Source organism: Coloeus monedula (genome assembly GCF_965178545.1).
Source record: "Coloeus monedula genome assembly, chromosome: 4".
NCBI classification, from domain to species: domain Eukaryota; kingdom Metazoa; phylum Chordata; class Aves; order Passeriformes; family Corvidae; genus Coloeus; species Coloeus monedula.
In genome coordinates, this window is record NC_138784.1 from 32,793,514 (window position 1) to 32,865,602 (window position 72,089).

At 37.3% G+C, this 72,089-nt stretch overlaps 2 protein-coding genes across 2 annotated transcripts in view; both read left to right on the plus strand.

Annotated features, from left to right (window-relative positions):
- Window positions 1-13,041: 13,041 nt before the first annotated feature.
- DCN (decorin) lies at window positions 13,042-50,477 on the plus strand. The gene is made up of 8 exons (XM_082280859.1): window positions 13,042-13,178; window positions 16,818-17,053; window positions 31,903-32,015; window positions 41,381-41,594; window positions 41,783-41,896; window positions 43,093-43,186; window positions 47,740-47,878; window positions 48,964-50,477. Exons 2-8 carry the CDS (start codon window positions 16,846-16,848, stop codon window positions 49,156-49,158), a joined length of 1,077 nt encoding a protein of 358 aa, XP_082136985.1. The 5' UTR covers window positions 13,042-13,178; window positions 16,818-16,845; the 3' UTR covers window positions 49,159-50,477.
- An 18,939-nt stretch (window positions 50,478-69,416) lies between these two features.
- The window catches only part of LUM (lumican), a gene marked incomplete at both ends in the record, with an annotated part of 6,196 nt that continues 3,523 nt past the window's right edge, over window positions 69,417-72,089 (plus strand). The window contains one exon of the mRNA XM_082279983.1: window positions 69,417-70,293. Within this exon, the coding sequence (XP_082136109.1) occupies window positions 69,417-70,293 (877 nt within the window). The remainder of the gene's footprint in view (window positions 70,294-72,089) is intronic.

Here is a 72,089-nt window from a genome sequence, read left to right on the forward strand (position 1 = left end):
CAGAGGGACCTGGACAAGCTTGAGAAATGGGTCCATGGGAATCTCATGAGGTTTAACAAGACCAAGTGTAAGGTGCTGCCCCTGGGTTGGGGGCACCCCCTGGTATCAGCACAGATTGGGGGATGAACAGATGGAGAACAGCCCTGCCCAGAAGGACTTGGGGGTGCTGGTGGGTGAGAGGCTGGACATGACTCAGCCATGTGCACCCACAGCCCAGAGAGCCAAACGTGTCCTGGGCTGCATCCAAAGCAGCGTGGGCAGCAGGGCCAGTTCACTTTCTTTGCAACTGGCCTAAAAATGACAGGAAGGTACAGACCCCTACACCCATGGAAAGGCCAAGGTTCCCTGCTGATATGCATATATGAAAAAACAATCCTCCACTAAAAAAAAGGAAAATAAGATATCTCCATACTTCTGGTTTCAATTTAAATTACTTTTTTTCTAGTTTTACAGTTTCCTGACTGCAGCTATACTTATACTCTCTTATGCATAAATTGCTCTATTCTACCAAATATTTAAGCAACTGTTGTAGTACAAGTAGTATTTTATGACTGTCTGTAGCAGAGATGCCTAAAACTGCCTTTCATTTGCTTTCTGTTAATCACTCCCAATTTTTTATTTTTGCTCTTAGCTTTTCAGCTGTCTGTTGATTAATTAGTTTTAAGGAAGCATACAGAATGCTAACATGATTTTAGTTAGCAAACCCAAACACTTTCCTTTTTTATCTGTTTACAAGTGATGTTTATGAAGGCTCAGTAGAATTTAGCAGCAAAACACTTCCAAAGGACATTTATAAAGGTAGCATATTTGCAGTTCTAATGGTGTTAAAACAGGCATGTTACTGTCTGTAACATTTATCAGCAGGCAAATCATATATTTCATGAAATCACAAATAGTTTGCAGCCTTCTGTTTGGTTTTCCACATTCTTTATCTGTTAATTTTTTGGATGGCCTAATAAGGAAGCTATATTCTGAAATAGTTGTAAAAAAGCAGTTGTTGCCCAACTGAAATAAATACAAAGACTTCCTAATGGCCCATTCCTGATGAATTGGGCTGTAGTCCTTTGGGAACGTGGCTTGCACTTCACTGCAGATGTGAAGGGACCTCAGAGTGCTGGGGATGGTGGCTCAGCCCCTGGCAGGGCCCTGCACCACAAGCAGCTGTGAGGGCACAATCTCCACTTCATTCACCTTCTGTAGGTGCAGGTTTGGCTCAGGTGACCCCAGGCAGGCCCACACACCCCGCAGAGGAATGCACACCCTGCACAGAGGGGCTGCCCTCTGAGGGGTGCCCCACCACAGGCCACCAGCACTGCTCCGGGGGCAGACCCCAACGGGCCTCGAATCAGACTTCTTCATCCACTCCTTGTGCAACAAGGAAATCCATTTTTTAGGAAGGACCATAGCTCTTACAGTTTCAGCTTTCATCATTTTATCAGTTGAAAGAGACGTGGGTAAAATGTTGCTACTGGCCAAATTTTGTCAAAAATAAAATGCCTCAGTATTAAGATACATCTTGACAGTTCCGATCTGTAGCAGCAGCAAACAGCTGGAGTATTTATTTGTTAAAGACCTGGATGTAAATGCAATTCTTCGCTCAGACCACCTTTTTTAAACCTACACTGATGTGGTCACAGCAATCTGAAGAATGATTCAATGGCTTTTAAGTAAATAAAGAGAAAACATCCATTGAAAGGTGCACTCAGCTGCTGGGAAATCATCAGCAAGCCCCAGGAAAATGTCCTTGTTTTCAGATTTGAACAGATATGGTCCAGCAGGTTTTTTAAGTAATGAGCTAATATTTCAGACAATATATCTAATAACATGTGGGTTATGTTTTAGTGTTCAGGAGAAGAAAATGATTCCCTGCTAATAATTTCAATTTCGTTTTGTGTCCACACTTGGACATATCTACAAGGTGGATCAAGAAATATGAACGTGCATGTCAAAACCAGTATGTTACCTAATATTTACAGTGAGTGGAATGACTAATATTTATGACCATATTATAGGGTGTAATTTTAACCCAGAGCAATGCAAGCAATAATTTTTCTGTGGGATCCTAGGAGTTGCCTGTCTCCATGAATCATATCCAAAATCTCAAACAGCTGTAAGCATATTTAGAAAATGTGAAGTTGTTCCTAAGATTCAGCACCTCTCTATAGAAATCCCTGTATGAACAAATATAAGCTGGAAATTGCACACACCTATGGGAATTAAGAGGTATTTAACCAGGACTGAGTTCTGAGTTAGCACTACATTTAGGTGTGTATAAGGGCAAAATATTTTTGAGTATTCAAACATGTTGTATATTATTTTTCTTTTGTTTTCTGTATCTGTTTTTACTGAACTTATATACACATGGAAGTTGGTTCAAATTTCTGAATGTTACCTCCTGCAGAAATTGCAATGACCATCAATATATTTTAAAATCCCTGAGAGTGAACAATGCAAAGGCAGAAATGACCCATTTTTGAAAGACAAGTCATATGCCAAGAATGTTACTCAGGGCCAGGGATTTTTTGCTGTTTTCTAGTTGTTGCCTTTGTCAATATCCCTGTCTTTCCATGTGTGCTGCTAAGTGCAAAGGACATATTCCTAAAAGGTCGCGAGGATGGAACTCAAAAATCAGCCTTTCAAATGTCACTTAAACATATAGAGTTTAAATATTAAGATTTTTACAATGGCTCCTAGAGAACTGAAATGACAAATAAGCCTTGTTTTCATGTTACTAGATAAATACCTGATAAGAAACACTTCAGTCAAAACCTAAAATGTTTACAGCCTTCATTTTCTATTTTTTCCACTTTTTAGGTGGCAAAAATATGTTTTCTGGCATAAAAACTTTTTCTACTTGATATTTAGAAGTACTCCTAGTACATTGAAAAGCAAGAAGTGAAAGAGTAAAGCTGCCAAGAAGCCTGTGCATTCTGTCTAGCTAATTCACTGAACGTGTTTTCCCCATAAGTGCCTGGTACTTTGCCTACAGTAATAACATAAAACTCGCCGTCACGAACACACAACAGTATATTACATGCTATTCCAAAAATATTCTTTTACATGAAGGATGTCAGGCCAAGGAAATAGAAGGTATTGTATACTGGAACTGGGAGATGTGAAATGGTTTCTTAATCATTAGTGGAAAAAATTTTAATCTGGGCTAAATCCATATTATTGAAATTAGTGGTCCTTCTAAACATGCTCTGCGGAACTAAAAATACAAATCTTTATTAAAGTGTATGCAAGCCAACACTTTTTCGGTACATTAAATATCTACTTATTCTTCCTGTAATGTTTTATTCATACATGATTTCACAGTAGCTTAAATTTTCTAGTACAATTCCCCAAATATATGCTTATATCCAGATCTGTGGTCTCATTTGAGAAGTACTGAATTTTCCCACAGCTCCACTGAACAAGCACAACTGAGCTGATGCCCAAAACTGACCTAATTATTTATGGTCCCATTCAACACCAACTGAAATAAAGCAAGGAAATATCTTGTGTGCAATAAGATGAAGGAGTTTGCAACATCCTTTAAACTTAGGCACCCACTGAAACAATAGTTTGTGAAAAGAATCTTTAAAATGCAAAAAGAAGAATTTGGTTAAAAAGTTTGGGATTGGAGGAAAATAATTATTTCTGACCATTGACACTTATTTTGGGAAATGTGTTTCTAAGTCTTTTCTGCTGTAATTTATTCTTAATAAAGAACAGTGGCAAAAAATCCTCTATATTACTATATTTCTAATTCAGAATATCACACTCACGCAAGAATTTTCCTTTCAAACTATTTGGGAGAAAAAAGGTACTTCAGTGTTCTACCATAAGGCAAAAGAGGTATATCTGGAAAATAATGAAAACAGCCTTGAGCAAATGCACTATAATAATATGAGCAAATGGACTACAATAATACTATCCAAACTATTTTAATTTCTCATCCCATTAATGAAGAGAGTTTTCTCACGGCCTCTCATATAATCTGTTTTGTGTCTGTCTGAACAATATGTGACTGAGAATGGTATTTATTTTACTTTTACATCCTACTGGGAAGCGTTCATTGCCCTCTTTTAAATAAGCATTTAGAACTTCCTGTGGCTTTTGGAAAAAAAATATTTTCTTTTAAATTATGTGCAAAGCTGGATGACTTTGGAGGAAAAAAATTCACTTAGTGAATAACTTGCTCCAAAGAGCAGGATTATTTTTTAAATAAACCAAATAAAAGTTGTTAAATATGGGAAATAAATATTTGAAGAAAAAGCCTTATAAAAAAAAAAATAGTGCAATGCCTATCTAATAAACAGATTTGCTTGATAATTTATGAAAGTCCATGAGACTTCTGCTTCTATCAGGGCCCATTCTACATAAGCTACAAAAGTTTTCCAACATGCCACTGACAGCCTTTTACTCTTCTGTTCTTATCATACTCTGAAAAACCCAAAAACTACAACAGGGCAACCAGCTGAAATGTCCAGCCCAAGCCCTGTCTGGCAGTGGTCAGTGAGAAGATAAGTTGCTTTCAGTGGCCTCTGTGCCACACGCAGTCTTGAAAGGAGTCTAGTACTTACTGATATTATTCCAGTATTCATTCCACTCTGTCATTTGCCTGTCATTCAGAGATTTTTAAAAAGTCTACTTTTTAAATTAAGAGACTTGGAACATAGGACTTACCTTGTAACAATACAGGTTCCTCGTTCTAGGAGTGACCAAAGAAATTTCTCAGCGTGAAAATAGAAGGAAGTATTACCCTGTGGGAGTGTTCAAGTGTATATATTATTAAAGTCTCTTTGGTGAATAATGGGAGAAGATATCAGAAAAATATATGTTCTAGGGGAGGAAAACTTTAAGTGGCTCACTCTGATAAGCAATAGGCTTAGTTAGGATTTTCATCTTTCTCCATCTAGTACTCTCCTTCCCCCTTTTTCTTTCTTATGTTTCTGATTTCCTCCTTTAATTTATTTAATATTTTAATTTATTCACATTCAATGATCTGCGTGATGTATTTTTTTTCAAAAGAGATGCTTATTCCCAGGTAGCACTCATTATTTATAGCATTATGTGCTAAAGCATAAACTTTTCAGATATTCAAGGCATACATATTTTTGCACACTGGACTGCCTTACATTTAATGACATTTACTGCGACATATAATGAATACAACTACTTTGCCTTTTCCATATCCACCCTCCAAGAAGGGTTCTCACAAGTAAATATCTGGATTACTGTCTCTTCAAAGCCAGAAAAAAACCTGTGTGTCTTTATATGCTTCTACAGTCCTGTTGAGCTGCAATTTTAAAATTGCCTGGCTATTCGTTCATGCTGACAAATCACCTGATTGCGTGTCTCAGCATTAATATGTTCCCTCAGTAATTGGTTAATGTAAAATGGATTGCTATGAAATCTGCACCCATGTTTTCTTTGTAGCAGTGAAAAGAAAAACTCAGGCTCAATAGCATTGCAAATTTACTCCATAATTTCTTACTTCAGACATATTAACAGATAGGAATATTTTTTTTGACCAAATTAAACAAACCACAAGATTTCTCTGAAATAATTTGTCCTTCCCATGAAACATTTACAAATAATGTCTGCAAGGCTAAAAGGACTTAAATCAATCCAATTTAAATTACTTCTGTAAACCCAGTTATAATAGTTTGTACATAGCCTTATACTAAATTTTATTCTGCAATATTTACACCAGAAAAAAATGAAGAGATCAAGCCTGCAATCCCTCAAGGAGATCAGTAATCATTGTGCACGACTTACTTGTTGTGAAGTCTCAGAAAGATTTGGTACTCCAGACATTTGAAGTAGATGTCCAGTGTCATTCATTTGCTGTTAAATACAGCAGTGTTCAGAAATAACCTCCACACCATATGTATATTTTTGCTGATGATGTCTGCCTCCAAGACACACACAATGGAGCTTGGCTCCAATCTGATCAGAACTGATTCACTGTGTTCTGCTAGTGTTTATTGAAGAGAAGTGTTTGTGGTGACTTTGGAGCAGTCTTCCAGTACCCCCTTTAATTAAGAGAACCTGTGGGAGAATCATAAATGGTTTGGACTGGAAGAGACCTCAAAAATCACAAATAAAAGAATAAATGAATAATCAGAAGATTTGGATAAAAAGTGTAGCAAGCAAAATGGTTAGAGGATTAACAGTTTGGAGAACAGGAAGGAAGTGATGACACTTCAAGTACGCAAAAGGTGCTATGAAGAAGACTGTCATGAGATGTCTCACAGAAAGTAGAATAAAGTGTAATTGGCTTAATTTGCAGCAGATACTCATGTACAATATTGGGAAAGCTTTACTAACCATCAGTAGAGCTGAGTAACTGGGTTAAATAAGAATAAAATAAATGTACTTGTACAGAAATTACTCAGAATCCCGGAAAACCAAATATTGAATGAAATTCTTTCCACAGAAAAGTTTGGGTTCCTCATGTATTTTGTTAGATGAAGATGAGTCAAGAAAATCAGTGGCTAAGTTCTGAAATGGCATAAAACACAGCATGCTGCAATTTCAATAGGATGTATGATTAATGTCTTCTGGAGCTGTGTCCCAGTATGCTCATAAATTCATCTATTACGTATGCAGATCTAAAAAAAACCAACCAAGAAACCAAAAATGATACAAATAAATGCAAAAGAAGAGCATTTATGATAAGAGTAATTTAACTTTTATTCAGCTGGAACACAAGGGATGTGTGTTATCCTCTAAATTAAAATGTAGCTGGTGTTTTTGGAACACAATATTCCTGAAGGTAACTGAGAAACAAATTGTAAAGAAGGAAATAAAACACTGAATAATGTAGCAAGAGGTGTAGAAAAAGGATAGCCTTCATTTCTTTCTGACTACCAATTAACATTCCACTGTAATTCAGTAGCTGAAGGAATTGCTATCACATTTAAAGTTTTTCCATGTAGAATTAAACTCTGTTTTGTTTAGAAAACTTCACTATGTTATATCCAGGTTGGCTATGGAAAATTTCTGTTGAGGAATATCAGTGCAATTTCTTATCAGAATCCTTTGAAGAGTTTATTTATAAGAATAAAAGTAGAATATATATACTTTAAGTAGTAGTGAAAGAAAAGCCCGTACTTGGTTAAGGCAAGTTAAAGTGAATGACTCTTTAATTTCTTACGGAAATACAATGCATATTTTAAAGGCTCTTCCTAAAATGTCCAAGACACTTATTTTTTAGTCATTATATTGTGAAAATCAATTTGAAAGCTTCTACTGAACTCTTTTATAAACTTCAATTTCACCCTTCTTTCCTCTGTGATGACGACACACAGTCCATACAAAACTGGTAAGTTTTGTGATGACATTGCTTATATCTTCAAAGTCACCATTTTGTATATTTAGCTGAAGTTGAATTTTTTTTGCTCAACAGATTGCCAAAAGTGAGCATTTTAATACAGAGAAAAAGACACAAAAACTTTATGAAAATGTCCCTTTTTTCTATTCCACTCCTTTTTTTTTGGACTTCCCTCAGTAAAACAGTCAGTAGCTCCCCCTGAACAAGTTTATTCTCTGTGATGACTAAGCTGGAAATGCAAGATGACCCTGGCATTCACATGTGTTTCATAATCTGGGAATAGGCTGCTCAGAGAAGCACAGGATGTGCCTTGTTTCAAATGCTGGTTCATAACCCATGACTAAAAGAGTACCTGCAAGGAATACAGTTGCAACATTTGCATTAATTACTGTCATCCTTTTCTAGGGCATTGTGTAATTCAGCTGGGATGATGAAGCTTGTCCACAGCATGGTCTGAAATGAGAATTAAGGTTTGGATTTTTCATCTGAACCTTGAAAATAGTTGGACTGCAACTCAAGATACTGCAAAATATAGAGAAAGGCCAAAATCTGATGAAAGAGCTGCTCACTGGAAAGAAAATTAATCTCCTCTTACCCAAACTAATTCTCTCTCTTCAGCCATCACTTCCTCTTTCACAGCCCACACTCCCAAAGTGACTCTCCTTTCTGGGAAAATGTCTTTCATGGGGACCTGTAGATTCCTGGAACCTTTGCTGAGGAGTATCTGTCAGCACACTCTTTCTTTCACATAAGAGATTTTCTGGAGGATAGGAGGCTGCTGATGCTCACCTGAAAACCAGGCAGGCACAAAATTTAATGCTGTCTGTCACTAAAGCACAGGAAATGGAGCACCTCAGTACTGATACAAAGGTCTATCAATGGGCGTGATAACAAACAATTTTGCCTATGTTTTCTTCAGTTTCTTTAACTAAAGGTGAAGAGCTGAAGCTACAGTGAAATTCTGGGATCTTTGGTCCACAATTGCTTTTACATTTCCCTCATTCTTTGCTTGCAGTATGCCTAGGAGCTGGTAGGACTCATACAAAGTCTAGTTTTAACTTGCATTTGCTGCATTTTTGAGGGAGAGAGGTAAGAGAAATCTCAAAATGTACATCTACACTACAAAAACACGAGGAATACCCAGGAAATGCTTCCTCCTCAAGGGTGGAAGTGAAGTTCAGAGCATTTGAAATCATAGTGAGAAGTAAGGCTACATCGATATGTGGTTAACTTCTACAGCTGCTATATAGACCTGGACAAAATGATTTGATTCAGGAGAGAATATAAAAGCCAGTGGAAATGAAAGCCAGTGTCAAGTACAGGAACAGATAGGCCTTCCCAAAGAAAAGAGACCAAAGTGAAGGATATGATCATGTCAGATACTTCAGCTGAGGAAAATTTGAATTAGTTTCCTAGAGTGACGTGTAGATTCCACAGACTCCCTTCAGAGGAGAGACATGACCATGAGAGGTACACAGTACACACTCTTGCAGGGTGGGAAAGGGAGAGATGGGAAGACAGACAGTGACAGAAGAGACTATTCCTCCAAAGAGAGCTCTGTCTTTTGAAGTTTGACTGCATTTTGTTCAAACAGTTGTACAAGAATTGCTTTTCACGGAAGCGTAAATAAAATGCTACTGGTAGCACACATCCAAAATCTGATACATTAGCCCTTTTGATGGAAATGTGAAGGAGTTCAGGATGATAATTTCTGAGGTCACAGGGCACTGAAGGAAACTTTCATACTCAGAATATCCAGAAATTACATTTCTTCTCTTTAACTACCTTGTTAGGCTGTGCCTGGGTCAATATTTACCTGGATCAATGTTTACTAAGCTGGGGTGCATATTTACACATATTTTTAGTAAGGGAACTCCACTGCTAACTGTGAAGAACAGTTTACTACACTTAATTGGAAGAAATTACTGTGCCTAGTGTAGTGGCTGTAGTACCTAGTGAATGTGGAAGATGAAATGCTAGGAAGCAAGTAAAGCCCAGGTGTGAGATACCGAGGAGGTGAAGAGGATTTCCATGAGGCAGCCAAGCAGGGGATCTGTTTTCATTCCTTCTTGATGGGGGTTGGCACTTACCTAGCTGATTTAGGAGGACTTTGAGGGAGACTTGCCTGCCCTTCTTTACCACAGCCACCACAACAATGCTAACCAGCCTTTGATCATCAAACTGGGATCTATTAGAAGGCAGCCCAAGAAAATGCCTTCTTTAAACTTAGAACTGAAAACTTAGAATCAGGGAGAATCTGGATCTCTGGGACATCATGTTCCTGTAGAACAGATCCTGTCCTCCTGCTTTTGTTTCATCCTAGTAGCTTTCTGGATTGCAATAAATGCTACCCATTATTTCCCCAACTCCCTGAAAAAAAGCCTTTCTTTCTACTCCCAGGGACGGATTATGTCAGTTCCTCTTAGGAGTCTGCAACCTGTTCTGGCAGCATTGGGTGCCTGCTGAACATGTCTCTCCCAGCTCAGCCCTATGCTCCAGGAGCAATTTCCCCAGGAAATGCCTGCTCCTTACAGGGCAGTGTTCATCTCTGTCCTGCAGAGACTTCCACTGGACCCAGGTAGAGCACTCACCAGCAGGGCAGGATTCCTGCCTTCTTTCCCACCACTGCCCTTTGAAAGGTTCACAAAATAAGCTAAGAGCAAATGAAGCAGATGCTATCCATCAAAATTTAATAAAAATATTGTTATATAAATAACATTAACATGCAGTTGCCTGTGACTTTCTGGGAATCAGTATTTGGAGCAGCATGCAGCCCTAAAAGTTTGTTAAATTGGAGTAATAAAGTCACATAGAAACCAAGACTGTTCTAATAATGATTTTTTTATACTGACTAAGCAGTAGTCAAAATAGGTCAGACTGAGAAGGATAGCTGATTGGTGCTAGGCGCTGTGTATGGTCAAGGGCCATAAAATGACATAATGACTTAATATTGTTCTTTGGTTGTTTTTTTTTAAAGTTGTTTATCTTCTGAGTGACACAGCAGGGGGCAAAGAGTGGGATTAAAGGAATAGTTGTTACATAAAGGATCTGCATTCCCATGAAAGCACACAAATACTGTGTGTCCAGAGAAGGTCAGTGAAGGTGGGGAAAGGTTTAGAGAGTAAGTCCTAACAGGATCAGCTGAGGGAGCTGGGGTTGTTTAACCCGCAGAAAAGGAGGCTCAGGAGGGACCTTATGGCTCTCTACAGCTGCCTGAAAGGAGTCTGTAGCCAGGTGGGGGTCAGTCTCTTCTCCCAGGCAACCAGCAATGGGATAAGAGGAAACAGCCTCAAGCTGCATCAGGGCATGTTCAGGTTGGACATCAGGAAGAATTTCTTCATGGGAAGGGCTCTTAAGTGCTGGAACAGGCTGCCCAGGGAGTTGGTGGAGTCACTATCCCTGGAGGTGTTCAAGAAATGACAACGTGGCACTTAGGGCCACGGTCTAATTGACAAGGTGGTGATCAGTCAAAGGTTAGTCTCAATGACCCTGGAGGTCTCCTCCAACCTAAATGATTCAGTGATTCCTTGATTCAAAACAATTAATAGAGTATTACCTCAATATTCAATGTCACGTGTCATCTCCCATTCAGTTGCTCTGTCTTCCACCTAACTCCACTTTCCATTTCAGGAAGGGCTGGACACCTAACACATACCTCTTCTACTTCTGGGTATCAACAGGTAGCATAACTGTTTTTTCATCATTCCTAAAGCTGGTAACATCTTTTACCCCTCTGAGCTTCTTGGAATGAACTTCATGACGGAAAATGCAGCCCCCAGTCCACCCAACAAGCACCTTGTGCTCCAGCTGTTCCCAACTTTACCTTCATATTTTGGTTTGAATCTCCCTAATGCCTAAGACAAAAAGAAGGGGAGATGGCTACTCATCCCCCCTCTGCCTCCAAAGAAATTACTGAGGCATTAAATTACAGCACCTTTCAACCCCATAACAGGTATCAGAACAAATGTATTAGGGCTTTGCTGGGAAAGAATATGAATGGGTTTTGTGAAGCAAACTGACAACAAGTTTACCCTGACCTGTTCCTCATCAAAATCTTGCTTTGAAATGTTTTTAAACACCAGATGCAGCTGGTGACCAAGGTTCAAATAACTGACATTACTAAGATGCAGCCAAGATTTCAGCAAGCCTCATGGCGACACTTCTGGACAAAGATAAGGCTTTGTTGTAAGCATAAAAGCTTGGAACACCACTAATCATATGCAGAAAAATGTCACAACAAAAACCATTAGCAGTCTTGAATCCAGTGGTGAGGCAGGGAAAAGAAGCTAGCTTGAGGAGTAGGGGTGAATAACTGATCCTTAACTTTTAGAGTCAGCTATATAAAGACTCTGTAATGTAAGATGTCTGATTACACCTTTGTTCTACACAGACCAAAACAAAATTATTCTACCATGCTTTCTTCCACCAAAGGAGAACAATTATATGATCTCTTATAAGTGCTCTTCTTGAATTTAAATGAGGAGGACAGCTAAAATTTCAAGAGTCTACTGTGTTTCTAAAAATTCTGACTTCTTTTAAACATTATTTTACAGGCTTTAATTTCAGATTTGCACCTGGTCTTAGCCTAGGGGCATAAATAAAAGGATACAAGTCAAAACACACAGACACAAGCCTTCAATATTTAGATAGGACAGCTAACAGCACAGTGAAGCTACACATGTTCACAATGTGGTTGGATGACTAAATAAATAGTAATTATTGTATTTGCTCTCATTTCAGTTCACTAGACTTTTAAAATTGTGCAGGAATAAAGAAACTGCATTTTAGCTTCCACTGACATTTACATAAAACCAGAAATTACTAAAATAAAATATAAATCTGAAAAATAAGTCAGATCCGTTTTTCCTTCCATGTTTTAAAAAAAATCTCTCTCTTAAAAAAAACCCAACAAAAAAAAAATAACCCACCAAAAAGAATTTTAAAGCACAAAAAAACCATCGACCAAAAAACCAAACAGTTAAAGCTAATTTCCCCTCTGTTTTGCTGTCCTGGTGAGAAGGCAGTGAAAAAAAAAAAAAAAAAGCAAAGTTTATATAAAGCAGCTCTAACCACAAATGTTAGAATCATTTTACTAATGAAAACATGATTTTCATATGTATCAAAACCATGCTGTAGTTTGAAAAAATACATACAAACTCTATTATTAGACAAGATAATAATATATTAAACTATATACTACTTAGTTTGACATGATTATACCATAAGCAAAGGCAGGTTGATATCTGTTTAAACAGTTTTACTTAAAGCTAACCCTTTTTTTCTGGTCTTAATCTCCACTTTGCCTGACTCAGAGATTAATTTTATATCATTTCCTTGATTTCCAAATACTATAAACAAGAGGAACAGCTAAACATTTTTTTCATTAATGAGTCATAAAACCCCCCATAGTTAAAACCAAGAAAACTTTCCTAAATATATGTTGTAGGGACATAAATAAAATAAGTAAGATGAATTACAGCTAAGAATCTGTTTTATAATGTACAAGTAGTCTGGGATTGTAAACAGATGAAAGAGAAATAAAGCAAATGAAAAAGGAAAAGGAGGAAAAGAAAGCAAAAGAGCTGATAAAGTTTCTGGCTACAATACAGGAGACATATCATTACCATATGATCTAATGTGGGTGTCAGCCTGGATTGTGTTCATTGAGAGAAACCTTATTTTTTAACTGTGCTATGGAATAGAAGCAGGAGGGTTTTCCACCAAGTGACAGTCACTGAGCTGAATTTACCCCCTCCTCCTTTCCACACCTGCAAAGCCTTTTGCCTGGGTTGAATATTTAGTTTAATTACATCTCAGCTTTGAGAGCTCCTGTTGCAAATCCCTGGATTAAAAGGTACGGTTTTTAGCAATTCTCCTGAACTATGCTGCATTAAAAAACTTCGGGCAAGTCTATGGCAAGAACTATTTGAATTTTAGGAGAAGCAAGTTAAAAATCCTACTAAATGTTTAGTAATGTTAAGTTTTCTGTCCAGTACTTTTGTTTCTTGGAAACATGAGAACGCATTCTCAAAGACTGTGCAGATTTCCTACTGTTTATTTGACTATTCTGTCTCTTGTTTTGATTTGTACAAGCACTGCTATAGTTCTTTCTTTTTCTTTGCTGTAAACTTTTGCAGAAGTATATTCTCTGCAATCCAGTGTTTAGAATCGGTGATGTAGAGAGTGTAAAAAATGCATGTATGCTTACATTTCTGCTTTATACTGCTCTCTGTGATTTCCTTTTCATGTGTTTCTTCATATGTATTTCAGACACTGATGAATATAATTTCGATTTCAGAGAAAAAAATGCATAGTAGTAAGTTAAATGGGCTCTGTGTATGCCTTTGTAATGTTAGAAAGTGCTATGTTACAGGGTACAAACAAGGGAATCATGTTTAAAGAAGGTTCTTATGAATGAAATAGTAGAAAAGAAAATTCCTGCAGTTGAAACTCCTGTTAAAAGATTTTTATTCTCTTAAAAACTTCCAGCTCCTGTGTTTTCACATCTAGACTTTATTGCACAAAATGGGCATAACATAAAATGGAGGGGATTTTTTTGAAACTGAAAAATATTGTTTAGCTTGTCTTTGTGGACTTTTAAGAGATTTCTGACAGTAGGTGAACTAATAATATAACCTTAATATTATGGTAAACTGACAAGAAGACCACCAATACAGTGGTGACGTGAACTGATGAAGCATTTTTTCAGTAGTATTTTAAAATGGTATAGTTCCCTCTGTTTGTGGAAAAGTCTTCTTTATTGTAAACACATAATTAAAGGACTTCTAAACAGTTATGTCCTGCAGACATAAATATTGTGTCACAGAATACAGATTTTTTGCCCTCTCTACTCTTTTCTTGTAAGTGAAGTGTAAACATTTCTTGGTAGTCCAGTTTTGTGTATATCTTTTCCTTTGTTTATGTTCAATTACACATACAAACAATAGGAGCAGATACTCGTCTCTGCAGAATGAATGCGTATATGACTGAAGATATCTATTCCTGTATCTTTATTAATATGTAGCTTGTGTGTGCTATTTTCTCTGCTGTATCCTCAGATTATATACTTGATATCCTCTGTTGTTCTACAGTTTTCCTTTATAGACAGCTCTTTCTGATTTTATTACAGTTTTTACAAAACAGGGACCAAAGGAAAGGCCTGCTACAGGGTTTACCTGAGATAAATGAAATCATCAGTATTAATGTGAATAAGAAGCAAAGTGTGAAAACACTTCTAAAGTGCCTTTCTAATTTCTTTTTTGCTTTTCTGAGTGGTAATAATTAAACTCCAGGATAGGATCCTGATTGTGCATTCTTTGGATGGGTGGTACTTCAGCAGTGACCCTGAGAGTGAATAAAGAAGTTTTAAATATTTAAAAACGTTTTAAAATCATATTAACACAAAAAAAAAAAGGCTGAGGAAGGTCTTTAAAAATTCCTGACTGCCACTGCCATTCAAGGATTAGCGTGCAGCATTCCCAATGTTTATTGTTGTTAATATACATTCTGAAAAATAATTTGTGCTGGGGTAACATTTTATTGATCATTATCACAAGGCAAGTTATTGTGATGAATGGTGATGATTTAACAAACTTTTCTTCTCCTTTCAGATTATTAATAAATTGCATTGTTATTTTACAATGATTTGCACATGATAATTATTATTTCAAAAATCTTTTTTTAGGCTAAACCCTGGTACCAGCTCACTGCCATGCATTAACAGCACTTGGCTGTGACATCCTGACACCCGGTGCACTCTGCCTGCACTGGTGGGGGTGTTGTTGGCAAGGGGACACAGCCCCAGTGCTGGTGGGGAGCCAGGGCAGGAGGAAGTACAGGAGGATGATCCACAGGGGGACACAGCCTTCCCCTGCTACATGCCATGAGTTTACACAACATTGGCTGACAGGACATACTAAAAACTCTCTAGCTGATGTAGGGGTCTGTGATACCCCTCAGTGCACACAGTGAGTAAGATATCTGTTCCAGGAATAGAAGTGCTCTCATGTCCAGCTAAGAAAACAAATATGTCTCCTAAAGAGACAACATAAACAGTGTTTTACTCCATGTGATTTCACTTTGAAGTCTTTGGGGTATCTGAAGATGTTAGATACGTATTTTCCTGTCAGGTAAATCACAGAAATGTATGCTATGATTTTAAGCCACCAGCATATTTTATAAGATATCCTTATCATCCTCTCGAGAGACAGACCTGAAGGTTTCTGCAGAAGTAATCCCAGCTAGCACTCAGACAAGGCATTTTTAAGATATTGGCCTGAAGAAGGACGTGGACATTTTTGCTTTCATTACAAAGAGCAGCATCTGTATTCAGGATTATGCCATCCATTTTAAGAAAAAGTCCTATATAAATTACAAGTTTGCCTTTGTGTCACTTGGCAATTTGAAGGCAGATTTCTTAATTTTATCTTTCTGTGGATTTTTTTAGACCAATTAAAGTTTGTAAAGTATGAACTTCGTTACATAAAATACACAGTAAAAGAAAATTTTCAGAAAATTAGCTGGTCTATACAGCCTTTATACAAAACCTGCAAACAATTGTGTAATTTGTCCTTAATGCACAACAAGACAGGTAGCACAACCTACAGTGTGTTGAAATGCATCTAGGCCTAAGTCCTGAGAACATGTATTTAAGTAGCTTTTCTTGTTAATATCTATGACAATACATACTTGTGTAAAGTTGCTCCTGAGCATGAAAGTCTACAGAATGAAGACCTGAAGTCATATTAGAAAGTGTGCACACAACACTACAAGCATCAATTCAAATTCTTACGCAGTGCAAACCAGAGGATTCTCAGGGTGGATGTCAAAATTTGGAAAGAAAACCAAGAATATTCGATATAACAAAACATTGTATTCTGTTTTATTGTGCTGTTTAAACTAGGAAAGAACTATAGTGCATTTAAACAACTAAAGATCTTCCCCTCACTTTCCACCCTACTCTCACTAAATCCTACTCTTTCTCAGTCAGTTTTACTAGGCTATAACTTAAAACACACAGCAAGCTGACACTTAAAAATATTTTTCAAGACATGAAATACTGAATTACAGTAAGTTTGGGAACCTCAGTTTCGTACCCATGGGTCAAACCCATTGCTATGAAATAAATGCTAATGAAATCAAATAGACTGTTATGCTGGCAGAGAAGAGGCACATGGAAAATGTGGCTTATTGCTATGACTCTTTTGCATAACAAAGTTGACAACACTGCCTGTTCCTAATAAATATTACTCTAAATATACAAACAGATGTGTTTACGGTTGCCTTCAAACTGCTCTGTATAAAAAAAAAAAGGCCTACTGACAAGCAGTTACCAGACTCTTATCACATAACTGTCCTATTTTTGCAATTCAGTTTTCTTTTATTGAAAGGAACAGTTATGCAATTGGTGGATGTGCTGGACTTCCTTCAGGAGGAACTGTGCAGCTATGGGAAACTGCTACTTCTGTTGGTAATCCGCTGCTTTGAATCCTAGGTTCTGCTGGGAGTCGATGAACTAAGCCATGAAGAGGCTGGCTCTGCTCTTTGTCCTACTGCTGCCAGCATGCTTGGCCAAGCCATTCCACCAGCAGGGCCTCTTTGACTTTATGCTGGAGGATGAGGGGTCAGCTGACATGGCTCCAACGGATGATCCTGTCATATCTGGATTTGGACCAGTGTGCCCCTTCCGCTGCCAGTGCCATCTCCGTGTGGTGCAGTGCTCTGACCTAGGTAAGCCCGACAGTATCTTCAGAGGCTCTGTGCTCGCATTCTGGTCACGGGCTGGCAGCTGAGTTGGTGAGGCTGCTGTGCTCCATCACTCCATAACTGACTTTCTTCAAAGAAATATGCTACAGCTGCAGTTAACTAGAATTTACTATACAAAGTAGGCCGTAAAGCTCTGGCAAGATGGGTGCTTGTTATGATCATGAAGAATGTTTGATTTTTTTTAATGTATAGTTTGAATTTGTGCATTTCATCTGTTCTTTGAAAGACCACAGATTTCTCTTGCAGAGAAAATAACTTTTCAAACTATTCCTTCAGATGAGTGTTAAATAAATTCAATGAGGTCAGATGTGGGGATGGAAACATTTTAAAAGGTTCTAAATTGTGTGGTCCAAGGTCCAACACCTTTAATCATGCTGTCTAGTACCTCAACATAGAAGTCATACCAGTTCCACTGGAATACATGAGTATGAAATAACCAACTGAATCATATATCCTGGAACCAGTTCTTTGGAAGAAAGAGCTTGGAAACACTCCAAAATAATGAACACATTATGGAGTTCCTTATTAAATATCTTTCTTAGACACTATATAAGCTGAAACTATGAGAACCTTTCTCACAAACTTTCCTTACTCCCTCATGTAAGGGAAGGGCTTGTGTGCACAGTCAGAGTAGCAGGATATGAGGCCATGTCTGCCATCACTGTATTTGACTTTTCCATGCAGAATTCTCAAGTAATGAAGCTGACTTCAGTGGGACTGCTCTTGGTTTTAACCAGTGTTATTCAGTCTTAGTCAGTGTACAGTGCAGAAAATCAATTAAAATTAGTTTTTCTCACAAGGAAAAAGACAAATAACTTCTCATGATTTTATAGAACTTTTTTTCTTTAAGTCTTCTCTCAGCTCTTTAAATGTATATCTGGGTGTTTCTATTTTCCTATGTTATAATGTTAGCTTTGATAATTACCGTAAGTCATGGCACAAATCCACCAATTAGGACCTGTGTCTCATGGTGGTAGGGGTTGTATAATTACAGAAAGGAGGGGGAAACTTTAGCTACACCCCTAGGAACTTCTGTGTATTTATTAAAGTGAGCCACGTAATTATGCAACAGATATGTTTGGCAAAGACCCAGTGAACAATGCAAGCCAAGTTGCACAAATGAGTGTGGGCTAACCTAGCCATGCATTCATAAAGCTTCCACACTACTGTTGCTCTTGAAAGATATTTTCTTTTTTTGCCATTTAGGTGCCAGAGAGAGCAAACATGGAGTGGGGAGTGGGGAGGAGGTTGCCCCACATGCCATGAAAGTCTTAGGTTTTATTGTTGTTACACTTAGTAATGCCAATGGAATTTAAGTTATTTTGAGAACTTGTTGTCAGTCTGTTTCAGTTCTGCAGAACGTAATGAGCTTTCACCTGGTAAAAAAGTAGAGACATTCACACAGGGACCCTTTACTCCTGTACTTGGTCCTGTGGTCATGCACTTCTCCTTCAAACACATGTGGTTTACAAAGGGTTGCACTACATCCACTGCATAAGATACTTCTGGGTTAGTAGAGTCCCATACTGACAAGCAGACTCAGAAATACAGCAATCAAGGCCCCAGGTCAGTGTTTCCCATTGAATGTCAAGTGGGGTGAAAAGAAAGAACTTTCTTTAAACCCACATGCTGCATATCATGCAATGAAAACACTTTGCTTTTGGAGCATCTGGGCTGATAGCATCTAGCCTTTGGGTACAAAAGAAAAGAGCTCTCCCTGGGCTCAAAATATGCGGCCCTGAAAAATAAAAAAATAATATGTCCCTGGCAGAGGTCAAGGAAGTAATTATCACTCAGTGACAGCCTTGGCATTAAGTTTCACCCCTCCTTGTTGCATACAGCTGTGACAGCCCTTGATGGGACACGGCCCAGCTGGGAGGCTAATGAGGACACAGGGCTGCTGGCTGCCCTGCAAGTGGGGACAGGACAGCTGTGTGTCACCAGCTCACAGGCAAAAGTGCCCGCTACTCTCTTCTGGCCTTGGATTTGCTTCTGTGTGACAGAGTCAGGCAAAGTCATATTTACATCCTGACTTGAGGAAGGGCTGTGGCTGGCCTTCTGTTGCAAACTGTGGAGGTGACCTTGAATGCTCCTGGGTTGTGGGATGAAGGGTGCTCAGGTTTCAGGGCTCAGGAGGGCGATTTGCACACAGAAGCCATGAAACCAGCAGTGACAGTTCTGCCTCCTTATTAACCTGCGCTCCTGGACTGCCTCTCCCTTCAGCTCTGGGCATTTCCAACCCAACCAAATTAGCTACATCCATCCTCCAAAATTATCAAATTTAGTCATCTAGTCCCATGGGTACTAACTGAAGAAAAAATTCAGGCAAAAACAAGGCTCCTCACAAGGACATATTAAGACCTTACTAAATAAAGTCTCACAAAGGAAAGTTAAAACCTGAATCAGGATCCTTTCTCCTGCTCACTCTCTGGCATGGAAGGGCTCTTTACAGCCACCAGCCCATGGGTACATGAGACATGCCAGAGCACGGTAGCTGAAGGACCCTAACATGGGCAACATATGGAAAGGTCTCCTCTTCCTCAGCCCGTTTATTTTGTGTCTAAATGGGCGTTTGCTATTTGTAGACTCTTACTTCATAAGGAAAAAAACCAGCTATCTGACACAGGGTTATGTGAATAAACCACAGGAGAACTATTGGATCCAGAGACCAGAGATCAGGTTTTCCCCTTTTCTCATGAGCACTGGCTGGGAATAACAAAAAAAATAAAATCTGAGTTCAATGAAAACAGTGAAAAAAAATGCCCAGTGGTCCAATTACACTCTTGTCAGCTGAATTTTTGCATTCCTATACTCTTCAACTTCAGTCATATCTTCCTAAGCACACACCTACAAATTAATTTATTTTGCCTCTCAGCCAAGAGCTGAGTTGGCAAGAAGGAGAACGCTGCCTTCTCACATCCTAAAAAAGAATTCTCTCTAAGCTGTGGTTATGGATGGATCAATAGCAGAACCCCATATGCCTATTTCATGAGATGTATTACCTTCGTGAACAGGCTCAAGGATCTCATCAAGAAAGGCCACCATGCTATCTTTATAAAAGTGCTGTCTTTTATGAATCTGCCTCCTGCTGCTAAAAGGGAGCCACAGGTTTACTTTTTGGTCATGCTTCAGTATGAGGCATTGCTATATTATATCCAGGCTTTCCATAGAAATCACAAACATCTTCCTCATTAGAGCACAGCACAGGTGGGGAGTAGCTGATGTAGCTGGTCAGAGGCCTCTTTTCCTGTTTTAAAATAATACGTACTGGGGAGGTGTGCAGTCAGGTGGCCAGGCAAACACGCCTCATAAAAACCCTAGCAAGGATTAACAGTTCCATTTAAAGTCTCATCCTCCCAAAGGGAGTCCCAAGTAAAGTTCATCCCAGAGTGCCCTGGTAGGCAGGAGGATGCATGTGTGATTACTCATCCCTGCAGCAGATGCAGAATGCTTCACAAGCGCGCTCAGAGGTGGTGGTCAGAGCTTTATTTCACCTTCAGGTAAGTCTGGCAGCCCCTTCTAAATGAGCAGTGTCTCTCTACAGGATGTAATGAGATTGCCCTCCCTGGAGACCTTACAGGACATAGTGGAGGTGTCTCTATCTCTCTTGCTGGGAGTATCCAAGAAGGTTTTGTGGTTACTAAAAGGTGTGCAAGATAGATATGTCAGCAAACAAAGTTCAAGCAGTATTACAGCTAAAATTTGAATTTTTCTCACAGCTCAGAAACTCAGGGTTTCTCCAGCTTGTGTAAAGGATACATTTGATCTAAGCATGGGTATTTGGAGTGTGAGTTTGAAAAGCACTTTGAGATCAGGAGATGAGAAGGTCACAGATATGTAAAGCACTATCACTGGGATCTGGCAACATTAGATAGTTTATCTGAACACATAGAGTGTCTCAATATATTAACTGATGGCTCTTCAACACCTGAACCATTTATTTGTTGACAAATTTGAGCAATTTATTTGTTGACAAAAGATAATTTATCCCACTGTATGAAATCTTCCAGAAATATCTGAACACCCATTTTCTGATTTTGACTCCATGTCACAACTTCATTTCTCACTATAAAGGCAATTATCTCCTTTACAATATACCTTGATTTGAAACATAACCTTTAAAGCTAAATGTTCAACCCAAAATCTTACAGGTTATTAAACATGCAATAAAAGAAAACACGTATCCTTAAATGGCCAGATATTAACAAATACAATTTTTAAATTAAAAAGGTTTTGGTGAATTTACACTGTCACTGCTGAGCTTTTAGGAAAAGTTATTTCGTGTTTTATGCATTTTTTTTCTTCTAACAATAAGGCTAATGATAAAGTCTTGCTCCTTTTATGTATAATAGAAGCTGACACTCATGAAATCCCCTGGCTTCATAGAACTGGATCATTTAACAAAACTATTATCATAGCCATGAAATCTGTGAAAGTATACTGTCACTTATACTGAGAATAGCATCTACAGCATAATACCCTGGCCTTAAAACTGGCATTCTTTAGCCAAACATAACTTAGGCTGTCATCAGGCACAAGCCATTGGGCCTTCCACGTGCTGAGAGGTCAGACTGGAGGATCTATATGAAATATCACAGGCATTACCTGTAATATAGGAGTGATTTCGGGTGATGTTAAGAATCTAAGAGTCATCTGGTTTCCTTTCATGGACATGGGGTGAGTTGGGCTGCCAAGTACATCCTTCCTTATTTACTGCTTACTCCAAGGTAACAGTGACCAGCTTTGTATTTTTTGGGTTTTTGTCTTAATTTTTTAGATTTGTTTGCTTGCTTCAGGCTTGGAAATGACATTTATGAAAGCCTAGTGGCAGGAACAGAAATCCAAACTGCCAAGTCTAAGTGATACAAGAAAAGACTGTTTTCTGGTTTGCTCTGTGGCAATGGTTCATTTCTAAAACCTCCCAATGCACAAATAAATAGCTAATAGATAGCCAGTAAAATGTGAGTCAATTATAAGTCATTGTAGGTGATTACAATGCTTAAAACACGCTAAATAATCTCTCCTTATATGACCTTATGGACTATTAGGTGCAACTGGTATCTGTATTATGTTCTTAACACCTTTATAGGGTGTGTTACTTGGTAAGACCTATAACCATTTTACAAATACCTGTGTTTTCACAACAAAAAGCCTCTGCTATTTAATTGTGGGAGGTTCCCAGCCAAGGAAGAGATAGAGAGTCCAAAAGCTCCTTCCTAGTGTTCACTGAGAACCCATATCAACAGGGAGGAGATTTAGGAATTCGGGTTCTTTGTGTAGTCACCAATGATAAGAGCAAGAAACTTCTGGTATTAGCACCCAGCTCTTCAGGACAATTCTGTTCACACAGTCCAGTTACCAAGGTATTTTGAAAATAGTCTAGTTTTAAGCAGATTTTCAAAACACCAGTCTCAAACCCAGATTGGAGTGTCCCAACCTCATCAAATTTGGACTCAGTGGTCTATATTTTGCTTTAAATGTGTCCTGAATCTTTGATTAAAAGGAAGTGGTCCAAAAGAAGATGTATATTTAGGTTACAGGGGAAAAAAGTATTTTTCTGAATATACTTTAGTCTTTTTCTAAAGTTCAAATCAAAAACTATATTCTTTGAAATACATTGCCATTTTTAAAAATTTATTCATCCTGTTTTCCATGCCTGCCCTGACAAAAAAAAATTTACAAATGCTGAAATTACATGTGTGTTTGTCTGTATTGTATTTAATATGCTTACACAGAGCACTGTTGTCCTTCACACTATGAAAGCAAAGTAGATAGATAATCACAGAATCACAGAATACTCTGAGTTGAAAGGGACTCATCAGGATCATCAAAATCCAGCTCCTGGCCCTGCACATGATGGCCCCAAGATTCACACCATGTGCCTGAGAGTGTTGCCAAGTCATTCTTGAACTCTGTCAGGCTGGTGCTGTGACCACTTCCCTGGGGAGCTGTTCCAGTGCTCAGCCACCCTATGGGTGAAGAACTTTTTTTGTAATATCCAACCTAAACCTCCCCTGGCACAACTTCAGGCCACTCCCTGAGGTCCTGTCACTGTCACCACAGAGAAGAGATCAGTGCCTGCCCCTCATCTTTCCTTCCCAAGGAAGCTGGAAATTGGAATGAGGTCTGCCCTCAGTCTCCTCTTCTCCAGCCTGAACAAAAGAGTAGAACTTGCTCATTTGCTTCTCTGCAAGGATAGAGGTGGAAAAAATAAACACAGACGCACTGGGACCTCAAGACAAAGGACCATGCCTACATGGGTTTTTTGGGGGGGAAAAAAAAAGATGGGATTTGTGTTGTAGTTTTCAATTTAGGGAGCCAATTATGAGACTCAAACAGTTCTGTATAAATTACCCTGATTTTAGTAAGGTTGCATTTCCTATATAGGCAACTCTACTGCAAACCCCACATGCAGTCAATAGGAAATGAAAAAGGTGAAAAGCAGTATTTAAAGAATTTATGTACTCTCTGCATGCATACTCATATGAAGGGGCATCCAGGAGAGCATCCCATACCATCTTTGTGTTTGTTTCCTGGGACTGACTTGAAATGGTCTTAGTTTTTACAAAAATCTGTTAAGGAGAGGATGCTTATAGTTTTAATTTCAATAAGGAATGCAGTAATTATATTTAAAAAAATAACAGTGAAAGCAAGAAACGATTTCTTCCCACCTGACGGCAACTGTAGGGACTTAATGGCAAAAAACCCAAATGGACAGGTTATTTATAGAAATGTTGCAGCTTTTAAAACATGTGCAAAATGTAAATGGGACTACAGTCTGGTCCTGTAATACAACATTAGCACAACAGGAATATGCAATAAGGCATCCCAGAAACAGCTTCTGCTTGCAGCTCCTCTATCACCTAAAATGTGAAAGCCTAGAATGGTTTCAGTTTCTGTGCTGGAGTACATGTTTTCCCTTCTACTGCTGCAGACTGGGCTTCAGAAAAAAAAAAGAGGTTCTCAATGAATTCATATTTAAGGGTGACATGGAAGAAAAATGTTGCAGTGGTGCAATAATCAAACTCATTGCTGAGTATCTCTACCAAAGTGATATAGGAGGAAAGGCAAAGAATTGAATTAAAATCTTAATGTGTTCAGGATTAGGGGGAAAAAATTGCTTTCTCTTCTTTATTTTTTCACTCTGTGGCAGAGAGTTTACATCTTCTGGGCTGGAGATGACTGTTACAGTTACAGAAGACTTGGGGCAGCTCTATCACTAAATGGCTGACAAAATAAAAGAAGTTGCAAAGCAAATATGTCTAAGAGTTACAAGGGTATATATAACATCTTGTAGTAGAAAGAAGGAACTAGCAGGTCTGCAGACTTCCTGATTCAATAAGAAAATTCTCTTCCAAAATTTGTTTAATTGTTATGCACTATGTCCAGACATGATTACAGGAGCTTCTTCCATTGTTTGCTTGCATGAGAGTAGGCTGACAACAATTCTGCAACATTTGTGAGAAATGGCTGTGTTATGTTTAGAAGTACCTGAAATAACCAGGAACATATCTCTGCCCCCAGGTTATAAACTAGGGCTGTGTAATGACCATGTGGTCAGAACAGGAAGGGGTAAATTTACTTGAAACCAGAGAAGACCTCCCCCAAATGACTCCTTATGACATTATGTTAGAGCTAATTCTGGTAAATCCCAAAGTAAAAGTTGAGGGAACTATCCTCAAATTGTCATCTGTTGCCTGCTGCTAACTTAACCAGCAACACAGGTAAACATCAAATTACATTACTCCAAAGGGTCATTCAAAACATAATTTTTTAGATAATGCTCACTTTTCTGAGTCACTGAAATGCTCTCTTATGGCTGAAGAAATAAATGTTTCACCTTAACTGTGTGAGTACTCGTGGATAGTACATCTGCATTGCATCCACTTTGAGTAAAGCCATTGTGCACATGGTGCTGGCAGATTGCATGAATCACATGGGTCAGTTGCTGCTCTCTGATGGGATGTTTTATGTCTGCAACCATGGCAGTGGGAAATGTAAATCTGATGATTCTATGAGTTAACTAGAAAACTCATAATACTTGATTTTTATTTCACTTTATGTCTTAATCCCTGAAGTCTAAAAATTATTTCAGAATATTTTTCTGCCTATCTAAAATGCTAGTGTTCTTGAGAAAGCAAATACCTTTGAGATCACTGTAATTATAAGTCAGAATTGGAAGTTGCTTGAATTTTAGCTTCAAAAGTATATCATTACTCTTAGGTATTAACTTTCGGAGCCAGGAGACTAACTCTATCTGTACCAAAAATGTGACTAGCAGTGAAAAATAATTCATAACAGCTGTGGCTTGCAATATCCATTATACTTTGAAATATGTGTTCACTACACAGGCTGGGTGGAAGTGGAAAAGAGCAGTTAAAGCAATGCATTCACTTTTATACCTCTGCTAGGGATTTTATAATTATTGGTACTGTCACAATGGAGAACTATGCATTTGATCACAATGTGTGTGCATTCCTTTCTATTTTTCTGTGCTCCTCACTCTGTTCTGGGAAGCAATTTTATAAATGTTTGGGGAAAAAAATAAACAGGCCTACCCTTGTGATGGGCTACCTCAGTGGGGAATGAAGTTTGTCTTCTTGTTCTTTCCTATGAGAAGGCTCAGACATACACAAAAACAATAATCTGTGATAAAAATAAGTCCAAAATGGATCCTATGAGTCTTGCAGACTGCAGAACAGGAAAAAGGTCTAAATAATGGTTGTGAATCACCTTTAAGAATATATATTTTAAGAGTTTTATGCATTCCATAAGGCTTTTTTGTATCTTTTAGAAAAAGAAAGGTTATTGATGATTTCATAGCAAGAGAGGAAAAGGTAGAGAACAAACTTTTAATTTGAAAGTGGGAGCGAGAAGGAGGATATGGATACTTCTCTGTAGAAAAAACCAACTGTTTGTTATTTTATGGATGCAAATAATGAAATTACTCCTATTTGCAAACCCCACACAATAGAGAACAAATTTCCAGTAAATACTGTAGCACATAGCCTGGGAAAACATCAGTAAACTTTTCTAAGTCAAAGCATTCAGAGCAATTCCTTGCCATCCTTCCAGAAAGCAGTGCTTGGATCCAGTTATTTTTCCATGACTAAGTATCCTGACCCTGTAAACTTGCCTTTCGCCTCATTTGCCCCAGAGTCTACTCAGGGCATTGCTAAGGTCATTCCCCCTGGGGAGGATGGCTGCCCATCAGTGGGATGCAGCAGAGCTGGGCTTGGAGCAAGGAGAGCACATGGCAGGGTGCAGAGGCAGCCCTGGCAGCTGCTGGAGAGGCTGCCTCCACTGGGAGTGCAGCCACTGATGATCACGGCTGGGAATTACACAGAGCTCAGTCCAAATTCCTCAGCTGGCAGCAGCTGTTTGCGGAAACTGAGAGAGTCTCTATCTGAGCCCCATTTTATGGCCCCTGTGATAATAATCCTAAGTGTTGCAATGTAATAACACATGTATCTGAGCTACAGCGTTCAGATGTCTCTCTGCCTTTTGGTCCATGCTCTCCAGCTGGGAAAGCAAAGGTTTATTCAGAGGAATAAACCCCATTGCTGCTGCTTGTAAAATGGATAGGTGGAGGAAAAATCTCCCAAAGTACTCCAAGCACACTAAAAAAATCAAACCACAAGCTCTGCTGTATTGCAAATATCGTTTATAATTGTTACTGTTCACATATCTGTTATTTTGACTTCTTGGTCTCAGTGTGGCAAAGATGCAATTCTCAGGAAAGTGTCCTCATCTCTGGGCTACAGACTCAGACTTCCATTTGCTTAGTCTCCCTTGCTGGCCCCATAAATCTTGCATTCCTTTTCTGAACAGTCGTATAGCTTCAGCAGAAATGTGGCTCCATGCCAAGATGCAGACTAACTTGTGGCTCTCACTGCTGAGAAGCTGGAGCAGTGGACTGAAACCTCTGCACAGCAAGGAGGGTTCAAAATTCACCCTTCTTTGTGGGCTAAACGATTCCATGGCCACTTGATCACAGCTCCTGTAGCAGAGCAGGTTATTCCCTCAGCTGCAGAAATAATAAAGCCTGCTGTGTACACCCAAACCCATAACATCCTCACACTATTCCCAATTCTTGCTACATCTCCTACACCTGTTTGGCTGGCTAACAGCAGCATGTGCTAGTTGGGCTGGTGCAGTGCTGCACAGGAGATGGCTAGCCACTGATTGATTCACCCTCGGGGACCAGATAAGGGATGAATTATACCAGTCTTGGCTCTTCTCTGCCTAATTTCTGGTCTCATAAAATCTCCAGACCTATCAACCTTCTGTCCTCTACAGGAGGTAAAGCAATCACAGCCAGACACTGCCATTTGTTTAAGAAATTATAATAAAAGGCTACAACCCACATGGATGAGATCCCACAGAGACAAGCTTGATTTCTGCAAAGTTACCTTCTCCAACCTCCCACTAAACAGGGATTCCTGGTCTATGTAACATCTCCCCTCCAAAGGTGACTCTGGATGAACCTCTCGTGTGAGAAAGAAATTGGTTAACGATCCAATTATTCTGGCTTTTATTGAATATATTATGATGGTATTTGTTATTTCAAAAATCTGTGGTGTAGCAAGTAAATGTACAAAAAATTAGGAAAACTTCTGTCATGAGGTTTTCCTGTCATGAATAAAATTCATCTTATCTTAAGAAAAGGAAATATTCAAGCTTACTTACACTCTTCTCTCCCCTGCCCCCTCCATTTTGTAGTCCTGTGGCTTATTCTGTTCTTCATGGGTTTTCATGTGCATACATTTTTACACACATAAATGTATACTGGTGGGAATAATTGTTTGCTCCAGGTTGATAATGTAGAACAGTAGGAAATTTCTGCTTACAAAAATTCATAAGGGATAATAGAGATCTGAGCTGTGCTACAGGAACTAATGGCTGTTCAGCTTCTATAAAGAAGTCATGATTTCTTCCAAAGAAAAATTTCAGTGCAAATGAAAAAGTTGTTTTGACTAAGATACATGAACTGATTAATTAAATCTCTTCTATTTCCAGAATCTTTAAGCTCCTAATCTCAGTGTAAAGGACTTTGGAAGGGTGGAACTATACCATTTCTTGGTATTTGTGAATAAATTGTTTTTTAAAAAATTTGCCAACTTAAATAATAACTGACTTAATTTTATTTAACAAAAATAAATAAAGATATATGTACTTTCAACTTAACATACAGTGGGAAAGGCAGAAGAATCTAAATTTATAATCAGTTATAAGTTAATTTTAGGAACTAGAAGCCCGAAATATTTCCAGGGAACTGAATACCAAACTGTGTAGCACTGATCATTCACATAAAAACTCAGACTGTTATAAGAGTTTAATATGGCTTTTCAAGGAGCAAGTTTTAATGTATAAAAACATCGCAGCCAAGAGCTGGAATATCTGTCTATACTGTTCTTAAAATGGTTGAGAGGTGACTCAAATGGTATTTTCCAAACCAGTTGTCCTTTTGGTTGGTATTACATAAATCTCACTGGAAGTTGTTTGTAGGTGGATGTGTGATCACACTGTACAGCACGGCTTCAGAAGTACACGGGCATCACTTGAGTTTCTTAGAAATCGGTGGTAAGGACACGATTACACAATTCCCCTCTAAACTTCTGTCTCCCAGACAGAAGAACCAAAAAGTCTTGGAATTCAAAAATTCATGGAATATGATAATTGTATCCCAGGAGCCATTTGAGCTTCCAGTGGGATTACAATTTTCTCCATTTGATTTAAACTCTCTCACAATGTCATGCCAGTTCAGGCTCCCCCACTCATCTGAAGTGACTGCTGTTGACCAGAAAGGTTGGAAGCTTTGCTCTCCAGGCTGGGAGCCTTCAGCACAGGGATTATTTTGCAGTACACCAATGCTCCTCCTACATGTATCTATCTGGAGGTACATCAATTTATACAGAGACCTGCAATCTGAAGCACAAGCCAAGGTAAATGTGCATCTGGTCTACACCTCAAATGCAGTTAAGTCCTGAATTATTAGATGCTGATTTTGCAAGTCAGTGTCCAGATTCACCCATTTATAAACTCTTCCTCCATTGGAGAGCTCCAGATGTTTTAGCTTCCAGGTGGAGGGTGTATTAAACTGCTTTCTGATAATGCAAGGTCTCCTCAGCAGCTGGTGTGTACCCTGTACTCATCACTTTGCTCTTCAAAACCCACACAAGCCAAGGAAAAAAAATGAAATATAATGTTTACAGCTGGTTTTGAAAACATTTTTAAAAACAGCTTCAGGAATGTATAACAGAATATACATGGGATAGGTAACAAAATAAATTTTTATGGTGTTATTTAACACCTCAGGTGATGGCACTTATACTCTGCATGCAGAGCTAATTATTGAATTGTACATCCTTCTAGTTTCTAGTACAAGACAGGAAAGTGATGTTACAAATCATTTTCACAAATGGGTTTCTTACTATTAAATTTGTCTTATCTTTATAATATGAAACATTGGAAGTCTAACTTTATTGCTCTGAGAAATTACCAGTTCTACCATATTCATGGATAACACTTAAGCTTTTAGAAACTGAAATGGGAAGCTTGAAAAGTACAGCTGGAAATTTAGTTTGAATTTTAGTCTCTGGCAAATTATTGCTTCAGTGGCAATCCAAGTGTCCCCCAAGTGCTCTTATGAAGTATGCTCTAAGGGCATCCCATAAAGTGTGGCTGTACAGCTCTTGCACCCTATTGTCTCCCATAACACTTATTAGAGGTAAAGTCTACTAATACAAGTGTACTGACAACCAGAACATACTAATGTTACTTTAAATATAAGTAATTAAACCCTTGGGGTTTTTTATTTATATGTGAAAAACCCTATAGGAGTTGCTAGACTGTAGGAAGTTTTAACAAAATTATGGTCTTGAAAAAGCAGTGTTTTTTGGGAAAGAATTTTTAGTTGCTGGCATCAGTCCTGTTCATGGAAGACAGAAGCTGTCCAAAGACAACCAACATACAAATTATACAGTATCACATTCTTATATATTTGGAACTCTAGTACTACACTTCTGAAAGTAATGAGGGTTTTGCAACTGTTGAAGTAAAAACAAAGTCCACGCCTAAATGAGGAAAACTTATTTTAGTAATATGAAGAATCTTAATCTGTATCAAATATTTGTACACTCAATATCAGTAAGGTAAACAGGATGAGATGTGAGTTTTAGCTGTTGTCAGTTTATGAAGCTTTTACTAATTCATTCCAGGCTGCATGATTCTGCTTTTTAAACCTTTTGAATTCTGGTGTAATTAAAACTCAGTCAGGTGAATTTTTATTGCACTCAGTTTTAATAAAAATCTGATCCTAATATTTTAATATTTTTTATCTTACCATCTTTTACTTTACATATACACATATATATTCTGAGAAAGGATTAAATTGAAGAAGTTTTGCTATACATAGGATTTTGTCAGAGAAACCTGCATTCTGTGTGTGAAATCTCATTTTTGATGATCATTAAGTATCACAGAATCACAGAATGGTTGAATTTGGATATCAACTCTTGAGACCACCTAGGCCACTCCCCTGCTTAGGGGGGTTGTTTAGGGCTGTATCCAGACAACTTTGGAGTATCTCCAAGGATGGAATCTCTACAGCCATTGTGGGCAAATCAAATCTTATCTTTGGAAAGTATATCTCACTGTATTTGCAACGCCATGATTGGGATTTAAATTCATAGATTTTAAAAGATAACATATATATGTATATATTTTTCCTCTGAGAAGAATATCGTGCAGTCCACCATCATTCTGGGAAAAGAGCGGAAATATTTGCAGAGAGATCTTTCCGAGAAGAGTTCAAATACAGCTTCAGGAATCCTAGTTAAAACATTTACTGGTGAAAAATCAGTTTTACTCAGAGAAGTCCACTTCTGTTACATGCCCATATAGAGAGTTTATTAGTGTCTAGAAATTTTTTCCTACCAACTACTCATTTAGCATTTCACATTCTGTTTAAAAAAAAAAAAAAAGGCTAGTTAGGAAAGAACGTTTTAATTTTGTGGTAAATCAGAATGACCATAAAAATTTGTTTTATTCCAAGTCACAGTATGAAAGGAAAGCTGGGTAAAGCAAGTGTTATTTAACACTAAATAATTTCATTTCCATTACTTCATCAGACTTACATATCAGCTATTCAGAAAATAGTCCCAAAGAGAGTCTTTAATTTAAACTGTCTGATGTTCTTTTGGCAGTTGTAGTGAAACCAAGAGATTTGTTCTCCAGAAAACTTGGACATAGTTTCAGTTTAAAGAAAAGGGGGAGGTGGACTGGCGGTTTGGTTTTTTTTTTAAGGTGGACTTAACTGCAATTTATTCAGTTACTGTCAAACAAACAGTATTTTTTCTGGAAATTGTTATAATTAACTATCGTACTTCTTTCAAAAAGCCTAGTACATTTTAAAAGCAGGAAATGTTATCTGTCCACAAAAGCTAACACCCAGTGAAAATAAAAAATGCCATATCTCTTTCCAAAAGAAATTTTAGTCACACAATTGAGTAGAATAGAACATGTTAGAAAGTATTTTCCCAAATTAATCCTTTGCTTTAAGCTATAACTCAGATATATTCTCAGAAAAGCCATAATGGAAATGTGAATAAATAAATGTTGGTTCAACTTAGCAAAATAAAACTCTCTTTGACTGGCTGGAAACAGAAACACTTTCAAATAAGTCTTCATAAGCTGCTTCAGGAAATTAGTTCTAGAAATGGTGTTTACTGAAAGGAAAATGCTGCTAAGAAAGGCGCTGTCCCTTATTTAAAGTTTCTTTCAAAGTCAATTGTTCTTCTCACTGTTGCTAGGTCTGGAAAAGGTGCCAAAAGACCTTCCCCCAGACACAACCCTGTTGGACTTACAGAACAACAAAATCACTGAAATTAAAGAAGGAGATTTCAAGAACCTGAAGAATCTTCATGTAAGTGTATAAATGAACTGGTATTTGCCAACAAAAATGGGGAGAAAATGTGATTTTAGCCTGGTACTGTGTTTTTTAAGGAAAACTGATTAAATACTTTGTGATCTTCCTCCACCAGCCTAGCCTATTTATTTCTATTCCCATTCATCTCCCGCAAACTTTCTTGTCCTACTACAGAAGTTTCTCATCTCTTTTCAGCTCTTTATACCTGTCTCCTGTCCATTCAGTCCCCTGATCTCCATCATAACTTCTCTCACATATTTATTTTTGTTTTCAGTCTCTTTGGCACAGTGAGTTGGTTATTTCCATCTCAACCCTGCCATCTCGCTCACTTATTACTGCATTTCTTCCCCTCCCACCTTTGAGTTCACCGAGATTTGTATGTGCCATGTTTGTCAGCAGATATTCTGTACTAATTTTAATTCAAGAATCTTTCCAAATCACTCTTCTGCCCCCTGCACTACAGTGAAACTGTGTCTTTGCAATAACTTTCTCTTAGCAAAGCTCCACCCTCATCATTCTTTACCTGCCAGTCTCTTCTAACACTGCTGTCTGGTTTCTTCTCTGCTGAAATATTTTCCTTCCTTTTCTGCGACTACTTTTTTTTTTTTTTTCTGGTTCACCTCTTCTTTTCCAAGTTTCCATCAGACAGCTACCTTCCTCTGTTTCTAAATTCTTTTGCTCTGTCTGAGGTTGTCCTCCCTGCCTATAGTTTTTATCAACATCTTAAAATTCATACCTCATACTTTTGCCTCAGTTTTGTTGAAATATCTTTCTTTAGAGAGCAGAAAAAGGCTATTCTCTGTCTTTGAAAGTAATACCCTAATTCAGGCATATGCCTGAAAATATTTTTATATCCTTTCAACAACTCATTCTGTGTATTCCTCCATTTGATCCTTTATTATTATAAACAATATATTATTTAGCTTTGCTTCCCTGGCTCTTTACAGCCTCATTCTATTCTATTCTATTCTATTCTATTCTATTCTATTCTATTCTATTCTTTTTCACAAACAAGGAGCCAACTCCCACTTTTTGTCCATTACTGGTGCCAATATCATCACCCAAGGAAGCACTGTTTCAAACAAGAACCTGATTTCAACCACTCATACTTGGGAAAAAAATCCTATAAAATTTCACCTCTTTTAATTTCTTCCAAAGTCCCTCTTAAATATTTGTTTCAATGCAACATCAAGAAGACAGTTTTTTAAAAGTATCTAGTAATAGACAGAGTGCCAGACTGTCCATAGGGAAGGGATCTGCACGGTGAATCTTGAAGCTCATGTCATCTAATTTTAGCATAGGTGTCTATACTTGATCTACTCCCACAGATAACCTCTAAAGTCAACAAAACACGTTCTTCCACATCACATTTCAGTAGGCTAGGTTTAAGAATGAGACAACTTGTTACCCAGCTTTTTTTTCAATTCCCTTCTTTGGCTACAGAACAGATTTGACACTGTAATTCCTGCCCATTTGTTTTGCTTTTCTTCCACCTTGGAAAAAAGTCCTGTGTTTTCAGTGAAGATTATCTACAAGGTTCTAAAAGAGACAGAATTATTATCAGTGAAATTAATCTTTTGGCAATCCTTCTTCATGAGGCTGCATTAAATGAGTCAGAGCATGGTATTGCAGATGAAAATCACTGCTCCCAGTGACTTCTACCCACTTGGCACTTGGTTCAGGACTCAATTACACATCCTGCTGTGACTTACATTGTTGTGAACTATTTTATCTCATTGAGGTTAACTCTAAGGGGTTTTCTTTGTTTTGTTTTGTTTTTTCTTTTTTAAAAATAGATACAATTTAATAGTGAATTAAATAAATAACTCCTCAGGGAAGAAACTGTTTGTTTGGCTTACACACAAAAGTACCCAGTACATGCTTAGGGACCACTGGAAATCATATATTAGCATAAATTTTAACAAATAACTTTCAAAACTGCAGTTCTCTCAAGGTCCCTTTCCAACCCAAACCATTCTATGATTCTATGATCTCCTCCCCAAAAAAATAATTTAGTCATGCAGTACATTTATGTAACTAGGTACTATCTTTGCTCTCAGCAGGAATATTCCTGTGTAATATCTGGGAGCGATTCCCATTCCCCAACTTTCAATTAAATAATTTTCAGAGGGAGTATTGTTTTTAGAAAGTAAAAATCAAAAGCATTGTTATTGACAGAGCTCTATTATCTCACTTATTTTAAAGATATGTGAGTGCATGAGATATATATATAAAATGTATGTGCTTTTTAATCTTATTTCCTGATAGATATGGCTTGGGTTAATGTCACACTTGACAATGTGATGTTCAAAAATTTCTTAGACTTTACTAAACTTTCTTGTACTCTACTAAAACAAGAAGATTTACAAAAATTAACAGTATTATTGTTCCAAAATCTAAAATGAGAAACTGGAGTTAACCTTTTGCTTGAAGTGATCACTTAAGGGAACAATTCTTTAAACACCAATTTTCACAAGTCTTGAAAAAAAAAAGCTTATACCTAAGGTTCAGCTGGTACTGAAACACAGAATAAGTAGAGAGAAAAGAAAGGATTTACCTATAACTTGCCTATGGCTTTTCTTTCAGTACAAATGTAACTGCTTATGCTACACAGCACTGGAAGACACAGCACTGGACATGAAAGAGAAATTTGAACCTACCAAAATATTCTTTGCATTGAAAATTTTCCTAAGTAGATTTCCCAAGAGCACCTAAATTTTGCAGCTGTGGAAATATGGCAAGCAATTAGAAGAGGATGCAACTAAAGGAATATTTACCTGCAAATAGTAGATTTCTGACAGGAAACATCAGAGTCCACAGTTATAGTGCACTTGATATTTTTACAGTTTTAAATTATCCTGGAAAAAGTGGCTAAACTATAAACGTTGTACTATAAAAACTGGGTGAGACTTCCCTCTATGTGAAAATGAAAGAGAAGATTTTTTTGTTTGGTTGGTTTTGGGGTTTTTTTTTGTTTTTAGCACAGCACTTGAGAAAATTGGGGAAAAATTGAAGACAGTCTTTTTTAAAGGCTGAAGACTGAGTTTCATGGTTTCAGAAAACTGTCTGATATTACGTAAGAAATTTGCTCACAGCTTAGACCTGTGGCAGAAAAGTCAGACAGGAAAGCTATTGGAAAAGCCAGGAAAAAAGTCTCTATTTCTATGGAACGGTCAGAATTTTCCAGGCAGACTGACATTTCTGGATGGAGTTCAGTACTTTGACCCCATGGACACAATAAAGAATCCAAAATACTACATGAGTAAGCCCTCATGCAGATTGAAGGAGGAGTCTACACAAACAGCACATGGAGTTGCAGGCTGTGTGGCAAAGCCAAAGCAAACGAGCATAATGCCTGGCACCTGGAAAAAGAGGTGAAAGAAACTGCTCTGGGTTAGATCCCTGTAAGAACAGCACAAAAAACAGAACAGTGACTGCATGCTTTTCCAACAAGAATTTTTCAATTGGCACAGTGCTAGTGTAGCGAAAGAAGATGAATGTGCTATTGGCCTGAAATCAAATGGAATATTACTTAATTGAACCGAGCAGAACTGTGCAAACCCATGGCTGTGCATACAACAGTGCTAACACCAGCTTTGTTTAAACTGAAGGAAAAGACCCACGAGATAAAAGATTTAAATTTGGACGTTAAAGTTATTACCATATCCACACTAAAGGATTATCAACACTAAATATGCAGGCAGAGAAACTGAAACATGCTTTGTAGCAATAGCAAGTGGAAAAATAATGTATTGGATTAGAAGGTATCATGCCATCCTTTTTTTTTTTATATAAAAACCCAACAAAATAAAATAAAACAAAACAGCCAACCAAAAAAACCCTCAAAAAACCCCAAACCAAACAAAAAAAAATGTGAAGAAAAGCCTAAGAATATCTTTCAGGGATACAGAAAAGCCCCTAAGAGACCAAAAAATATTAATTAAATAATCCAGTCTTCTGATGACTCATTACAGCTTCAGTTCCTTTTTCCCAGGCATAAAAAGATGGTGCAGCTTTAGGTTTCTAACAAATATTCAGAGAGAGAAAAAAAGTTAATCTTTCTGAAATAGAGCACTCCCTTAGAGAGTTTTCATTTCCTCAGACTCTCCTTCGCATTGTGCTTAACACAGAGTGTGATTTTCCACTGGAACAAGCCTGCAGCACACCACATGCACAGAAAACATCTTTCTTGTACAGTGGATAAAGATCTTTTCATGTGAGGAAAACAACAGGACAAAATATTTTGAGGTCCTTAAAACTGTGGAGAGTCAGCATACTAGGCTAATGACAAAAGGAAATTTTTATAGACTACAACAATAAAAAAATCAGATCAATTGTAATAAATTTAATAAATGACCAAAATTTCTTGTCATAGTAGACAAGGACAGGATTGAAAGAAAAGGAAAACGTAGAACTGCCTGCTCCCTCATCATCTGTGCATGTCATGTTGCATGAGAGGTACCAGTGAGAGCTCAAAAGCCAGGCAAACTAGGTCTGCAGCAGACTCGTTTGCTCTGTGAGATTATTCAACAAGGTACTGTGTGTGTGATCAAGCTGCTTTACACAAGCTTCTTTTGTTTGTACTGACAGGCTGTTTTTCCAATGCCTTGACATCTCCTTCCTTCACAATTCATTAATCTCTTCCCTATTGCTCCCATGCCATCCCTTTTTCCTTGCTTTTCTTAGCTATGTCCTCTTGATCCTAGGTTTGGATGATTAGAGAAGAATGTCAAGTTCTGGTTTTTGGATTGTTTTTTTTTGTTTACTGTGTTTTGTTTTATTTTGTTCTTGGGTTGTTTGTTTTTTTTTAATTTTTTCTGTAAGTGTACATGCATTCTTAATAATTTGGTAGAAAACCTTGACTATATATCCAGGTTATAAGTATGACTTAACAACTGAAAACATAAGGTAAACAAATGGGATGAATTTTATTATTATTTTTATTGGCATGCCTGGCTCCTGAGGTTAAAGTTCCTAGGATATAACTGTTCCTAGCAGAACTGTAATAAAACCCAGGTAATAATGTAATACATATCTCAGGAAATTAAAGAAATTCCGTTGGGTCAGAGATTGACTTTTCAGTTTAAACCCTGAACGATGCATGCATCAGTAAAGAATTAATGTTAGATAAGAGTACCATCCCCAGCTGGCAAAACAGGTGTATCACTATGTAATACATGCTGATAACAGTTTGCTGGTAGTTTTCCAGTTTAATTCTGGTTTTGGCAAGCCTCTAGCTTTAAACTATACTAAATTAAGATGAACGGGGGTTGAAACCCCTCAGAACAGTCTCCTGAGATTCTCACATAATTAATTTACACCAGAAAATTTAATCCCCTGCTCCCCACCCCTAGACAGGGCAAAAATTGGAAGTTTTAGTAACCGCAAGAAGAACAACCGTATGCTAATTCCATCCTGACTGCTGCACTCTGCCGCTGCAGTTTGTCAGGGTGTATTTTGACAAAAGCCTGCCAACAAGGGTTCCAAAATTTTCCCGAATTGTGAATCCTCCTTTTTGTGTCAGGAATAAATGTTTGAGGTAGAAACCAGGTCAGAGGGAGACAAATGGCCAGACTCCCACTGACTTCAACATAGCCAGCATCTATTCCTGTCATACAGTGATTTTATTTTTTTTCCTGACTACAGAAATACCAGAGGTGTTTCACTAAAAAAGAAAATCATCTTTGGAGAAAAGCTTAAACTTTTTTTTCTCTCTGAACACCACTTAAACTGCCAGTCATGATAAGGTGGTGTGATATTATAACTGAGTCAATGTTTACAGTGCAGTTTACATGCTATATAATGACAAAGGAAAAAAACTTTATCTCAGGAAAATGAGGATGGAAGTAAAGTTTTCTCTTATCCATGGCAAATTACTATGAACCTTCTCAGCCTGACTAACTGATGTATTAATACTTTATGTATTTATGCCTCTTTATTTTTTCTTTCTTTATTGCCTTTTTTTTGCTTAAGGCCATATGTCATCGCACCCATACCAGCTCATGTTGAAGGCTGTACATTTGTATGATCAGTCTTTTGTAGTGTGAATTTGTGATGTGTTTCAAATATTTTTGGGGGGAGGGGGTTGTAGGGGTTAGGAAGTATATTTATTCTAAATGACATATCTTTTTTCTTCCACTAAAACTGAAAGTGTGGAAGAAGTTAGATTTTCAAATAAAAGCATCAGTTCCTGTGACTTCTGTCTAGGCTGTCATATTTCTGCCAAATCATTTCATACCAGCAGCATTGCAAGTGATGTCTGTGATCAAGGGCTCCAGCACTGTGAACACTTTCAAACCAACCCTTATTTTTCTCTCCAAGTACTTCTTGCCATGTACAAACTTTTTGTATGCCCTTTAACACACTGAGTGTAATGTCCCACCATGCCATCTGGGCTTTATTCAGGATAGCTGGTCCATGTGACCTGTTTTTGCCTAAGATCCATTCCTCTGTAACACTGCCTGCAGATGTTTTCCCTAGGTTTTTGTCCCCTAGTTCCTGTTTTCATTGACCTCTAAATCCCCTGAGTTTTTAATTTTATTTTATTTTGGTTTGGTTTAGCTTTTGTTACATGCAAACCATACGGGACACATTCTCAGGAAAGTAAACAGCATTGCTGCAAGGCTAATGACTTAGTTCTTTAAGTATGGGATATAATAGCATTATTGTGAAGTGGGAAAGGAATCCAGGACTATGGCTTGCCAGGTGCTATACTGGTGTGTTATCCTCATCATTTGCTGTTGCTCTGGGAGACAGTAAAACTTCACTTGCAAACTCTAGTGTGTGGGTTTATTTTTCCTTCTTTACAGCTGCACAAAAATGTGGAAAAATAATGCAGATTTAAAATACTGGGAGCAGGGACTTGCAGAGAAGTGGGAAATAATATTCTGGTACAGAAAAAGTTGTAAACTCTGACTTGTGGTACCTTCCCACTTTATACCACCAAACCTATGTTCCCACTGTGAAATTAGTATTTTTATACATACCTTTGATATAACACCATCATTTCTACATGAGAGAATCCTTGAGTGTTTGAATAAAACAATTCTGTGTGTTTCCCCAGGATAACATTTACATATTCAGGAGAAAGCACTGGCAAAGCAGAACAGATTCATCCTAGGTACCTAGATAACTTCTGGGTTTGATCAAGGGTATCAGCTACACTCTGAAGAGATATAACAATCAACTACTCAGAGAATATTTACAGTGCCTAGCTGAATGTATACCTACCTGTTTCCATCAAGAAATATTTCACATCAAATCATCAGTTGTGATAAATGTTGCCCAATTTTTTTTTATTTAAGAGGTAACAAAGTTAAAAGAAATCAAAGAAAAAATAAAAAAGGTAAGGCAGATATTTAGCGGAAACAAAAGGCTAAGCAGTACAAAGCAAGACGCAGGATAAAAATTTCAAATGCACATAACATGAGTCCAAACTCACTGAGTGTTGACTTAGAGATCTATGGAAAATAAATCCATGGTGAAATTAATAAAAATAAAGCACAATGTAATTAGCAGTAGCATATTCAATTATTGAAAGTAAAACAGTGTAAAAGACTAATCAGCATAATTCCAACTGTACCATTTTTAAATAACTGGATTGTTTGCCATGTCCTAATACTGTACAGGTAGCTGAATTTCTCTACAAGCAGAATCTACATCTGTATCACAATTCTGGCCATCGTGAATGAGGAAACCACTCCCAATGAGTATCCATGTGTTCTCATGTCAGATTTTATAATACAGGCCCAAATTAAAGATAGTTGGGGCCATGGCTTCCACTGACCAACATATTTATTTTGGGACAGGCTTATTGTGAGGGAAATACTCTGCTGAACTGTGGGTGACCTCTTCTACCTCCTCGTGCATATGAGTTATTTCTAACCAGCATACAAAATTAAAACCAGATATGTTCAGCCTTCCATGCACTTGATGAAGCCATGCAGAGTACACGCCGCTGACTTTGCTCAGGGCGATCTGCAAGAGGAGTCCATTAGGGGAAAACACACATCACCATTTTAAACTATCTTCCCACTTCTCTTTCAGTTTCCATGATGGAGAGGTGCTGTCACAGAGACTGATAGTATTGTCATTGTTTTAGTACTTAACTGATTGTGGGATAATTCAAACACTCCATTTTCCTCCAAGAAACAGACTGAAGTGTAATTCTGAAAATAATGAAAGTGTATGAAAATGCTCTGAATGTTCACTATAGTATATACAACTTTTGTCTTCTGTTTCTGAAGCTAGCATAATGGAAAAAAGATGCCCTAGTAATAAATATAAGTAGATATTATACTAATATTAATATGGCCCATTCTACCTAATCCACTGCACAAACATGCAGCACTGTAAATCTAATGAGTACATAGCAAACAGATGGAATGATAAGAGTCATTCCAGTATTTACTGTATCTGAAATACTTTCCATTAATGTGCTATGACAGTAATGGGACCTTCTTCTCTCTTTTTGTGTCATGGTGAATTAATCTATGAGACTTAGAAGTAATGTACAATTTCAGAGTCACGCAGAGAATATCTGTTACAGATAACAGTTCTTTCATGGAGACCTTTCTCCCCTGGCTGAACAGACAGCCAGTTTGCTTAGAGATACCCTGAGTGTAGATATCAGAGTTGTGAGAACTGGATCAGGCACTGACAGGGAAGGCAAAGTGGGTACGTTCCATGATGCCCAACTGCAGGACTTCGAGCACGATGCTTCAGATTGTTCCCCTTCCATACAAAGTTTCGCTTTTCAAAAAGATAGCTTATGTCTCTGCAAAAAAAAGAAAAAAAAAAAAAAAAAGAGGTTGTTTTTGGTCAGAAATCCAGTAAGTGTAGTCTTATAAGACTAAGAGGAACGAGGTGATACTATGCATATTTTTATTAAGCTGGGCTGTGACTTGACTTTATTGAGTATTTCTGTTCAGGAGAAACTGGTTAGAAGTGTTGTGTGATGATGGGTAAGATATAAAAGTATCCTTAGGATAAACAAAGTCAGGAAAAAAATACCCAAACAGACAAAAATTATATATATTTTTTGTGACTGTCTTGTTCTTCACAGCTTTCAAATGGGAACAATTTTACTTATTCTTGAACATAAATTATGGATGCTAACAGAAGCTGCATTGCAGTCTCAGCAATGAAATAAAAGTTGTATTTGTTCTCTAGGACTTATCTTTCACTGTTTCGGAGGATTGTAATCTTTTTTTTAGTACTGCATTGCATTTTCTTCAGCTCACATAATTTGCCATCAGAAGACATCAAAAGGCACTAGAAAATAGTAATAATTTTTAAGTGTTTCACCGCTAAAGTAATTTCCCTTGTGATCATCTGAGATCTCCTTGATTATTACTCCACAGGCACTGATCCTTGTCAACAACAAAATCAGCAAAATAAGCCCATTAGCTTTTGCTCCTCTGAAGAAACTGGAAAGACTTTACCTGTCTAAGAACAACCTGAAGGAACTCCCAGAAAACATGCCAAAGTCTCTCCAGGAGATACGGGCTCATGAGAATGAGATCTCCAAGTTGAGGAAAGCTGTCTTTAACGGACTGAATCAAGTGATTGTCTTAGGTATGAGCATGAGAAATTATAACAAACACTACTGAGTGTTTTTTCAAGATGTTGTTTTTAGTTTGATCAGTGATTATATGTAGAAAGCCAACAAATGCTTCAATAAATTGTCTCTCTGAATTAGCTTTGACCTGAAGAATACAGGTACCTACACTGCAGCACAGCTCACAGTCATGTTTTGTTGACAGAACTAGGCACCAATCCAATCAAGAGCTCAGGCATTGAAAATGGAGCTTTCCAGGGGATGAAGAGGCTCTCCTACATCCGTATTGCAGACACCAACATTACAAGCATCCCAAAAGGTAAGAAATTCAATTACTATTTCAGAGATTTGCACAGGTATAATTTGAAAACTTTTAGTCAGTTGGGAAAAAACATATTATGGAAGATTTTTGACTTAGTCCTAGTCCTTAGACTATCTATTTTTAGATCAGATGACCTTAATTAGTTTGGAAAATTTTGGCATTTGATTACGAGAGGGTTCATGAGAGGTGCACTGTAAAATGTCATTTTATGTTATTTTTCTTTTCTTGTCTCATGGCTGAAATATAAAATGGAGGAACATTTTCAGCCTCCAAGCCTGGTTATTGAGCCTGATCAACATTACAAAACTGTAAATTTGTGTGGAATTAACTGAAGTTGTACAAGCATAAAATCAGCTCTCGACGAGTCTGTGGGTTTGAAGCCAAAAATACTGTCCCTCTAACAAAACAGAAACCTTTGCTAGTTTTCAATAGTAAAGTATTTAATTGCAAATTCCTACAAAATAAGAACAACTTCATTGTAATTTATTAAAAACAAAGCAAACAAACAGGAATGATTCTGTTACAGAGGAAATTATATTCAATTTATTCATACTTCAGCCAACAGATTGTTTTGAAATGGCTGAAAACTTTTTGAAAGATAATATTGGTTATCACTTTTTTTCCTTCCCATATTTCCTGTTTTGGATGTTCCTTTAAGGCACCTTGGATAGGTAAAATATGTTTCCTCTTTTTTTTCCCTGATAAACAGAATTTGTAAACTATTATGGACTCTAGCTAAAATAACATTAGAATTATTTTGCCTCATACTTACAATTGCATCTTCTACCGCTGTTACTTGTTAAATATCTAGGTGCCAGGTGTTTGTACATTTATGTATGTGGGTAGTCTGAATAAAATGAAAGTTCTTTCTCCTACAATATGTGCTATTTACATTATCATGAAGGCTAGAAGTAATAACTGAGAAGAATTTAATTTAGGTATTTTTCAAGAGTTAACTGTTTTATAATGACTATAAGAGCTTGGTCTTATTTCACACTAAATAAATTGCTACTAGCTGTTTTCAGTTTCCCTGATTGTGAAAGTTCTTTATTCCATTTACTGAATTGTTCATGGGCGTGTTTAGAAAAAATCTTTTGTCAATTGTAAAAAACCCTTGGTATAATACAAGTATTTTTTGAAAAGAAAATAATCCAGTTTAATCAAAAGTAATTTGATGGTATTCTCTCTTTCAGGCCTTCCTCCATCCCTTACTGAACTCCACCTTGATGGCAACAAAATCAGCAAAGTTGATGCTGAAGGTCTCTCTGGACTCACCAACTTAGCAAAGTAAGAATTAATTTCTTCTTTTCACATAAAATATTAGTTGAAATTGCAATCACCACACACACAATTAGAAAACATCAGTCTGGGCTTCATTAGTATTCGAATCATTGAAATAGTCATAACTTAGCAGAAAAGGCTTCTAAGGATTTGTGTACTGATTGAAGACAACAAACACTTCTCTTGTCTTCCTGACAAAACTTTTTGTTTGCTTTCAATTGAGTGCTATATGCTCAGGACAACTGTTTATTTGCTTTACCAAAAAAAAAAAAAAAAGAGAGAATAATTAGATTTTTTTTAAATTATGCATGTTTCTTTCATTGTATGTCTATCTTTGGACACAGCATTGCTCATGCAGTTTGTCTAGAAACTGAGGAAAAAGCACATGGGAACCACAACTTCTTTCAACAGTGGTTCCTTTGTTTCTCAAAAAAGGCAAGACTGCAATGAGTCCAGGAACATGATTAAGAAAAAAAATCATAAAATTTAGTTGAAAAATTGACACTTTCAGAGTGACTTTACTCTGCTAATCTGTGACTATATTGTTGAATATGTTTCTCTAACTGTAGGAAAATAAAATAACAATTCCCAAAAAGCAGTTATACAGAATGATTTGGGAATTCATTCACATCAAAAAACATGTAGCATAGTAAAATGGGCCTTTACTACAAATTATTTTGATAATTTAGGACTTTAAATTTTACTATGGAAATAATTTAATGGAACAAAATGACTGATAATCAAGACTGTTAATCAGATTACTGAATCTAATTAATGAATTTTCATCTCAATCATTCTCTTGTCATAATGAAGGCAGAAAACAGAAATCGGAGAAAGATTACTGAGCAGCAGGAGTTAAGTTTACTAGTATTTATAGTAGCTTGGACAGCAATTCAATGAAGTGAAGTATATAGTAACACAACACATATTTTGGATCTGAAAATTTCAAGATATAAAGTTTAGAACAGCTTTCCAGGGCTTATAAATTAAGACATTTCATCTTATGTTTTACGTTCATATTAGATCACAGACTCAAAAACAAGTTTGTCTTAGATTTTGATGAAAAAATAAAAATACTATAATCAGGGGTTAGAGGACTATGAAGCAGTTATTTTTTGTAACAGAGGCTTAGTATAGAATTTAACACTCGTCAGAGAAATTATGAAGAAAACTTTCAAAACCAAAACAAGATGATAACTGCTCAGGTAGAGAGTAATTTACATTACTGGATGTGGGGGTTGTGGGGTGTGTGAGCTGTCCTGCAGATGACACAGTTTTTATGTTTTCACATTCACTCTTGGAAAACACTACAGGCAGCATCACATGGACAACACTGTTGGAAGTCTGCCTTAAGACATAAAGTTTTAAACAGCAAGTGCTAATGGACTCCTAAAAATATCTAAACTTGGGCTGCTTCTATTGTGGCTGTACTGTATGGAGCAACAAGATACTCTGTTGACCATGATGTGGAAATGTGGAGCTGCTCAGAGCAGGCACCAAGTTTTAAACCACTCGCTGCCCTGTGCTTAAGCAGGTAACCTCAGCATAGTCAGAGATCCTCTTTTGCAAAGGTGAGAGGTAAGGCAGAACACAGCTTGGTGAACAAGGAGGACACTGTCCAAAACAAAACACACAGGGGAGGGAAAGAGGGAGCTATGGAAGAATTCCAGCCCAGCATACCAAACCCCAGTTTTTATTTACACACTGAAGTTTTCAGAGATATTAGGACAGGGTCAGACAACCTTGTTCATGTCCACTCAAGTTCAACAGTCTAATTGCTGCCCTAAAGCACAGTTAAACTTTGAGAAACAGGTAATTTTTCTGAGTGTGTTAAGGTATTTTAAATTGTAAAATGTTTCATGCAAGAGCTTGGTGTAGGTCTATTGCTCATTTTCTTTTGAGTTTTCCTGCATTCTAGTAGATGTACAATATTTGTCCTTTTTATTTGGTTGTTTTCCTTGTAAAATCACTCTTAAGTCTTTCAAAACTCTTCATAGACTGCTTCAGTGAAAAACCAATAATCTTATGAAAGTAAACCCAACAAAGACTTTGCTGATTACACACAGGAATGAGCTCCAAGAAGATATTCACATTACACATCTGATATTACTAATGTCTATATCCTATTAAAGCTTACTGAAATAGTCTAGCTCCATACAGTGGAATTTGAACCAAGCAAAGGGAGCTTTAGACTAGATATTAGGAAAAATTTCTTCGTTGAAAGTCTAGTCCAGCACTTCAACAGGCTGCCCAGGGAAGTGGTGGAATCACCAACCCTGGAAGTGTTCAAAAGTCATGTGGATGTGGCACCTGTGGATATGGTTTAGTGGTGAACATGGTGGGGCCGCATTAACATCTGGACTCAGTGACCTTAGAGGTTTTTCCAACCTTAATGGTTCTTTGATTCTAAGCCCATAATAATAATAACGATATTGAGCATCACGAAGTTTTTTTCAAAAAAAATGGTGGAAATGGTCCAGCAGGGATGTTGGAGAAAAAAGGCGAAAAAGTATTTGAGAATTTCTTCAATTTTGAGATATGTTTTTGATTATGCTCTTCAATGATTTAGAACACTGGGGCTAGATCTACTGAAACACAGGAAAAATGTTACTCATTCATGAATATAAAAGGAAGTAATATATCAATGTATGAAGCAAAAATGATTTTTCAAATTCTTCCCTTTTTTTTCCTATGGGAAGGATGATGAAGACCGTATTCTTTCCCAACACTCTTAATTACCCTCTGTTTTACACAATAATATTGACTTACTTCATCTGTAAGCATAGCCCCAAGTGACTGAGAGTTTTTTGTAAGACATTTAGAGGAGATGTAATTATATATAATTTCACTCCTCCTGGGATTTAGGTCCACTTCACTACACACTCCTATAATTTAATTCTTTCCCTAAAAGACTATGGAAAGGGATTACTTTTTCTTCAACAGACTAATATGAGAGTCAGAACTGAGGTTTTTTTAATACTGGTCTCCCAGGTGTGACACATCTGCTTGTAGACCTGCATGTGTAGTGAACACATATTTAGATACGTGTCAAACAAGAATTTATAGCCCTCTGACAAAACATGATGGGTTTTTCCCAATCCTTTCAAAGACATCCACTATGAATACCCACCACTGAAGTCCTCTGTAAGCATTCTGCAGAACTTCAGACTGAATTTCTCTGTAAAATCCAATCCCCCAAGCTTTCCTAAAATTAGGTATACTCTATTCAAAAGAAAGTTCATTCTAATAATTTTCATCTGAAAATTCTTAATTACCAAATTCTAGCAAGGGGATGGGATACTGTGAATTGATTTCTGAGTGAAATAAATTCCTATTGATGTAACTGGGAGATTTCATTAAACTCTCCTTCGTTGTTTAATAGTTTGAAAACATTGCCATGTTTAAATGAGTATGATAAGACTATTTGCATTATATGTAATATTAGTTAATATTAGGAAACTTCTCTGCCATAAAGATAGAACAAGAATTTTCAGTTCTGTGATTTTATTCTAGGTTCAGATCCTGACTTCTGAAACTGCTACAGGCCACAAAGAATTACAGGTTATTAAATAACTGTGAGGAAGGCTCTCTTTAAAAGTACTCCTCCATAGCAAATTATTTTAACATGAGATTTCTTATTACCTATATTAAATTCTCTTATTGATTAAGCTATTAATAAATCTCAGAGCATTTTCCCCCTCAATATTAAAAAAAAGATTGCTTAAAGAAAAAAAGATAGAGCAAAATAGATGACCTAGGTTTAGCCTTTATAGAAATAATTTTCTCAAATTACAAGACTCCTGATGATGACAACTCCTGAAGTATTGTCACTGATTTCTTTACTACAACACAGAGTATTGCAATTTATGGGAGTCTCTTGAAAAATTTGTGCTGTTTGGTAATTGCAAACCAAAATACTATTAGCACAGAAATAGATAGAAACAGATCATCCAAATGGAACATAAACTGTGCTATAAACCTAGTATGTGGATGTGTAAAGCAGAAAGGATGATTTTGTGATGAAAAATATGGATTGGAGAAATGTGTAAGTCCCACTTTGATGTCCTGCTAAAGGGATCATAATGTCTGAGCTCCTGTTTCCAGTAGGTAACATGGCTCTAACTACTTAACTATCTTAGAAGGATGCAGTGAAGTTTTAAGGTTAACAGTTCTGGGAACATGGGTTGTGCAATTTGACAAAAAAAGTTACAGACAGTGCTCCTAAAGTTACAAGTATCACTTATTCAGTGTTTCAGCTTCTAAAGAAAGGCTGGTGCCTATGGAGGTGCACAGTATGTATTTACCCCAGGACTAGTCGTACAGCTCATCAAATGCAGTATCATAAGCACAAGTTGAATGCTATAATGATAGCTATGAATATTCACAATATGTCAAGCTTATTTAATTTTTTTTATTTAACCTAGCTCTACCTAGCGCACACATAATTCTTAAAATTAGCCTGGTCTGTTCTGCAACAGCAGTGTAGAGAAGGAATCAACCCAAGAAAGATAGTTATGTGGGCAAGTTTAATTTTTTTTTTTTTTTTTTTACTTTTTCAGACTGGGTCTCAGTTTCAACAGTATTTCTTCAGTTGAGAATGGCTCTCTTAACAATGTACCTCATCTGAGAGAGCTCCATTTGAACAACAATGAACTTGTCAGAGTACCCAGTGGACTGGGTGAACACAAATATATACAGGTAAAGTTTATCATACTGTCTCAGAGAGCAATAGTTGAAAGATTCCTAATGATAGATGTGTGTTTATTCAGTCTTGAGCAGAAATGTGCATAGTATTTGTAACTTGATGCAGTTCCATAAACTCTTGAATTATCAAGGAAATGTTGCATACAACAAGACTCTTATTCTGATTTTTTTGTGGAAATGGTTATGGAGGTGTATAGACCTGGAGGTGTACATTCATTGTCTCTTCGTGTCTGAGGGGCCACAACAAATATGGGATTATTTGTGTACTTTGGTTTCCTCTTTACTCAAAAAATACATTCTGAGAACATTTCTTCTGTTGATTTTATTTTTTTCAGTTCTACTCAGGGACATATTGCAGCCTTTCCCAAAAACCTTTCCTTTGTTACATCACAAAACAATGCCATCAGGAGGGCAAATAGACAAAACAGTCATCTCACATCACCAGTATTTCTGAGGTCCTTGTGACCAGAGATATCTAGAAATATTGCCTTTTGGGAACAAGCTAAGTCTGTCTTCACTCAGACTAATATTTTACAGGAAAGAAAGCTCCCAAAGAATAAAGACTACCAAATGTAAATTACCCCTTGCATGTAGCTTGGAAAAATTCTTCAGAAATGGTGAATCTGGAGCAAAATAATATACATCAGCTACTTTAAATCATCATTAGTGGTTACTTTGGCTCTAAATTCTGTACAGTTGCACTCAACGAGAATGAAGGTATTAGAGCTGGAGAGAAACCAATCACCATCAAATACATTCTCTGTGTACAGCACTTGCTTCTGAGCCACAGCGCTGTATTAATAATTTCACATCTTTGGCTCCTCTTTTGGCTACAGTATGGCCAGCTGCCAGTAACATTATTTGATTGCCTTGCACAGTTTCTGCACTTTCTGTAGAAATTATTCCAATTGGGTGTACGCTAGGTGTTTCAAAGCTAAACAGAGTCAAGGATTCGTTTGGGAAGAAGATATATTTGTATAATATTGCAAAAAACACGTACAGAGCATTTAATATGAAATCTTTTATCTTATTTGCCATGGTAGCTCTATTTCTCACTTCAGTACTTCTATGCTTTCCAGGTGGTCTATCTTCATAACAACAAGATTGCTTCCATTGGTATCAACGACTTTTGCCCTCTTGGCTACAACACCAAAAAGGCCAGCTATTCCGGCGTGAGCCTCTTCAGCAACCCCGTGCAGTACTGGGAAATCCAGCCCTCTGCTTTCCGGTGTATCCATGAACGCTCTGCAGTACAGATCGGAAATTACAAATAGATGTCTAAAGATGGGGTTCGGTTGTGTTCCAGATAAAGTATCTGTTGTTATAGGCCTGTTCAAAAAGTCGTTGTTAACAATTAATGCCAAATGCCAGAAACTTCACTTTAAAGTGGAGGTGATCCATTGATGTAGAATAAATGAGACATTACAGATGTACAAGAGCGAGCATACCATCAAAAAGAATTGCCAACTGTGCTTTAAACTGACTTATTTCAGCGTTCTTTTCCAGCATGCTTTCTGTGGCATTTTTCAGTTTGCTGAATGCTACAGGTTCTCAGATTCCACTGTATATGAAATTCGGAGTAAATATTTGTCAAGTTATGATATATAAAAAAAAAAAAAAAAGATAATGATTGAGGTTATTTTTATAGCCACACACAGAGAAAAACAGTAGAGGGAAAAAAAACTCTCAAATCATCTTGAGACTTGAGAAGGTAAGAATTACCTCCTTTAAATTTATTTCAAGCCCTGGAGGTTTAAAAATATCCACTATAACTCTAAGAAAATTCTGAATGTATCTATTTAGCAGAGGCAAATAAAGTTGTTGCTAATGTCATTATTTTTGGAAAAATAAAATAAATTCATATTGTACACATAGTTCTTTAAAGTTTGCCATTCTTCTAGAGCAATGCTATTCAGAATTAGCCTGACATCATCCTAATGAAGAAAATATTGAGTAGTCTGCAGTAAAAAATGTGTAATCTGTATCTGGAGCTCGATGACTAAATTTCTCTAGTGCAAATCCTTCTCACCTTAGCCACAAGAGCAGTTTTTATTACTTTACTGCCTTGTAGAGTATGGTATAAGGGTTTAGTAATTGTTATCATTCCATGTATTTATCTAAACAAAAAACCATAGCAGTTCACTGTTCACTTGTTCTGCATTGTACATTTGTCATCATCCTTTACTGTTTTTGGTTTTTATAAAAAGGAATTAATTGTGAAGTAGAGATATGCAGGCTCCTCCATCTGATGAATTTGTGGAATTTAGACTATAAGCAAAATCGTAAGTCTAGAAATATATGAAGTGAAATAACTGCAATTAGGGACATTGCTGGGGCATCATTTGTAGAAGTATCTATTTAGAGTGATTTGGAGCCCTCTGTAAATTGGGATTCTTCAACCCATACTGGTGGGTAGCAAGCACATCAAAGGTAGGCTGCAAATTTCTACTGTCAATCTTCAAAGCTAAGCATATACTCAATAGAAACATCACCTGAAAAGAATCTTCTGCAGACTCTTAATACTCCAAGGTCGATCTCTCTAATTTGTAAAACTTATATGTCATTTATATTAAAGAATAATGTAATACAGGCAAACTCCAAAGTGTTTGTCTTTCTTCTTTTGTTTTGATAGCATAACATAGTGTGTCAGAACTTTAATTAAGTCTTGAAAATTGAACATCTTTGGCATGATGATAGCTAAAGACAGAATGAGTTGTGTGAAATTCTTTTGCCTCAAGGAACTTTTTCATGCCTAACTTTCATAGGTTTTTTGTTTTGGTTTGGTTTTTTTTTTTTTTTGAGCAAACAAATACAGTCTTTTTATAGCTGTCATTTATTCAGTAGTAAATATTTGGAAAAAATTATGACTCACTATAGCCATTACACAGAAAAAACATGCTTGCACTGTTCTGAGATGTCTTCTTCACACAGTAGCCAATGATTTCTCTGCTTTCCATCTGTTTTTCTTCTGGGTTTCACATTTTCAGAGTGTTATTTTTAAATAAAACAAACAGTATATGATACCTTTCTGTCACTGGAGGGAAAACCCTCCAGAAAATCAGCAGTTATGTTTTTTTCCTTTTGGTTCTTGGTTGGATATCAGCTATTGTACAGACAGAGACTTCATGCAGAAAGCTAAGCACTGGCACTTCAAGCAAGAACAAAGGCATTGTCTTAGCTTGAAAAACTCCACAGGGTTTGTATGTACATGGTTACAGAAAGAGATTCACACAACAAATAATAATTACATAAAGCACCATATAAACATATGCACAAGCTTTCCATTTCTCCATCCATAGTTTTAAAATATCACATACTAAGACTTTTCTTTGAAATTAGAACAAACTTTAAGTCCAGAAGAAAATACCTGAGTTTGGTCCTCCCGTGTAGTACTCATGATATGTCCCCTCTCAAGCTTGCTGTTTGCTGCTAAAGCACAAGTTATTCCTCGTAAAATATATTCCCTGCTAACAACCAAGGGCTGCAAAGATAGCAGGACTTTCCTGATTCCCAGACTTGCTCAATGAAGCAGAATGAGCAAATCCTGTAACAAGAGACCTAAGCAAGATCATGACAAATTTGAAAGGTAAACACACTGTTGGTTTTCCATAAATTGTGCAGCCACACCAGTGATGTTTGACTGATAGGATTCTATCCATACACAGCATCTGCAGAGACTTCAAAGCAGCAGGAAGCCCACTAATTTTAAAACTACTTTTCATAGAAATACAAAACAGATGGCTCTTCCACTTAAAAACAAAACGGGGAAAGAAAAAAAAAGAAAGAAAAAAAAACCAAACACAAAAAATCCATAAACAATTGGGTGGAAAGAAATAAGAGAACTAAGGCAGAAAGGCTTTGGGCCCAACGGAGCATCCCCAATCTCTTTGTAAAGTATGAAGACAGTAAATGGTCACAACTGTTGGACTCAAACACATAAAGAATAATACCCTTGTTTCCTGGTGCAGCCTAAAGCATCATATCCCTTACTTCCAGCAAGGGTGTGGACATCTTTTAGTCTGGTTTCTCCTAAAGTGCACCAGGTTATGGACAGTTATCATATACTCAATTGCTGATGTATAAATGACACTAAGCCTAATTTCATTTCCAGGAAAGGATCAGCTCTTAAATCCTTGGCATCAGTATGTTGCTCTCATTTCCAGGACCATACATTTTTTCAGTTGCCTCCAGAAACTGCTCCTAAAATCCTCTAAACACAAGGTCTGGCAACAGCTCTTTGGCCCATAATTTGGTTTGGGGTTTTTTTGGGTTTTTATTTTTGTTTTGTTTTGGGGTTTTTTTTAGGGTTTTTTTTGCGCTGCTAGTGAACCACTCTGTTACAAACTATTTTTGCTTATGTTAGCTATTTTTGAAAGCAGATAGCATTTTCTACCTCACAGTCATATGTAAAAAATAGGAGAAAGCTGACAAATTGTGTTTGTTCAAAGCAAGCATTTACTTAATGCATCTCTAATATCATATGCAAAATAACTAAAAATGATTACAGGCTTTCTGATCCCACCACTACTCTGAAGTGCCATCTAGTGTCACTGAGGGACAGTAACAAAGTTACTGTTAACTAGAGAAAACCAGAAGGAAAAAGGTTTATGAGGCTTTATGAGAAGAGGGTACCCAAATTCACATACTCTGCTGTTTTGGTTTTCTATTTTTATTAAGCCAGAGGTTCAGAGCTGTGAAATCAATAGTCTTTTTGTACACCTAAGATCAAATATGCTTGCTTTGAACAAGGATGGGTTTTTGCTCATTCTGTCTATATGCACACATTGCTCTGAAGTTAGTTTTGCTTCAGAGACTGGCCTACATTTGTGTTTTTTGGGATTTTTTCAAAAGAGTTGCCCTAATTTAGCTGAAAGTACTTCATTCAATAAAGAGGAAAATAAATTAAAGAGTCATATTAGTGAAAAGTTGCAGAGCACTGAAGGGCAAACATGGGCTGTCAGATAGATGTTCAATATTAACTGCCTCATCTTCAACATGAAATTGTGAAATTAAAAGTAGTTGATAATTTTTAGCATAAAACTTTAACTTAACAATGCTCCAGCAGCTCCATCTGCAAAATAACACAGTTTCTGCGGATATCCTGAAAAGGCACAAAAACTGTTTAGCTGTTTGGATTACACTCAAAACAAACACTCAAACAGCTAGACTCATCAATGGCTACATTTTAAGTGACACAAACCAGCCTTTGGCCTCCTGCCCTGCTTCCTGCTCTGGAAGTTCAGGGCTGTTAGTGTGCCATAAGTGCGTGAGAGGATCAGTCTGGATACAGGCACTACAGAAGGCTGTTTACCCTGCCTGTTAAACTGCACACTTTCCTTTCTGAGATATAAAGATGTGGTTTCTTCAAAACTGCTTTGTCAGCCAGTTTCCTTACTCAATGTGTACATTATGCTGCTTGAAAGCTTTGGAGATTACCTCTATGTGGGTGTTTTAAGTCAGCAGACCAGAAGAATGTTAATGCTCTGTTACTGCCTGCTTGAATTGGACTTAAATCTGTGGGAGAAAGAATGGACAAAACTGTGAGAAATTGTATTGTTCTAAATATGTATATATATGCATGCATATATATGTATAATTCTATCCCAGGTATTGCCTTTGGCTCACACCCAGAAGGAGAGAAGGTGAATACTTGAAAATGATGATTTCTAGTTATAAACGGCATGATATTTTGTTTAGATGCACAAATATTAATCGATAGGTTGTGTTGCTCCTAGCTGTTGGTGGAATGGAGAGTAAAATATGTAATGCTTTATTCTGGATATTCCCTGGATGAAGAGATAGAATGTACCCTCAGAAATTTTGCTGATGATACAAAACTGGGGAGGAGGGGTGTTAGCTGATACAGCTGAAGGCTGTGCTGCCATTCAATGGGACTTTGATAGACTGGAGTTGAGAAGAGAAACGTAGTGAAGTTCAACAAGAGCAGGTGTAGGGTCCTGCACCTGGGGAGGAATAACCCCAAGTACCAGCACAGGTAGGGGGCTCACCCCCTAGTGAGCAGCTCTGCAAAAAGGGACCTGGCAGTCCTGGAGGATGAAGCTGACCATGAGCCAGCAGTGCCCTTGTGGCCAGGAGGGCCAATGGTACTCTGGGATGCATCGAGAAGAGTGTGGCCAGCAGGTTGAGGGAGGTGATTCTGCCCCTCCACCCTCTAGTGAGGCCAGTCCTAGTGCTGTGTCCAGTTCTGGGCTCCTCAGGACAAGAAAGAAAAGGAGCTACTGGAGAGGGTCCAGTGGTGGGGCACAAAGGTGATTAAGAGACTGGAGCATCTCTCTTATAAGGAGAGACCGAGGGAGCTGGGCCTATTTGTCTGTAGAAGAGAAGACTGAGAGGGGGTCTCACTAATGCATATAAATACCTTAAAGGTGGGTGCCAAGAGGGTGGTGCCAGACTCTTTTTGGTGGTGCCCAGTGACAGAACAAAGAGCAATGGCCATAAATTAAACCAGCAGAAGTTTCATCTCAACATGAGTTGCACGAGTTCCTGTGCAACCTGCTCTAAGTTGCCTTGGCAGGGGAGTTGGACGGGATGATCTCCAGAGGTTCCTTCCAAATGTGATTCTGTATAAAAGATTACAATTTACAAAACCTTCTATGTTCATCTTTAACATGAAATCAAGCAAAATTTTTCCAACTCTTTATGTTATTGTCTCAACAGCATTGAAATACATATTTTATGATAAATCCTACTTACACCTTTTATTCATTTTCAACTATTATGTTAGAGTATATATTATAATTGAATAAAAAAGCCTTAAGGATTTTGTTGCTATATTTGAAACTACAGTTTTATACAAGTTACATTATTGTTTCCAGATGAAGACTTTAACTGAGATAACTTAGGCTAGCCCTTCTCTACAGAGTAATTTTTGAAAGTGTTCAAATCCTTATACAAAGGCATGGAAAATAAGGACCATGTGTCTGCTACTAAGGGCATGTTACAAAGCCCTTTCAACAGGAAAAACTCAGAACCAATTAAACCTAATCACATAGCATTCTGATGCTGAATCCTTTAATCTTTTAATTTCAAGGTATTGAATCTTTGCAGGAATCAAAAGCTTGTAAAGAATAAACCAAATTCCAGAGTGCAGAAAAAAAAGAAAATAAATTTAAAGATGTATAAAATAATCTTGAGATGAAAGACAGAATAATTCTAACTACTTCTTGCCTATGCTAGAAACTCTAGACAATTGAAATGCTTCAAAAGGCTTATTCCCTTCTGAGAATAAACCTTCAGAGGTTTGTCCATACACATCATTCTTACATGGAAGGAAAACATGGATACATTGCAATGAATTCTTGAAACAAAGCACTGTTTTTGAAGTGCTAGCTAACAGAGAGTGATTGAGAGATCCTAAACCTCGAGTGACTTAACATTCCATCATGCCATCATGAAAATGAAACAAAAAGATTAGCCTTTTGACTATATTTAACTTTCTACCCTTTACTGCTCATTTTCAGCACCAAATTCTTTAAAGACTTACCAACCTTTTTTTTTTTTTGTGTACAGGGAGCCTCTGCATTTGTAGATTACAGAGAGATAGAGAAGATGGTGAGAATTTCTCTTTAACAGATACAGATAATTGGATTGTTATGGAAAAACTTAAATAGATTGTCTCTTTACAGCTGTCAAAGGACTAAATTACAATGAAGTGGTAATATTCCCTTTGAACTTCCTTGCTAGAATTCTGACACACAGGATTGTCATGTTCCCTACATCTTAGACAGAGGAAATGGTCTCATACTATGAAAAAAATGCAACAGCACAAGGATTTTAGATTATTCCGCAGAGCTGAGAAATAAATAGCATTAACAGGAAGAGAAAAAGACGTGTCCCATTTACCAAAGCTCTGTCCTACAGAGGAGGAAGCTGAGGATGCCTCCAGCCTGGATCTACCCTCCCTCACATTTCAAGTGAGGAAGATGAGACAAAAGTGCTTCCTAGCCCCTTGATTACCTCATGGACAGCTTCTGGGCTGGTATGAGAGCATGTGAAGTAGTACATGAACACATGTGAACCTCCTGAGGATTGAAGTAATCCCGGTACAGACTGGGTGATGAATAGACTGAGATCAGCCCTGCAGAGAAGGATTTTGGGATACTGGTAGATGAAAAATTGGGTATGAACCAGCAATGTGTACTTGCAGCCTAGAAAGTAAAACATATCCTGGGGTACATCAAAAGTAATGTGGCCATCACGTCCAGGGAGGGGACTCTGCTTCGCTTTCCTGAACACCTCACCTGCAGTTATGCATGAAGTGCTGGGGACCCCAGCACAGGAAAGAGCTGATAGAGAGGGACTAGAGGAGAGCCACAAGTAGGATCAGAGGGCTGGGACACCTCTCCTTCAAAGACCTGCTGAGAGAATTGGAATTGTTCCGGGGAAAAAAAGGCTAAGGGGAGATATTATTGCAGCCTTTCACTATATAGAGAAGGATGATAAGAAAGACAGAGACTTTTTACCAGCGACAGGATAAGGTGCAATAGTTTTAAGCTGAAAGATGGTAGAATTAGGTTGGATACAGGGAAGATATTTTTTAAATTAAGGCTGGTGAGACACTGGAACAGGCTGCTCAGAGAAGCTGTGGATGTTTCATCATTGGCAATGTTCAAGGCCAGGGAGGATTGGGCTTTGTGCAAACTGGCCTCATGGAAGGTGTCCCTGCTTATTGCAGGGAGGTTGGACTAGATGATCCTTAAAGGTCCTTTCCAAACCAAACCATTCTGTGATTCCAAATGCAATATCAGGGCCCTGAGTACACCAGTAGGCTCTTGCTGCCATGATCGATCATCTCTTCTAGAGCCTCTGTCCACCTAGACTTCTTCCCCTCATTGTCCAGGAGCTATATTCAAGCTCAATTCCTTGTTCTTTCCCTGAGCTTACAGCTGAGGTTCAGCAGGAGAGCAGCTGTGCAAGGGGAGGCAGGCTGGGAGCCAGCAGTTACACAAGGCAGGGCAGCAGCCTCAGGAGCGAGGTGACAGTCCCACAGCACACAGTTTGTTTGGATGACTGGAACTGCGGTGGGCCAACCATTCGGCAACTGAAGTCCAGTGAGAAGGCAGGTTTAAGGTCCAGCTTGGATATCAAGTCAATAATATAATGCCAGGTACAAAACTAGGCACAGCACACCTACAACAGAGCTAGGACCAGGATTCAGCTTGAATACAGCTGCTGGACAATGGGTAGGGGAAGTGTGGCTGGAGAATGTGGATGAGGCTGGAGTAAAATCTTCAACATCACCTGAGTTAGTTAGGAATCCAAACCCTGTTTTCCAAGGCCTTGGAAGGCACATTTCTAAGAATGTTTTATTGTGAGTGTGTGACAAGTCATCAGTGGTGGCTTTCAGAAGAGGGATTTCCTGCTAATTGGTAAAGCTTTCTTCTCTTCACCAAGTTTTGAATCAAAATGTTGTGGGCTATCACTTGCATATTTATTCCCTACTTGCTTGAAAGAATGAGCCTGATATGGGCTTCCTGGAAAAGTAACCATTCGGAGATAACACATATCTGATGGGTCTCAGGGTTATTCAATTATGGCTGTGCTATAAGGTCCATAATAAAGGCAAAGATTTAACTGCTAAAACACAGTGTAAAACCCTTCCCTTTATGAGTAAAGTTATTACAAATATGTGATCCTAGGTCTCTTTCTATTTTCATGAGATTGAATAGGAGCAATGGGTTTGCTACACCACAACTGGCAAGTTGTTATCATCTGTATCTATCTAGAAGTTTTCTATGGGCCAAGAAAATGACCTAAACTATAGTGTTGCTCACTGTTATTGCTGTAGCTAAGTTTGTGTCAGTAGTTCTATGTGAAACCAGCTTTTCTACTTAAATATTATTACTCTGCTAAATCTTGGAATCAGATCTTGTTTCTCCTTTGAAAATTAAAAATAGTCCATGTATCTTCTTCAAAACCTTAGTGTAAAGCAAAATATATCAATATATCAGTATGAATATAACCACACACATGCAAACACATATAATTTTTGAGAAAATGGTGGAACTATGAAATTATAATTTGATAAAATTCAAATTGCAGATCGGGACATGTCAGAAACCTTAGGACTTGAATGTCTACTTTCTTATTGATGGCTTAGGTTATACCCCAGAGTCTAAAGATACGTTTGTGTTATTAAGTGAAATCATGCCATTTTCCATGCCTGGAGCACAGCTTAGCCCCATCTCTGTTGTAAGGTTTTCTTGCCTTATGAAACACGGTGGCTTCATTTAAGCTCTCTGGTGGGAGTGATAAGTCCCAAAGCCTGGTTAGGAATTGTTCAGTTCAGACTAGAATCATGCAAAAACCCATTCTAATATCCTAATGCTGTGAAGAATAACTTGCCAGTGTCTGGGACATTATGTGATTTACCAGTGTAGGTAAAGCCTAAAGGGGAGAGAAGTCATTGATTTACTTTAATACAATGAATTTTTTTGGGACATCAATATTTTGTATTTATCTATCCAAATGTTGAAAGTGCTGTTAATCTGCCTGTTATCTGAGTGCTTTCCTTACTTTTTTTTCTCTGTCAGTTGTAATGCTTTCTGCAATCCTTCACGGTAAAGTGTATCTCTGTGGTTTTTATATCTTTGAACAGCTGATAATATGGGGTTCTGATCTGACTGAGACTTTGGAAGAGTTACTGTATCTGTTTGCAGTGCTTTACTTTCCATACCCACAATCCAAAAGCCATTGCTAAGAGAGAAGGGAAGACATTCTCTCTGAGTTAGCTTTCTATTGTTATTCCAAAAAGATGCAGCATCTTTCAAAATGCTGTTCTGTTATAGAGCATAATGTATTCATATATAAAAAAAAAATTAAAATGTTATGAAAGCATTAAAAGGCCTACTGGGAAGCTAAAGGGCTGGATGTTGACTTCAGTTTTTGATCCAATTCAGTTTGCCATTTAACAAACAGACACACCTTTGTACAAATATATAGATACAGAATTATCCAAATACAATTGCTAGGTGCTTGCTGAAGTCCAAAAAAATATAACGTGAAGAAAAAAGATTTAGGCGAAGTAGACAGAGGTCTGAAATCTATGGGAGGTGAACAAGTTTAATTGGGAAATGCTGTATTCTCCTTAAAACACTGCAGGATGATGGAAAAGTTAGTGCAGCTGGGCCGTTCTTGACTTGGATGGAGACCAGCTTAGACCTTAAACACATTTGTGTCCATTCAAAATAAGTTTATGGACACCTGTGACACAGAATGTCTTGAATAGTTTCTCTCCTTTCCAATGTATATAACTTATACTGTTATATATGAATAGCTTTGCTTGACTAAAGAAAAAGAAAACTGTTCAGCAAGGCCTCAGGTGATGGTCTAATGGAAACAGAGAACTGTCTTCTAAGTTTTTATTTGACCTTTCAGAGGACTGCTTATTTTCGTTGTTTTACTATTGTGATTTTTAGAGGTGGTAAGAAAATGGAAAATACCTGTGGGTTAATAGATCATGACTATTTCCAGACTTGTACATCTCATTTTGCTTGGCTATATTTCTGTGACATTTTGTTGCACATGTTCTGCTGAGTACTCAGTTAAGAGAAGACTGCAGAGAAAATTGTTGGAGAAAATACTAGTCAGGCAGTTTACAGAAAGTGAGGATATTACTTAGGAGACTGATTATTTCCTGGAATAGAGCTCCATGGGCACAATTTAGGTTCCAAACGATAAGTGTCTAATGTCATTTTGGGTTGCTTATATGTGCCTGGCCTCCTGCTACTACTTCAGGACAGGACAGATCTCCTCAGAATCCTGAGTCACAGTAGCCAGACCCCCTTGGCTGTGCTGTACAGCCCAGGGCCTGTCAGAGAACAGTCAGATGTTTTTTCATCACCTGACTGAAACCCCTCGACAGCCGGCAATTGCTTAATTGCAGATGCCTTGCTATCAAGCGCTGTGGAGTTCTTTGCTTTGCCATCAGCTACCATTTGAAAAAGGCACAAGTGTTAAAGTTGTCTCATAATCTGTAAAGATGAGCTGGACACCTGAGAGCCTCTCAAATAATACTAGATACCTACCTTTAGGTAACAGAATACTGTTATGGTGTCTGCGTTGGGGAACTGAATCACTCCCCAGGCTCCACAACTGTTTATTACATTCCCACTGACCATGAGGAGTGCCTGGACTCCTGTCACACATGTAAATGCCCGGGTTTGCTGTCTCTCAGGATCAAAATGTGAGGCACATCACATACCTGAGACCATTTATAACAAAGTCTGCATCTCCCAGAGAAGTTCAGGCAATCTTAGTGAGATATAAGGTGGAGTAACTTAAAAAACAAATAGCTTTTCTAATGGGAAATATGATATTGTGAGATGCTGTTAGCAGTGCCTTGCAGCCTGGAGTAAAGCATTAGTAGAGTTCCTCAACACTGCACAATTCCTAAGACAAAAGGTGTTTCGTACAACATGAGGTTAATCCACTCTGGATCTCCTTACAAAAAATAATTAAATCACTGGATTGGAATCTGTGGTTGCCAAAGCTGACCATTTAATTTGGCCAAAACCATATTTCCAGCCAGTCTTTCAGACGAGCTCAATGTCTCCAAACAGGAAAAGGATGAACAAACTTTTCTGAGAGGAAAAAATGGTAAGAAAAATAAGAATACCTATACTTTAACAGAATTTAAGAGTGTGTCCTCAAATACCTCTTGCTTCTTGATTTAATACCCAAAAAAGACCAGTTTCAGCCATAACTTGCTTGGTTTCAGTTGAAAAAATGTAATTAGAGGGGGGAAAAAATTGTGAGACATGAAGAAAAAAGAAAGATTAAGTATATGTAATAGTGTCCCTGTACATATTAGTAATTAGGAAAAAATAAGAGTTTCACTGAATATATCAGTGACAGTGACAGATAGCATGGCTGAAGATAGTAGGAAGAAGATGGAGTTTTTGATGAGGAAAATTAATTCTAGTAAAGTTATAGAAGCACACCTAAAGAAACACAAGACAATGGTTAGCAATGGAATATGAACAAAAATAATCATTGTTTCTCTGCAATTAGAGAGAAGTAGATTTGTTTTTTTCGGAGTGATGTATTTTTATTATACCATGTTCTTTCTAAAGGAAAAAAAAAGCAAACAAAAATATTTGCAAGTGATAAATACTCTTAGATTTGGTTGTCATAATAGCTTGTACTTAAACATCTCAGGAAGACATGTAAGAGTTCTTTGGTCCCTTTACTGTCCATTTTTATGAGCCTGGGAATACCAGACCACCGATGCGGTGTTACTGTTCATGGACTTTAAGAGCTCTACCTCAAGGCTATTAACCTGCCACCAGTCCTAGGGAAAACAAAATCTCATGCAGCATTCAGTTGGTAATGAACTAAGTGACAACTAACATCAAAATAGTTACTAATAGGTAGACAATGATATAATAGATATTATCTAGTAAGCTTTACTTGCTCATGAGGTTTTAAACTTGGCAAAGCATCTTCTGCAGTTGCAGTAGATTTGTCCAAGGTGCTTCATTTTAGAAATGACAATGGACAGTATTTTTAAAAGCTGCACATTAAGTGGCTCCCAAACTGTCCCAGCTTCCTGGCAAAGACAATTTATCACTTAGTGGATCTGTTTAAGTCCAGCGTTACATAAACTAGAAGAAGGCCAAATGCTGTATTCTGGTTACACAGCAGACTTCTGGCCTTAAACTGCAGTGATCTGAATGCAGACAGACATTGATAATGCTTAGATTATGGAAAGGTGTTTAGTATGATATACAAACAATAGGCAGTGAACTAACAAAGTTTGTCAAGTCCAACTCTTCCTTTTCCATAAATTATCTGTACTGTTTACAATACAGAGATGCTGCTATAATTTTCACCTGCAACCACAACTCTCCCACGAATTCAACAGCTCCTTGAGATACTCTTGGATTCTTTACACTGGGAATCATTTGATTTGTCTCAGGCTCCAGGGGCACTTAACTTTCTTTTATACGTGGATCAGAAGATTTTAAATGCTATGACAAAATGTACAGTATATATTAAGGAGTCTGGTTTAAAAACAGACCCTTGCCTTCATGTTTAGCCCCTATCATAAAAAAACTTTGATCAAGTTTTGAATCAAATCAAAGGAATTTTGCTGTTGACCATCTGAATCAAATAAAAAACAGTCTGAAAAGCAATGGAGAGGAGGATAACAGTGCTAAAATATAGACACTGTCAAGTTTGAAACAAAACAGTGAGCAGTCTTTCGGAAGGGCAAAAACAAAGATTCATGCTCAACTAAAATATCTGTTGTGGTCTGCTAATAGGTTGTAACACTATTACCATTTTTGTAAGTTCCCAAAGCTGGTATTTCCTTTTTAGGAGAAAGGAAAAGAAGGATTTGGATCACCACAAATTTTGTAATGCTTATAATATGTGCTCTAACACTTTCCATTTAACATGTAAACCCAGTGTAGAGGCTGAAAAAATAAAATTTCAATTAGGAGGAATGGAAGTTTTCAGATGAAAAAATAAACACCTACAGCCTCCAGAATCTGGAACTGAATTGTTTTTAGTGGAACTTGTTAAATATGAGTCAACCTTCAGTAATATCTTCAAAATGCTGCAGAATTTTACAAAAATACTTAACTAATTGTTCCTGGTGATTTGAGCCAACATAATATTTTTGTTTATTCACTATATATAGGCTAACAGGCTGTATATTTACTATTTAGAGACATAGAAAACATCATGTATAAACACTATGTCACCTCTTTATAATTAAGTGGCTCGCTGCAGGTCGTCCATGGAACAACCTTTTCCCTTAATGGAGGTTTCTTAACCCCTGCTGCAGGTAGCCAAATAAAATGAGCTAACCTTCATTTCATCTTGAGAGTAATATTTAATTTAAATTCTGAGTGATCAGAGGAAAAACCTCACTACTGATTTTACGTAGCAATGTGAATAGTTCAACAAGGGATTTTTCTGGGGCTGTATGTTCCCACGACACAAATACCCTACACCTGATCCTGGGCACCCAAATCTCTTGGTTCTGTGTACCAGATGTGTGCGCAGGTTTAAGATGAAAACAAAGCAGCAGTTGGTTTAGGTAATATCTATTAGGTTTCCGTAACTTGAGTCTTTTTGGAAAAAGGGTATTAAAAGCAAATAGCTTGGGAGGAACTTCCATTTATGCAGAAGTGCATAGAAGCTATAGAGAAGGCAGTTTTACAAGAGAGAAAAAGCAGAGAGGGTATCACTGATGAGTGTAGAAACAAAATAGTGACACTGTAACTCGACAATATTTGAAGGCTGGATCTCAGCCACTGCAAATTGATACTCTTGCTGTGAGTTCTGCTTTCAGATTCTTTCATTACAACCTATTAGACTTGGCCATCTTCAGGCAGGAAAATATGAATTAAAAAAAAAAAAGGAACTTTGGATCACATAAAAGAAGTGTTTCTATTCATGTATTACAAGAAAAAGAAAATTAGATTACAATAAGTTTTGATTATATTTCCCAAAGAAAAATTAATAAGTAAAGTACAAAAAGAAGATAAATTTTGAAGAAAAACTGGAGCACAGTAGTTGTAAAGGTGAATTCTTAATATGTGCTGACATCATCAGTGTGAAGTATACTCATAACCAGTTTACAACTTAGATGACATAGATGAATTTACATATTATTTTGTGTATTCCTTGGAAATTAGCTAGACTTCATTCACATGCTGTTTCATGACTTCTGAATCTACCAAATCTTCTGAAACTACCAAAAGAATCCCTACACAGAACACAAAATAGGGCCAGAAAAAAAGAAATCACCCAACCACACTCCCACCCTTTGATGCAGAAGCAACAATACCTTCATTTGCTGGGCTGTAGCACCTACCTGCTCTCCCAAACAGAGGCTTATGAGGTGAGAGCTTCATGAGTCAGAACAGTAAGATTGGGAAAAGCATAAAAATGATGCCAAAGGAACAGTATTAAATAACAGAGTAGATAGATGGTAAAAATCCTATTAAAAAGGGAGGAAAATCTATTGGTTTATATCTTAACTTTGGAAGGCATGCGATACTTCATCTTGACTGTGCAATTTCCATAGCTAATTTAAAACAGTCAGTAAGACAGGAACTATATGAATGAACAAGTCTGAGCTGAACTTTATGTGACCCAAGCTTTTACCATATGTTAATTGCAAAATATCATCAGTTTGCTTAATAAGATTTGTAAATTATAAAGATATGCATGTTTTGTATTTCTGTTATCAGAATGAGAAAAAGGGTGTATACTGGATGTACAGAAAAACTGGTTCATAAATACAGCTGTGCCAAAAATATACTAAGCCTGGATTATCCTGTACTTGCAGCCAGTGTACAATTCTATTTGTACTGCAAATGCAAAACTAAACCTGCTACTGAGAGTTCAAAATATGTATTAATTTATCATAATATTGGGCTTGTCCTTAAAAAAAAAATATCCATAGAGAAAGCATGATTAGTGTCTTTTCCACAATTTTTAAAATTCTCTTTACAAAAGTTATGCTCCATTCCTCACCTTGATATATGTTCTTCCACAGAGCAAACCTTGGTATTACTTTAAAGGTTATCTCTTTCTGTATGAAATATACTTTTTTATTCCAACTGAGCTCTTGCTGAGTGCTCCTGCTTGTTGCTACATTTGTAGTCAAGTCACAGTTTAGGTTTCCTTAGTCAACTAAAGTTAATGAAGTAGTTTTCAGATAAATATCATTCTGTGCATAAGAAACTCCATCTGGTCTCCATTTGTTCACACGCAGAACAACAGCAGCTTTGTCCACTTCTACATTTCTGATACCATGCAGTTTCTCACTTAGATTAATTCACTACTGTAATCCCACTGCTTCACATTCATCTTGGCACCATTCAAGTAACTAGTAATGTAGTTATGATCTGTCACCAACATGTTTCCCAGTGTGTGAATGGCTCTCCCACACCACGGAGACAGGCATGATCTCAGAACATCCAAAAGCATAACATTCACTCCCTGTGGGCTGCACTGGTACATGGCACTCTGTGTTGAGGACATTTGTTTGCTAATTGGGGCATTGCAGAAGCACAGAGGTCTGGAATTGTTTGGTGTCTTTCCTGTTCTTAGTGAAGGGCGCTGGCTTTTCCCCGCTCCCAGTAACCTTCACTGCTGTGGAAACTGACAGGCATCAGCAGCAGATTTTGGGAGAAGATCATATCCAGCCTCCTCTTCAGGAAACTGTTAGGGTTCTCCAGCCCAGACACATTCTGTACCATGACTTTTCATAAAGATAGTAAGTTGAAAATGGACAAAATCCCTGAATTTCTACCCCCAAGAGTAACAGTCAAATGCAATTAAACACACAAGACGCTTAATGGCTTTTACATGCTTTCTAGATGCACATTTGACATTTGTCCCTACCCAAATCTGTGAAAAAAAGATACCTCTCATTAAGAGGAAGATATCCTCCATTTAGAGATAAGGGAAGGTTCTTATGGAAGCATTCAGATACACTTTAAACAGTTACTTTCTTAATGCATTATTTTTCGACATTGCTGGGTGAAAGTAACATCTCATCCAAACCTTAAGATGCATTCTTGAACTACATCCATGGAATAAGAAACAGACAACATAAAGCTGAGTAGTTCCAGACTCTGAAAAGGAGGAGAAAGTTGTAAATGCAAAAATGAACAAATGTATGAAGTGAGTTTACAGAAACTGCTGAAAACCCATTCCTGTGTTTTTATTAAACAAACATACATTCAACCACCAAAGAAAATCTCCAGACCAAATCAATTCCAATGATTTGCAGAAGAATCTTTGAACTCAAGTATGTAATCTTTGAACTCAGTATGTAATGTGGAAAAGGGTATGATTCAAAGATAATATTTGAATCTGATCCTTAGGCTAAAGTTTTTATTAAGGATATTTTACTGTGGTCATAAGATAGTTAAAGAAAAAGACAGAAAAATGAATGAGTCACTTGGCTGAAGAAGAACAGCAGCATTGAGGTCTGAGTGCTATGTGTTAGCTCATGTCTAGCAGTATAAAATAAGTTGGAAAACAAAAGCCTGTTTGCAATTTGTTTTAAAATCTAACATGCTTCCCTCTAAAATACAAAAAAATTCTTGTATAAACCTATGGCTCTTAAACTTTCTCAGGTTTGTGAAATATCATTCTCTGATTCCACAGGAGGAACAGATGGGTTGTCCTTGTACGAAATATGGTATCCACCTGCAGTTCATTAGAGAGCTGCATTTTTGTACATGCCACACCACAAGATCACCATGATGACATAGCAGCTTCAGAGAACAGCGTGACTAGGGCTTTTTTTTCCCTCTTGTAACACAGAGGATCTGGCAGACTTTTACCTCCTGACACTGTTTAGAGCATATATTGGTTGATACAGTCTCTTATTGCATCTGCTCTGGGAATTAAGGAAAGCAGCTTCAAGGCAGTAAGGTAAGTGCTGCTGCATGTTTTAACGGTAATGTTCAGCTGTTTAAATGTAGCTGCAATGGGAACGTGAAAACATGACAGGATAAGTTTGCCAATTTGTAAATTGAGCACAAATCAACAGTTGCTTAGTTGATTTGCTTTCTCAGTTTCCTTAAAACAACTTCACATATTTTGTACATCAGTGTTGCAATTTTTTACAGTCTGTTTTGTTCTACTTCCAAAAAAGATTTGATATACAGTACAAAGAAGCTTGTAAGAGTACTCACTGTTTACTTTTTCATTCATAGTATTAGTGAGAGCTCCGTAAATCCCATTTGTTAAATCATTTTGCTTCATTCTACAAAAAGACAAGGTATCCTTATATTTAAATAATTAATCACATAAACAATGAGAGGGAAACAGTAGGTATTTTAAATTTTCTAATTAATTTTAAAACACATTTTTAATATACTAGTGAAACTTTTAAAAATATAATCTTCTTCAAACTGTATAAGAAGTTTAGCTACAGAATTAAGGTTGATTGACTGTTAATTTTGTATTTATTTTGTTTCACAATAACTTTGTAATTAAGGAAATATAGACAAGGTCAAACATAGTTTGAATAGTATGTCTACTCTAATGTAGCAAGCATTTTTCCAAAATCGAGAGTTTACCTTTAGTATGTTTTGGCAAGTTGCCTGAGTAACTTCACAAATATTTTCACAGGTATTTTGCAACACAACTGCTTAGAACAGGCATAGGCAATTAGTTAAAGCATGTTTATGTTGTAAGATAAACGTCTAAGAATATATTCTGATTTTATCTTTTGTATTCATGTAGTTCAGTGCGACAAACAAGCATGATCTATTAACCTTTTACACTTCTGACAGAGAAACATTCAGATACCTGAATGAGAAATGTATGAATAAAACAAGTTAAATACATCAGATATTTACTTTGGTATTTTATGTCACATGCATGCCTATATGCCCTCGAACTACAGAGCTGTCACATATATTCTAAAACATTGTCGATAAATTAATTCAAAACACTTCCTATCTAACATTTTAATTACTTTCAGGGTTCTGCAGTGCAGCTAGACTTTGTACACTATTTAAAGGATTGTCAGACTATTATATCAATAATGAAACTTAGCATTACAAATATAATTTGAAACTAGAAGAACAATAGAATTTGAATTTAAAATGTCTATGTTATTTTAAAACTATAAAATTAAGGACGTGTGTAAAAAAATGCCACTTTAAAGCCAAAGAGTGTAGTCCAAGAAGTTCATTACACTCTTTTTGTACTTTGAATACAGAAGCACTTGATTTCCTCTCTTTAATGTTTAGTACCTAAGTAGGACCGGATTTTGAGATTAATTGTGTTACTGCAGTCTTTACTTTCAGACGAGATGTACTTATTCACACCAGCAGGGGACTGAGGGTTGAGCTCATGCTCATGTTGCATGTTCTCATGCAGTAATGAAAGACAGACAAAGAAAATTACACTGACAACTAATATTTCAATAATTGTCCTTGGGTTTGTAATTAGGTAAATATGATAGGACCAACACCATAGAGACACTATGTAATCAGATGCCTTTTTCAGGGAACAGCAGCTTAATATCTAGCAGTGAGACTTTGTGGTTTATTGAATGAAGGTAGTATAATAACATTTTTTAAAAATCCTTTGTGCTGTACTGAATGAGATAAATAGACCCTGCCTACAGGTACTTTAAATGAGATTGTTACCTCACTAGAATGTGATGTGGCTTTTATCAATCAATAGAAGCAAAGACATTCAGAATTAGGGAAAACTTTGTAGCTATGGCCCTGCACTTTAAGTCCTCTGTGTAACAATTCCAATAGCAAGACTAACTTACTCTGCTGGAAGATTGCCCAGATCTGAGATCAATGTCTTGTGGTCTGTTTACGGGCTTCACATTCTTTCTGAAACTACTTGAGAAAAAAAATGGTTTTAAGGATTTTCTTAATCCTCTCAGTCTCTGAACAGTAGTTGAGTACTTGGAGCCTTGTCTTTTACTGGTGAAAATCAAAATAAGCTTACTGACTTTATTGACTGTAGACCTACTTTTCCAGCAGAACATCTATCTAGCCAGTAAGAGGTTTAAACAAGATACTAGTCTTCACAGATTAATTGACATCCTGTGGAGTATCTGATGAGAAAGGTATGGCCTTAAAAAGTTAAGTGACACCAGTCATACTGAATCACAAATAACCCCAAGGACACCTAGGGGTGTCCTTTTGCTGTATGTGAACCGAAAGACTAACTACGTGAAGCCAGTGTTTTATTGCTCAATTGATTTAGAATGGGCATACAATATAACCAACACATTTCTTGTATAGAGGATTTGCAAGAAGATTTTCACTATGTGAAATTCAGTCATTTCAGATCCACTGTCAGATTCAGTCATTTCAGATCCACTGCACACATATGTAATACTGGTCGTTTGGCGTGTTAAACATAATATGCTTTATATTTCTATTAGTTTTTTTTTCTTTAGGTGGCTATGAACCTTAGTAGACCATGCTTTACAGAACATAATCCATGAGAAAAAGGTGTTTCAAGCTACATACAGCTTAACAACACACAATGCATCAGAACATTACCCTCAGTTTTAACTTCTCTGTCTCTTTCTAACTTAGGTCAAATAGCCACATGTTTAGATATGAGACAATTCAGCACATTAGGAACGCTTGATAGAATTTAAATGGCTGAACTGCCTCTGAACATGGCCTTCAGCAAAACTGAAAACTTCTGTGGCAAGTTTAAAAACCTTGTGCTTCATCATCTTTCTTGTAACTTAATGAATGAGTGCAGAAAGATATAAAGAAAGTTTTATTTACAACAGCAGAATGGCCAGCAATTTTGCATTACAAAGGAAGGTTATACAAGACATGGGCAGTAAGTTTATAGGAGTAACAATGTAATACTAACAACCTAATATTTTTTTTCTGAACTAAAAACTTTAAATAGGAAGCCTAATTGGTTTTTTAATGATAATCCTTATGTGGTAAAATTTCAAATATTGCTGAAAGAGATAAAAAATTAAAGTAATATCTTGTCTATTCCCTTTCACCATACAGGAACAAGACACATTAGAAAGATGACTTTAAACTCCCTACCTGTCTTTCTGCTGTTGATAAGTGGCATTTTTTGCCAGTATGACTACGGTCCTGGAGATGATTATGGTTATGATCCTTTTGGGCCATCCGCAGCAGTCTGTGCCCCAGAATGTAATTGTCCTTTAAGCTACCCTACTGCCATGTATTGTGACAATCTTAAGCTGAAAACCATTCCAATTGTACCAAGTGGAATAAAATACCTTTATCTTCGAAACAATATGATTGAGGGAATTGAAGAAAACACATTTGACAATGTAACAGACCTACAGTGGCTTATCCTAGATCACAACCATTTGGAAAATTCAAAAATTAAGGGAAGAGTCTTCTCTAAACTAAAGAACCTGAAGAAACTTCACATTAACTACAACAATTTGACTGAAGCTGTTGGACCACTCCCCAAAACTCTAGATGATCTGCAGTTAAGTCACAACAAGATCACAAAAGTCAATCCTGGTGCACTTGAGGGACTGATGAATCTGACTGTCATTCACCTCCAGAACAACCAGCTGAAAGCAGATTCTATTTCTGGGGCTTTTAAAGGCCTGAATTCACTTTTATATCTTGACTTAAGCTTCAATCAACTTACAAAGCTACCAACAGGACTGCCTCACTCTTTGCTCATGCTGTATTTTGATAATAACCAGATTTCCAATGTTCCCGATGAGTACTTCCAAGGTTTTAAAGCCCTGCAATATTTACGTTTATCCCACAATAAATTAACAGATTCTGGAATACCAGGTAATGTCTTCAACATCACATCACTGGTTGAGCTGGATCTCTCCTTCAATCAGCTGAAGAGCATTCCAACTGTCAGTGAGAATCTGGAAAACTTCTACCTCCAAGTCAACAAAATTAACAGTGAGTTAAATTTACACATATTCATTAATGTTTACCACAGACTAGATAATGATGCTCAGTGCAAGTATCTGAAATGATAGATGAACCAGTCTGAAAAAATAGTACTTGCTAGACTGTTAGCACACTGACATTTACCTGACAGCTGTCCACATTCATGTTAAAAGAACATGAACCTAACAGCCACTCAATATATACTTAAAGAGAGAAACTTCCGGTTTCATACTAATGTGGACATTATTGCTCAAATTCTCATCTCATCTAAATTGGAGTAACCATATAGAAGCCAATGGAGTTGTCTTATATAATTCAGGAAAAAATACCTGTGAAATGTTTGATCAGTGCAAAAGATGTTCAGAATTCTTAAGATAACAAAAAGAGAGAGATGTCAGGTGAGGATCTGACTGTGGTAACCTTACAGGAGCTGGTAGTCAAAGTGCTGGAGGGAGGAGAAAGGGAGATGACAACAAACTCATAAGGTAGCAGGCACAAGACTCAGTGAAAAATACACATCAAAGCAACTGCATTTGTTTCTTTCCTCCCTTGTCTCACGCAGTATCCCTCCAAACCTGTCTTGAAATCCAAAGAGCTGCCCCTGTTCTTTCTTTTCATTCCCATTTCCCACATCATGTGATAAGGTGGCAAGCTTGTCTCCATTCACTTATGATTTGAAAAATGTTCCTTCTGAAGTCAAGAAATGCCACACCTTGCATGAGACCACAGAGGTTTCTGCTGAGACGGGGCCTTTACAAGGCTGTCCATTCCTGGGTTGACAAGGAGCTCTTGCAGAGCTGGAGAGGCCTCACCACCATGTCAGAAGCTCTCCAGCTGCACCTCTGTCAGTGGTAATCCCTGATGGAGAGACAGATGTGTCATGACAGTGTTTCTGCAGGAGGATTTATATAATCTTGCTGGTTGACAGAAAGTAAACCACAAAATCCTCCCTTCTGTTTGCCTTCTTGTATCCATCAAGGTTTAAGAGCAAGACATTTTGAAATGTTTTGTATTTACTATGTTTCATTTTTCTCAGTGTTTTTTTTTTTTTCTCGTGCATCTCAGTTCCTTGTTTTGATGAGGGGAAGCAATGAGTTAATGCTTCCCACCTAAGGCCCTATGTACAGCAACCTGTGGAACTCTACCAGATACTCTGCCACTCCTAAAATAGCTAACAATGATGATTTTTAATTTCTCATGAGATATATGAGGCACTCTTCCCTCCTTAGAATGATCCGAGCCTTCTGCAACCTACCCAGGTACCAAGCTTGGCTGCTATTCACTTTTCCGAGGACTTCAGAGTCAGGAACTATGACAACAATTTTAGCTTTTCATGGAAAGCTGCATTTCCAGGGGGATGGTGTGGGGAGTGGGTGTTCACCTGCTACTGCTATACTGTCATTGCTGCTGTATGGACTGATGCAAGATTATGATTATGATTTACCGGGTTTTTTCCTTACCATAAAATCTAGCAGACTTCAATAACCAATTTTCTCATCTAATTTCACAGGCATAATATACAGTTCCCTAAGATGCTGATTGACAATGTGAGATAAAAATTAATTAGAAATAACCATTACAGTTTAATGAAGTACCATATATAGGGCAGTCAGGGCCTTTGGTTTTCACCATTCATGACATCTGGCCTACAGCTGTGAGTGCTTAGTCTTTTGGAAAATTGAGTTGGTTGATCTCTGAGTATTTAGCCTCAAAACAACGACCAGTTTCTTTGTTTAATAAATTATTATAATTTACCAGTAATTTGTGTAAGGATGACTGTAAACAAGGCCATCTTCCTTTCCATA

Bases quoted from the DNA above. Each gene is read 5' to 3' on its own strand.
- DCN (XM_082280859.1), top strand. From the start codon at position 16,846: ATGAAGAGGCTGGCTCTGCTCTTTGTCCTACTGCTGCCAGCATGCTTG. The intron at 17,054-31,902 runs GTAAGCCCGACA...CACTGTTGCTAG, and splicing joins GGTGCAGTGCTCTGACCTAG to GTCTGGAAAAGGTGCCAAAA. The intron at 32,016-41,380 runs GTAAGTGTATAA...ATTACTCCACAG, and splicing joins AGAACCTGAAGAATCTTCAT to GCACTGATCCTTGTCAACAA.